The following is a 72,089-nucleotide window of genomic DNA, read 5'->3' as shown; positions in this document are numbered from 1 at the left end:
AGAAGAAATAGCCAAGGTCCCTCGGGTCCCAATGGGGCCCTTTCTAGAATCCCTTCTTGGCACCTTGGGAAGATGGTTGGGAAGATAGGTATGAAAGAGGCCCTGGAGGGTAGAAGCCAGGACTTCCCTGGGCTCCCCAAGCTAGGTGGGGCTGGCCTCAGATGAGGAAGGGGAGCCAGCAGGGTAAGAGGCTGAGAGGCTGGACCAGGGAAGAGATCCACTGGTCCTCGCGTGGTACAGATTTTTGCTCCAAGCCGTCTACTGTCTTGAGCCTTGCTCACTCACAAGCAGGGTGGCTCAGATCTTGGTGGAAGCACTGCCCTAAAATAAACCCTAGTTAACTGGCCAAGGTCTCATCTGAGTCACACTCCTTCCCTCAGCCCTTGCTGCTGACTGTCATAGACTTGAGGTGTTTGGGAGCTTATGGAAAGGGATTACAACTGAAGTACCCCAGTGCCCAGGCTCTGGGATGGGGGGTAGAGTGAAGCACCTTGAACCTCTAACTTCATTCCTTCCTTAGTCCACTGGGGCTGAGGTGGCTGGTGCTAGAACTGGAGTCTAGCCCACGCCTGTTGTCCACCTGCCTGCCTACTTCCGTAGGGTAAATAAACACTTTAACACATGTAGATAGAAGTATCACAAGCCCACCCCCTGCCTTATTTCACTGGCTATGACCCCTAACGTGGTATTCAATAGAAGTAGATATTGAATGTTTTCTCCAAAGATGGGAAGCAATGGTATTTCAGAATTGAGGATTATGAAAGTTGGTAGGTCTTTCAATAACATCCTTTCAGGTTGAGAAAGTTGCCCCTTACTCCCAGTTTGTTGCATTATTATAATAAATGGGTATTAAATTGTCTTGGTCTTCATTTCCCAAAGATGATTCCTCTATTACTGTGGGGAATTACTGACTTTAACTAACCTGACATTCCAAGGATCAGTTCCCATGGTCATGATTTTTTATATTTACCTGATTTGATAAGTTTAAGGATCTTTGCCAGTACTTAGGGGGAATTGGCCTATAGTTTTATTTCCTGGTAATATTCTTTTCAGTTAATATGAAGGTTCTTCTGGCCTCAGCAAGTCAAAAAGTAAGTTTATGTAGGATCACTTCAAGTGTCTGATATATGGTGAAGATGAATCCTGTCACTGAAGAAATGTGGTCTAGGTTCTGTAAGAAAGATGCCAAGGCCAGATGAATCATGTAAGAAACACCTGTGAGAAAATGGGGGCGAGGTCCATAGAGGCTGGAGAGCTGTCAGAGTGCAATGCAGGTCTGACCTCAAGTAAAGGAATGAAAGGCAGAATGAAGGCTGAGCTATGTCAGCCTGCAATGCAACGTTTGAGAGTTGAGCCAAAGCTGCTTGTCAGTGGCCCCAAATCTCCCAGGAATAGACCTCCTCTAGTGTGTGGTTTACAATCCATCATTGGCTGGCAGTAATCATGAGAAGTGTGGCCTTGGTAAAGGCAGTGATGAAAGCTCTCACAGCACAGCAGTGAGGGATCCTGATCAACTCCCCACCACGCCCCCACACACCCTCCCCGCCCCGCATTAGATCCGAGATGCATTCTCGGGGGTCGTGGAACTCTGCTGCCTGTGTCACACCTGCCTCTCCCACAGCCAGCCTTGGAGATGAAGGGCAGACCTGCTGCTCTGGACCATCTCTTCCATCCCCAACCCTGGAGCTGAGGCAGATGCTTGAGATGTGCGATAGAATCAGTCTGTTCTCTGGCATCAACTTGTCGTTGACCCCACAGCCCTGGTAGGCCAGATCTTTGAGGGTCTAGATAGGCAGCATGGTCACCACAATCCAGGACTGGGTGTTTGTCCTGACTGGTAGAGCCAAAGAAGGACAAGCATAGTAGTGATGGCACAAGTTATGGACAGAAGTGCAGGATTGGTCCTATGAGATGAAATGCTCCAGCTCTCTTCTTCCTTAAAAGAAAGTCTTGTTAGCAAGAGCAAAAACCTCTAAAGTAAGAACACCTTTGTTTTGCTGAAATTCCCTACTGGGCATGAACTTGAACTAATATGACAATGTCCAGGTCCCAGAGAACTTTCTAAAACAAAGCTGAGGCACTATTGAACCTGCATTTATTCAGTAATTCTTCAGTATTTTAATGTGTCAACAACTGCCGCCTCCTTCTCAAGGGTCCTCTAAAATGACACCTCCATTTCCCTCTCAGGGACCAGAAGTGGCTTAGTGAGGTTGCTAGCTTAAATAACAGTGACTTGGTTTGGGGCAACAAGGGCAGAGAGGACCTCCAGAGAAAATAGGTTGGAGCCACAGAGACAAGTAGGAACCATAGGATGAAGTAAAACTCAACTCCTACAGCTGACTAGGAAATCCATGTCCAGAGGGATTAGAAGTAGAACTCGAGAGGCACCTTTATGTCAACAGCCGCCTCCTCCATTCATGTCTAGGTGCAGTCATGTGCCAGTGGAATAAGTAGTCTTGATGAGAAAGAGGTCAATGATGTGTTTATAACTAGGGTTTCCCTAGATTCAGATGGTGGCAAAAATGGGCATCCTTGAGTTAGGTGGAACTCTCAAGATAGTTTTCTTGGCCATCATCCCTCTAAAATTTCAGGAATTGGAATGGTCACTGAGAATGTTGCCCCTTTGTTGCTCTATTCCCCCCTTTTCACTTATTGAGGCACAAGGAGTTTCCAGTAATACTCATGCAGGTCTGACTCATCTTCCAGTTTCTGCAATACTCAGTACAAACTCTTATTCAATATCTGCATCCAGCTTTGACAACTTGTAGCCTTCTACTCACCCCTTCCAAAACATCTTACAAGCTGAGATCTGGAGAAGCCCTGCCTTTCTATCTTAGCAGCAAGTAACACTGAAATACCTGAATACCTACAATGTGCCAGGCACTGTCCACTGGTACTGGGGTATACATGAGATGTTGGTTTAATCCTCTGAAATGGAAAGTACAAGAGACTTACTGGGCTAATGTTAAAGGGAGCCAGAAGTATGCAGAGGAAAGCCTTCAGGCTACAAATTTAAGTCTGATACTTAAATACACAGGAAGGCTCAGACCACAGCTCAGTCTAAGCAGCAGCAGCAGTTCAAATGTCCCATGGGAAGAGATCCTCCAGTGGGCAGAGATGGCCAAGCCCTGGACTCCTGCCATTCTGATGGAGTACTTAGAGGGTGGCTTCAGCTCAAATGCTGTGGGGGATCCCTAAGGTGTTGGAGCTGGAAACGGTCAGTTAACTTCACTCCTCACAGGTATGAAGTCCCTTCTTAAGGGGGAATTTGGATGGCATGCCTCTATGGCTGTTGCAGTCCACCCTTGTGCCATATGAATGTAGTTCTCCATGCGTGTTCAAGGAACATGCATGTTCAGGGTCCTCCAGCACTCCAGTGTGCCTCTCCTACTGGACGAAGACATAGAAATGCTAGTGGGATGACTGATAGCCCATTGCTGCAGTGGACTTCTGAGTCACAGCTGGTATTCACTCCCTCACTCTTATACTCTTTCTCTCTGCCCTCAGAGGGCACCTCTGTTGGTCTTCAGGGCTTACTTAGTGATATGTCCCAAACCTGAATTCTTCAAGGAGTCTGAGCCCTTGATCGTGTACTACTTGGGCTTGAGTGGCTGTTAGTTACTGTTGGTCAAGGCAGGACCAAAAGGTGCCCAAATGGACCACACGAGTCCCATACTTTTCTGCCTGCCCCCACTATATAATGAGGACCATGCCACCTCCTCATGAATTGAGTATCTTCTCTTTTCACTGCTGGTCTCTAGACACAGGAAGTCCAAAGTGTCCTAGAAATATCTGTGGCTTGTGCTTCACTGGAACCCTTGCAAAAATGAAATCCCTTGGGACTAGGGCCTCTAACACTTCTGAGACAGGCCTGTGTACCCATAAAGTCCTCTGGTGGGTCACGGGTAGTGAAAGTAAGGGGGACCATTTCTGCTTGGCACTCTTGGCTCCCGGGCCCATGATACCTTCTACTGGGGCACAAAGATGCATCCTTAGTGGTGCCTTGCCCTCATGGAAAATAATGCCTCTGACCTGACTTATTGGCTGTGCCTTCAGTTGGCAGCCTCCAGATGGTGTTTCGTGACACCAGTGGGTCACATTGTCATGGGCTGTCTCCCACACCTTCACTGTAGAGAAGATCCTCAGGTCAGATGTCATGTTGTATGGGATTCCATGACTGGGGATCAGACATTGTGTAGGTCCCTAGAGGAAGAATGTTGGCTGAGGCTCTGAGCAAAATGGATAAACTCATAACCAAAGTTGGTGTCAACCTCTAAGAATTCATTGCTGGCCCCTCTGGGATGGAAGGGGGAGTAAAGGAATTAACTTTCTACCAAGTGGTTGTTAGGCCTCCACGAATAGGCTAAATCAGGCTTGGTTGGCCTCCATTGATGGCAGGTAGGACATGCACAGGTGGTGGTACCTAAATCGACCTTGGTGCATGGGAAACTGTGCTTTTGAGTTCTTGCATAGCTGCCATCTCTGCTGCCCAGTCTATATATTTGACTGTAATGGCACTTAGATGACCAATGAAGCTGGCTAACGCCAACTATTCAAATTATTTTGTCAACTCAGTTAAATGCTAATCCTACGTTGAATGCATTCTGATAGGCGTTAGCATGTGCTATGTCTTTACATTTGTGCCTACTCCCAAATGGTCTTCTATTTGCACCTACCCCAGACCACCTTGCCTCTGATCCTCCAGTCTTTCTTCCAGACCCCTGGCCAGGTTACCTGCTGTTGCCTGAAAATCTGTGTATATCCTTACTTCAGGTTGCTTTTCTTTCCATGGTGTACTCCTCAAAGAGACACCAACCAGGGAGATTTTTCCTCACCACTGCATTTCTAGCCCTAACTTTTGAGGGAATCTCCTTATTGTCTTCCACAGTGGCTGTACCGGTTTAATCCCACCAACAGTGCACACAATCTCCACATCCTTGCTGGCACTTGCTATCTCATTGATAACCATTCTGACAGATGTGAGATGCTATCATCTCCCAGTGATTTTGACTTGCATTTCCCTAGTGATTAATGATATTGAGTACTTCTTTGGTACCTACTGGTGATTCACATATCTTTTTGGGACAAGTGTCTATGTCTTTGCCCATTTAAAAACTGAATTTATTAATTTGTATGAGTTTTATATTTGGGATATTAACCCCTTGCAAATGTTTTCTCCCCATTATGTAGGTTCTTTTCACTTCCATCATTTCTTTTGCTGTGCTGAAGCTTCTACTTTCTAGTCCCACTTGTTCCTTTGTTTCTCATACCTTAGGTATCTTATCACAAAAATCATTGCCAAAACCCATGGCAAGGAGGAGATTTGTTCCTGTTTTCTTAAGAGTGTTTTGGCTTCTGGTTTTACACTTAAACCTTTGAGTGTTTGTGAATGGTATGTGATAGTGTGTGTAAAAAGATTGACTAACTTTCCCAGCGCACTTATTAAAGAGACTGCCTTTTCCCCATTGAGTATTATTGAGCATAAGTGCATGCTTTTATTTCTTGGCCCTCAATTGTTTAAACTGGCCTATGCCTTTCATGTCAGCATGACTTGATGCAGCATGCCAGGAACCTGGCCACTTTTTCAGTCAACAGGTTACAGGTCTAAAAACCATTCATATCTGGGAAGTGGCTAAGACACTGTAACTTTGAGGCAACTTTCCTCGGCTGCCTTTTCATGCATCTTGTGTGTAAATTCAGCATCTGTTGGGAGCTGCCATTCTGTTTTGTCCCAGAGACTTAATCATCTCTGACCTTTCTGTGAGACAAGCTACCCTTTTGGCTACCTTCCACCTTTCTAGGTGATATAGTGACTTCTGCTGGTTAAATGCGCATTTATTTTGAGAGTCCACCATGTTTAAAACTGTTAATGAACCCAGCTTTGGGACTGCCTCTCCTATCAACAGCCTTAGTCTGCAGGAGACGTGCCAGTGAACTTAGTGATGTGGAGCCCTTATCACTCCATTGTTGACGGCCTGGATTAATGATGACCAATGTGTCCTATCATGGAACAGAATACCTGCTGGCCTTGCATAGTTCGGCCATTCCAGTATACTCACCTCCCCAAGCTGTTTAGTGCCTCCTCCTGTGTGCCAATTTAGAAGGCTAGAAACTGATCACCAGCCCAGGTTGGATGCATGAGACAAGTGCTCAGGGCTGGTGCACTGGGAAGACCCAGAGGGATTGGGTTGGGGAGGGAGGTGGGAGGTGGTTTCAGGATGGGGAACACATGTAAATCCATGGCTGATTCATGTCAATGTATGGCAAAAACCACTACAATATTGTAAAGTAATTAGCCTCCAACTAATAAAAATAAATGGAAAAAAGAAATAGCAGCCTAGAAAAAGGCATCTCAGATTGGCTTAGACGACTCTTTGAGATGGCCAATTCTAAGAACGGGTTTGCCCCATTCTCTGGGGTCCTTGCCAGGGTTTAAATATAGTATCCTGACATTGCTCCGAAGTTTTACATTCTGGTCCTTTGAAAAAGCATTCTCAAAATCCATCCAGAGAAAAGCTCCTCAAAAGTTCCTCAAAGCACTCCTGATGGTGCTTGTTTTCTAGTTCTGGGGGTATAATTGCTTTCCTCCAGGCCCAGTACAACCTGAGATTGATGAAGCTTGGGTATGCTGAGATTTAATCCTAGTTTTAAGCCTGGCATCCAAGAAAGGATGTCTAATTCTGGGGGAATTACTGTGGAGTGGAAGCCTTTGCAGTGCCTTCCTACCCATGGGAAGGCTACCTCCTAATAGAGCTGAGTCACCTCCATAGGCTCTGAGGGTGTTTGTTCAGGGCTACTGGAGAATCACAGTCCTTGGGAGCATATACCCAGATGTTCCCTGGCCCGTGTTTCATAATCCCTAAGTTTTTCCATGCAGGGCTCTGCTACTGTAGCAGACCCTGCCTTGACAGCACCCAACCATCTTTTAAGCTTGATGAATTTCAGATTCTAAATTTGCTTCTCAGCTGTATCTGTTTTCCCAAAGGAGATAAGGGTTTCTTACAAGATAAGGGTCCTTTACCAAAAAGACCCTCTGGTTTTCCTTGGTCCTGATCATGGAAATTCCTGTTACCTCATCCTTCTGCAGTAGAGCATCTCTTATACACAATGTAGTAAGCAGCCAGTTTCATTTTGCCTGTACTTCAAGGCCTGAATCACTGTCTTGGCCAGAGAACTCCCCCTCCATAGGAGCCTTCTGTGAAGTCACTGTTGATGACATTTCCATCTATTGGCTTGTCACTTTGTGTCAGGAGCTAGTCATGCCCCACAAGTTGCTGGCATATGTCTTCTTGGTTATTGGATCAGTAAGGTGTTTCAGTCCTCAACTGCTGAGTATCTCGAGCTGTTCTTATCAACTATGCTGGGTCCTTTGGAAAATAGCTGTTGCCGAGCAGAGTCAGAAGTATAAAACTTACAGTTGGTCAATACCTATAAAAGACAAATGGGAAAGGGGGCAGGCAGAGACCAGGTTCAGCCTTCAGGTAATGCTGATCTGGCACCTGTGAAAGGAGAAGGGAAGGATGAAAAACTGAGTAGGAGCAACTCAGACCACAGTGCAGCCCCGAGAGAGCCTTGGCAATTCCCAAAAGTTCTGATGCAAAGAACACCCGCAGGTAGGAGTCCCTCAACTGTCCTAATCCCTGGCTGTGCTCCATACTCAAGGCTGTAGCCTTACCTCATGCTGGGGTGGATCCCAGGAGCTGCAGATGGAGGCTGTTGGCTGTATTAATACTCTCTACAACTCAACAGCAAGTTCTTTTCTTGAAGATCTTCCAGCCTACTTCTTTGCCTGACTCTTAGTAACCTGCTCAGATGAGGTCCATGGGTACAGGATCTTGTGCTTTCATGGGAGAGACCAGTAAGCTAGTTTTTGGTTAGTGATGCATATCTTACTAGTTAAAATGAACAGGAAAGCAGTTACCCAAGCATGGGTAATCTAGGACTATTCCTTCAAGGAAGAACTATCCTGAGACTGACAGGTAGAAACAGAGAAAGATATCATTTGGCAGGAACTGTGGAGGGCAGTGATAAAGTGGTCAGGAATTCTTCTGAGATGAGCCTTCCGTTTATTCCATCTTAAATTTCTGGATCTTAGGCACATAGGTGTGCTCTAGCATAAGGTCACTTGAGATGGAAAACATGGGAAATAAAAACCCTGAGGCAGAAGCACTTTGGCATGCTTGAAGGACTGAAAGGAAGGCAGTGTGGCTAAAACTTAATGACTGAAGGGGAGAGCAGGAGCTACTGTGAAGAATCCTGAAAGGAAGGTGGGCTTCATCCTAGGAAAGCCTCTAGGAAAATTCCTCGCGGTGGAACAACATGAATGATTTTCTTTTCGAATCTTAAATCACTTTGCCTGCACTATTGGCCCCTGCCATCTGCTCATAGAGAAACAGATCTTGTTGGGACTAAGATGAGACAGTAGAAAAGGAAAAGTTGAGTGATTTTCAGAATATCACTAAGAATCCATCATTAGTATCTGCTCATGCCATTTCTGTGTAGAGAATGATGGGTAAGGAAGAATTTAGAATGATCCCTGCCTTCTGGTCTTGACACACAGTTTTTGGTGCTGACAATAATATATGAAAGATTAGAATAAAGTTTTGGGCAAATCCAAGTGGTTTGCATGTTAAACCTGAGATGCCTATCATGGCACCCATATGGACATGTCATGTAGAAACTTGGATATGAGCTAGGAGCTCGGGGATGTATTCAAAGCAAGAGAGAAACTTGGGAGTTCTGTTCATTGTTCTCATGGTTATCCAGGGAACTTGTCTTGGAGATGTAGACTGACTTGATCTCCAGATTATTGGCCTTTTTGTAGTTCTTAATAGGTGGCAGTTGTGGTTCCAATCAATTCATTTTGGGAAACAAAAGTCTTACCGTTGGTTACTAGTCAAAGATCTAGTATTGCTTTATGAATCTGAGGCAGTGAAGGTCTCCTAGAGAAGCAAGAGGGAATGCCCTGGGTTGAAGGGGCACACAGACCCCCAGAGAGCATCAGGTGTTCAGACAGTATTCTCTTTGATTTCATGGATTGTAGCACGCCAGGCTTCCTTGTCCTTCACTATCTTTTGGAGCTTGCTCAGATTCGTGTCCATTGAGTTGGTGATGCTATCTAACCATCTCAAGTGCTGTCACCCCCTTCTCCTCCTGCCTTCAATCTTTCCCAGCATCAGGGTCTTTTCCAATGAGTTGACTCTTTGCATCAGGTGGCCAAAGTATTGGAGCTTCAGCATCAGTCCTTCCAATGAACACCCAGGACTGATCTCCTTTAGGACGGACTGATTTGATGATCTTGCAGTCCAAGGTACTCTCAAGAGTTTTCTCCAGCACCACAATTCAAAAGCATCAACTCTTCAGTGCTCAGCCTTCATTATGGTCCAGCTCTCACATTCATACATGACTACTGGAAAAAACAATAGCTTTGACTACACAGACATTTGGTGGCAAAATAATATCTCTGCTTTTTAATACACTGTTTAGGTTTGTCATAGCTTTCCTTCCAAAGAGTCAAGTGTCTTTTAATTTCATGGCTATAGTCACTGTCTGCAGTGACTTTTGAGCCCAAGGAAATAAAATCTGTCATTGTTTCACTTTTTCCCTTCTATTTGCCCAAATGCCCAAATTTATGGCCCAAATGCCATGATCTGTTTTTTGAATGTTGAGTTTTAAGCCAGCCTTCTCACTTTCCTCTTTCACCCTCAAGAGGCTTTTTAGTTCATCACTTTCTGCCATTAGAGTGGTATCATCTGCATGTCTGAGGTTGTTGATATTTCTCCCAGCAATCTTGATTTCAGCTTGTGATTCATCCAATTCAGCATTTTGCATGTTGTACTCTGCATATTAGTTAAATAAGCAGGGTGACAATATACAGCCTTGACATACTCCTTTCCCAATTTTGAACAAGTTTCATGTCTGGTTCTAACTGTTGCTTCGTGACCTGCATACAGTTTTCTCAGGAGACAGGTAAGGTGCCGGAACCTGCCGGCAAACGAACTGGTCGAGAACGCAATTACCAGAGTACCTAGGAAATAAGACTCAGAAAGATGGGGTTGAGAGGGATGGAGTCCGCTTGCGTTTGACTCTGACAACTTTATTGAAGAATACCACGCCTATATATATGCTAACAGGAGTTACTAAGAATAGATCGAGGGTTTGCATACATGCAGAGCTACAGATGTTTTAAATTCCTACACTTAAGATCAGTAAAGCATTACCCTAGCGCCCAACATGACTAAGATCAATAGAACATTAGATAGAGAACAGGCTTCATCAATAGAACATTAACTAGATAGAAAACAGGCTTCAAGCATGACGAGTTTATCAGCACCAGGAAAACAGGCGAAAGGTCACCAGGGTGTTTTTTCCCTGAAGGAGACAAATGCCAGTCTATACTTTAATAAGAAGGGGTGGCAGGACAAAGAGAGACCTTTTGTTCTCTCTTAGGGCGGTAAGGGGCCTGTACGTTCAGGCCGGCTCCCTGCAGCTCCCCCTTTTCTTTAAACTATTAGCAATTATATCTCCGTCAGGGGAACACGTTGTGCCTGTAAATGAGAGAACATCAACAATCTTTTGTTTATCATCTCAGATATACATTGACAAATGCAGGGGCCAAAGATTATATCCACAAACCCATCCGGTATTGTTAGGAGCTACCCATCTCATACCAGGATTATTGTTCCAGTCTGACCCAGGCCACACAAAGGACTTATTAGTATCAAATGCACATCTATCACAATTTTACATTTGTAGGTAGGTAACAGTCCCATATGTTTCATCAGGTTTCCTGGGAGTGTTCGGCCTTCAAATGTTGGTATGAGTCTTTTGCTCCCAGCAAATGTCGGCAGGGGTCAGTAGCTGTCCTTTTTCAGGGGTCATCCAGAAATATCCATCCCAAACTTGATAATAATCACCTTCAAATCAATCAGGAGCACTGGGGGAAAGCTTGATTAATTACTGCACATGCTAATGTAAGAACAATATAGGCCAGAGCAGATCGGGGTTGAGCAGTGTCAGCGGCCATCCTTCTTGCTTGTAAGATGAACTTGTGCATCTGCTGAGCTGTCGGGAATGCATTTCTCTGCTGTAGAGACAGCCGACTCATTTGCTGGTTCAGTGATCTTCTCCGTCTGGCGTACCAGCCTTTCCGGGAGCCAGCGCAGTGTTTCGGCATCCTGTGGAAAAACACATACATGACCCCTCCCCCAAATTAATACCGGATCCAGACCATGCCATGAATTGTCTAATGGGTCTTTCCATAATACCATTGGTTTCTTACTAGAGATTTGAGGGTCCCAAAATCTCTGGGCAGCTGAGTGTCCTTCATTTATCTAAAATTAAAAAATTTAAAATATATAAAGCATGATTAAGATAATTTCGAGGTAAAAGGGGGTAGAGCTCCCCCTTTTGCATTTTTTGTAGTTGCAATTTCAGGGTCTGATTGGCGTGCTCGAGGATGCCTTGGCCCTGGGGATTATATGGAATTCCTGTTTTTAAGGTAATGGAAAAGGAGGAACAAAAAGTCTTAAAGGCAGAGGAAATGTAACCGGGGCCATTGTCAGTTTTTATAATTTTTGGCGTGCCTAAAATAGAGAAGGCATACAGGCAATGTGAAATGGAATGTTTTGCAGCTTCACCAGTTTGTAGGGAAGCCACGATATAACCTGAAAATGTGTCAATAGATACATGAACATATTTTAAGCGACCAAAGGAAGGAACATGAGTGACATCCATCTGCCAAAGGTGATTAGGTAAGAGTCCATGAGGGTTGACACCTAGATGAGGGACTGGAAGAAATTGAGGACAAACAGAACAAGATGTAACAATTTGTCGGGCAGTTTCTCGAGGGATTTGAAATTGCAGACGAAGGGTATTGCTATTTTGATGATGTAAGGCATGTGATTGTTGTGCTGCACCTACCTGTGAAAGAAGGACTCGAGTGTGAGAATCGGCTATTTGATTTCCCATAGATAAAGGTCCAGGAAGCCCGGTATGGGCGTGTAAATGCCCAAAAAAGCAAGGTGAGGCACGCTGTTGAAGAAGAGATTGAATTGAGCACAGTAAATACTGAATATTAGAATTAGTAGTGGAAATGAAGGGAACAGTTTCTATATATTGTAAGGCATGAACAATATATTTACTATCCGTAAACAAATTAAAAGGCTGTAAGAGATATTGAGAACAGACTTTGTGAACCGCTGAAAGTTCGACTTCTTGAGTGGAGATATATCCAGTCTGCCAGGAAAAAAAAAGTATCGTGTAAAAACAATCTTTTAAATCTATATTTTATAGGTTGCACGTGGTATCCCAGCAGGTGAGGGCAAGCCGGGCTGGAGTGGTCCCATAACCACCAGTTTCATTAACTTTGCGAAGGTTTTGTAACAACCTCCACCTGCTGGACTTCTTTTTAATAACAAATATGGGGGAATTCCAAGGGGAGTTGGATGGCTCAATATGTCCTAATTGCAACTGCTCCTGTATCAATTGCTCAGCTGCAGAAATTTTCTCTTTAGTCAGGGGCCACTGATCAACCCAGACAGGTTCATCAGTTTTCCAACTGATTGGGTCTGCATGGATTACAGGAGAATCAGTAACCCCCGCTAAAAACAACCTAATCCGAAAAGCAACTGCCGGGAGGCCCTCCCTTTTTCATACTACCCTTGTTCTTAGTCTGTTGATATAGAACTTCCTTGATAGTTTTTCCCTGGATAGCAGCAGCCATAGACAATCCCTGAAGATAGGAAGGGCCAATGTCAGCACAAATTCTTATATAATCTGTTAAACCCCCCTTTTTTTCTATAAGGTCTCAAAGCGGTCTGGTAAGCAGTATTAGCATTTTCATATGCTATCTGTTTAGTTACAATAATGCCAGCTTCTTCATCTCCAATAATTTTAGACACAGCATCAAGTAACTGAGCGATGAAATCCTGATAAGGTTCGTCAGGTCCTTGCCTAATTTTTGATAAATCTTCAGTCTTTCTATTTGAGGCAGGGAGTTTTTTCCACGCTTTTAGCGCTGCTTCACTAATCTGTGGGTAGGCTTGTTCAGGATAGTTTAACTGATTAAGATCTCTAAATGCTCCTTTAGCTGTTTAAAAGGCAGAGGTTCATGATACCTGCGGCGACTGGCATCTTCGAAAACAGGGAAGATCATAGAATATCCCTCAAGATTTTCGCCCTGATCTCGGGCTGTTTTCATAGCCATTTGAAGTGGTGAAAGGACTGGCTTTTTGAGGCTAGATGGAACATATACAGGCGCTGTTGGAATCAAAGGCACTTCTGCAAAAGGAGGGGGAAGGATCGGGACGGGTGGCAGCAGTGGGTCAGGATCTAAACCTGCTACAACAGATGGCGTTTTAGAATGCAATGGTTTTTCTGTATCCAAAGATAACAAGTCTAGTTGTTCTATTCTCTGAGATATGGATGTTAACATATCTTTAAGTTCAGAAAAAGGGGAGCCTTTATCTTTATTTTTGTGTTTAGTTACTATAAAGGCATCCCAACTTTATTATACTCAAAAGCCTGCTCTTCTAAATCATCTCGGTCTTCATGGGAGAGTTCTGAATCAGAATCTTGCTCAGGAACAATAGTCTCATCATCATTTTTTCTAGGACCTGGGATTATTGGAGAGTCATATATGTGCTCTGCTACCCTCTGGGGAGTATTCCAACATTTGGGTGTTAGACACTGAAACTCCTCTAGCTTTTAACATAGAAACAAAGAACTGTCTACTATTATTTTGCCCCATGATTTTTACTCTCAACTATACCCTCTCCACCTACAATCATCCACAATACCTGAACTCGTAAATACCTTTCTACCTCCCGCGGGATAACTTACTTTCTTCGGGTGACTGTACGCTGGAATCCGTTCACGTCCCTAGTTCAGGCGCCACTTGCCGGAGCCTGCCGGCAAACGAAATGGTCGAGAATGCAATTACCAGAGTACCTAGGAAAATAAGACTCAGAAAGATGGGGTTGAGAGGGATGGAGTCCGCTTGTGTCTGACTCTGACAACTTTATTGAAGAATACCATGCCTATATATATGCTAACAGGGGTTACTAAGAATAGATCGAGGGTTTGCATATGTGCAGAGCTACAGATGTTTTAAATTCCCACACTCAAGATCAGTAGAACATTAATTACCCTAGCACCCAACATGATTAAGATCAATAGAACATTAGATAGAAAACAGGCTTCATCAATAGAACATTAACTAGATAGAAACAGATTCAAGCATGACGAGTTTATCAGCACCAGGAAAACAGGCGAAAGGTCACCAGGGTGTTTTTTCCCTGAAGGAGACAAATGCCAGTCTATACTTTAATAAGAAGGGGTGGCAGGACAAAGACCTTTTGTTCTCTCTTAGGGCCGTAAGGGGCCTATACATTCAGGCCAGCTCCCTGCAGGTGTTGACCGTCTGGTGATGTCCATGTGTAGTCTTCTCTTGTGTTGTTGGAAGAGGGTGTTTGCTATGACCAGTGCATTCTCTTGGCAAAACTCTCAGCCTTTGCCCTGCTTCATTCCATACTCCAAGGCCAAACTTGCCTGTTACTCCAGGTGTTTCTTGACTTCCTACTTTTTACATTCCAGTCCCCTATAATGAAAAGGACATCTTTTTTGGGGGGTGTTAGTTCTAAAAGGTTTTGTTAGGTCTTCATAGAACCATTCAACTTCAGCTTCTTCAACGTTACTGTTTGGGGCGTAGGCTTGGATTACCGTGATATTGAATGGTTTCCCTTGGAAATGAACAGAGATCACTCTATCATCTTTGTGATTGCATCCTAGTACTGCTTTTCGGACTCTTTTTGTTGACCATGATGGCTACTCTATTTCTTCTAAGGGATTCCTGCCCACAGTAGTAGATACAATGGTCATCTGAGTTAAATTCACCCATTCCAGTCCGTTTTAGTTCGCTGATTCCTAGAATGTCGACATTCACTCTTGCCATCTCCTGTGTGACCACTTCCAACTTGCCTTCATTCATGGACCTAACATTCCAGGTTCCTATGCAATATTGCTCTTTACAGCATTGGACCTTGCTTCTATCACCAGTCACATCCACAACTGGGTATTGTTTTTGCTTTGGCTCCATCCCTTCATTCTTTTTGGAGTTATTTCTCCACTGATCTCCAGTAGCATATTGGGCACCTACCGACTTGGGGAGTTCTCTTTCCGTATCCTATCATTTTGCCTTTTCATACTGTTCATGGGGTTCTCAAGGCAAGATTACTGAAGTGGTTTGCCATTCCCTTCTCCAGTGGACCACATTCTGTCAGACCTCTCCACCATGACCCATCTGTCTTGGGTGGCCCCAAACGGCATGGCTTAGTTTCATTGAGTTAGACTGAGTTTCATTGAGTTGATCAGATTGGCTAGTTCTCTGTGATTATGGTTTCAGTGTGTCTGCCCTCTGATGCCCTCTTGCAACACCTACCGTCTTACTTGGATTTCTCTTACCTTGAACGTGGGGTATCTCTTTATGGCTGCTCCATCAAAGCACAGCTGTTGCTCCTTACCTTGGATGAGGGGTATCTCCTCAGGGCTGCCCCTCCTGACCTTGAATGTGGGGTAGCTCCTCTTGGCAGCCACCCCAACCTTGACGAGTGGTAACTCCCCACGGCCACGCTTCTGTGTGGTCCGTCAGAGCCGGCGCGCTTCATCAAACATCTGCAGTCTCTCAGAAACATTAGAAGATGGATTAAGGAGATCAAAGAGCTCTTCATTATAGATTTCCAATAGCGACACTTTTCACTGAAAACTCAGTACCATTATCAGTAAGTTTCTCAAAAATCTAATGAAGAGTACGTGGAATTATACCAGTCAAAGGATCCTCCTCCCAAGTATACTCTCCATTAGGGGACCGTTCACCTTCCATTGTAAAGGTTTTTCCAGTCCCAGTTTGGCCATATGCCAAAATAGTGCAATTATAGCCCATAATAACTTCATCCAGAATTGGACCAACAACATTTCGGTAAACGTCATTTTGTTTAGTTTTTGGTCCAAAAACCATATTAAAAGTGTATGTTTTCCTTGAGCTTTTGTCCGCTGGTCCTCCAGTCCGAACACTAACTTCCTTCCACACATGATGACATTCTACTACCGAATGGACATTAGCTTTCTGCTCTGCCAAATTAAATGGTCTGCATCTCTCCACCACCTGGATGTTCTTTCCCTTTTCATTTTTCTTCTCAGGCTGAAATGCCATGACTGTCCCCTAACCCTAAATACTGTAAACAGAATATTGTGGATACTATAATCATGGTTGGCTGGTTTGTTGGCAAAACTGTGGACTGTATTCAGTTCAATTCAGTCGCTCAGTCGTGTGTGACTTTTTGCGACCCCATGAATCGCAGTATGCCATGCCTCCCTGTCTATCACAAACTCCCAGCGTTGACTCAAACTCATGTCCATCGAGTCGGTGATGCCATTCAGCCATCTCATCCTCTGTCGTCCTCTTCTCCTCCTGCCCCCAATCCCTCCCAGCATCAGGGTCTTTTCCAATGAGTCAACTTCTTGCACGAGGTGGCCAAAGTATTGGAGTTTCAGCGTCAGTAGTTCCAATGAACACCCAGGACTGATCTCCTTTAGGATGGACTGGTTGGATCTTTGGTGTCTTCTCCAACACCACAGTCCAAAAGCGTCAATTTTTCGGCTCTCAGCTTTCTTCACAGTCCAACTCTCACATCCATACATGACCACTGGAAAAACCTTAGCCTTGACTAGACAGACTTTGTTGGCAAAGTAATGTCTCTACTTTTTAATATGCTGCCTAGGTTGGTCATAACTTTCCTTCCAAGGAGTAAGCGTCTTTCAATTTCATGGCTGCAATCACCATCTGCAGTGATTTTGAAGCCCCAAAAAATAAAATCTGACACTGTTTCCACTGTTTCCCCATCTATTTGCCATGAAGTGATGGGGCCAGATGCCATGATCTTAGTTTTCTGAATGTTGAGCTTTAAGCCAACTTTTTCACTCTCCTCTTTCACTTTCATCAAGAGGCTCTTTAGTTCCTCTTCACTTTCTGCCATAAGGGTGGTGTCATCTGCATATCTGAGGTTATTGGTATTTCTCCCGGCAATCTTGATTCCAGCTTGTGCATCTTCCAGCCCAGCATTTCTCATGATGAACTCTACATATACGTTAAATAAGCAGGGTGACAATATACAGCCTTGACGTACTCCTTTTCCTATCTGGAACCAGTCTGTTGTTCCATGTCCAGTTCTAACTGTTGCTTCCTGACCTGCATATAGGTTTCTCAAGAGGCAGGTCAGGTGGTCTGGTATTCCCATCTCTTGAAGGATTTTCCAGTTTATTGTGATCCACACAGTCAAAGGCTTTGGCATAGTCAATAAAGCAGAAATAGATGTTTTTCTGAAACTCTCTTGCTTTTTTGTTGATCCAGTGGATGTTGGCAATTTGGTCTCTGGTTCCTCTGCCTTTTCTAAAATCAGCTTCATCTGGAAGTGGACTGTATTAGATAGACTCAATAGTCCAGTTTGGTAGAAATATGTCTGGGATTGTAGGATAGAATAGAGGAATAGTGGGTATCCCATTCAAATTGGGTTCACTTCATTTAAGATGAACATCAGGGGCTCTTAAGATTTCTTTAAACTGACTTCAAATCTTAATACGGTCCTATCAGTTGACTGTCTACAAAGCCTTATGCCCAAAGGCAATGAGGAATACTTAGCAGAATTTCATGTGGCCTTCATCTTGAATTCCTACCATGAGAATAGGTCTGTCATAAGACCTGAGAGTTGATTCTTTGATCCATGGGCTTACATGGATCAATAGATGTTAGTAGGAAGGAGAATGGCATGACTCTCATTGTACATGTCCATCCAATCTTGGGTGATCAGGTACATTGTCAGTAAGCAGTATTTTTTTTTTTTGGAAAGGAATCTTTTTCTTGAGCAGTAGGTTTTGACAGTGGGCTTAAAATATTCAGCCAACCATGTTATAAATGCTATAAACAGGTGTGTTATCACCTGGGCTTTGTAGAGCACAGGGCCCTAGGATTTGGGGAACGGTAAAGCAGTATTGGCTTTAACTCTATCACCAGCTACATTAGCTAACTCCTAAGAAGAGCCTGTCCTTTGAAGCCAGGACTTGATTTATCTAGCTATTAAAGTCCAAGATGGCATCATCTTCCCATATGAATCTTTTTCTATATTGAAACTGTTTAGTGGGGCCACTTTGATTAATAGATCTTCTGGATAATGTGCTACAGCTTCTACGTCAGCACTTTCAGTTTCCCTTGCACTTTTGTTACGGAGATGGCTTCTTCACTTAAACCTCATGAACCATCCTCTGCCAGCTTCAATCTTTTCTTCTTAAGCATCCTTCCCTCTCTCAGCCTTGATCGACTTGAGTGTTAAGCCAAAGCCTAATCCAGAGCAAGGTCCTAAGTGTATAGTGCAGCTGGTTTGATCTTACTCAGACTACTTACTGTGTCCAGATCTGCAATATAGCTGCTCTGTTTATGTGTTCACTGGAACAGAACCTTTCATTTACTTCAAGAACTTTTTAACTTGTATTCACAACGTGGCTGTCTGCAAGAGATCTAGTTTTCATCTTATTTCGACTTTTGAGATGCCTTCTTCACTAAGCTTAATCATTTCCAGCTCTTGATCTAAAGTGAGACACATAAGACTTTTCCTTAAACACTTGGGCCTCCTTAATGCCTGAAATACAATATTGAACTTAGAGGCCATATAGGGTTATTGACTGGCCTAAGAGGGAGAGAGATACAGTATGGCTGGTCAGTGGAGCAGTGAGAACACACACAATGCTTGAGTTTGCTGTATCTTGGGCAGTTCATGGTGTCCCCCAAACAAGGGTTACAGATCACAGATGACTGTAAGAAGTACAATGGAAGTTTGAAGCATGGAGAATTACCAAAATGACACACGAAATAAGCAAATGCTGTTGGAAAATGTGTCCATGGAGTTGCTTGACCATGTGGTAGGGTTGCCTCAAACTAATCTGAGAAAATGCAACATCTGTTAAGTGCACTGGAGTGTCTCTTTATAGGGAAGGCCACCATCAAGATAAGCCTATGCTGCTTATAGGTTAGGTGTTCAGCGGTAGCAGTAGCTAGGTAAGCTTTGTTGAGAGGACACTTGTGCTATTGGGTCAATGCAATAGCCTCCATTCCTGCTACCATGATTCTTCATTCATGAATCTCTTGAGGAAGCCCTATAGGGCCCGAGGACACAGGCTGGCTGACTTCAAGTGAACCAGTCCATCCATTCATCTTGGTCAGTTTCTTAGGATGTCTTGTGAGCTTTAGAAGGAGGCACCCAGATCCTTTTCCATTATCACTGTTAGAGATCCAGTGACACACTCCTTCCCTAGACCTTCATATCCATCCTCCCATTCTCATTCCTTCCAGGCACCTGACCCAACAGTAAAGCCATTTGCTTACAAGTCCTGCATAGCCTTCCTTCAAGTAAATGTCTCCAAGTGCATGACTATTCTCTGAAGCTCTGGCCACTAATAGAATTTCCCTCTATCACTGGTCTCTGGGACTCTGCCCTAGTAGAGTGTAATACCACAGCAGGGGACATTCTGCTAGCAGCTTCACTATATTTTGTAGGATAAATGCACCCATTGCCTCATGGGGTGTAGATTTAGGGGAAAGAGGTAGGTGGTTTTAGGTCTGGATCACCTACTTATATAACACATACCCTAAGACCTCATATTCTATCTAAATGTACTGTTTATTTTTAAATTGCTTTCTGTTGTGCCTACCCAACTTTATAATTGGGTTTCTGTACCAGCTCCTGTCGCGTCATCACCCAGTGTCCCAAAGATAGACTCCCAGTCTCCAAGGGCCTAGCACTGTCAGGAGCTGTCTTATAATTGTAGTTCTGTGCTACAGTTAACATGACTTTGTTCCAGAAACTTAAGGGCTCTTGAATTGTGGTTTGCTCTACATCCCTTATTTCCACCTTTTGTACCAAAGACGTCTCTGGTAGCCTTGGAATGGGCTGGATGATACAGACCAATTAGCAGAACAGATGACACTGTTCAGAATAGCCTGAATCTTATCTTTGGGCCCCATTTGAAACTGAAACCTTCAACATAACTTGAAAAATATGCTGGAACAATGTTCCAATGTGTATTTACATGCTGGCCCTATCCAAAAAGCCTACCATATTTCGTGTTGCTCTTTTGGTAGGAGTACTACCATTTGCTCTTTTGGTATCGGTACAAAGCACGATAATATGCCCTTTCCTTCCATGCCCTGGCATACATAACATGACTAGTCGCTTAAACCCTAGGGAGGTAATACTCCCGTATTTGAGTAATTTTCTCTCCCCACCTGCCCTGTGTGACTTGGGTAGCCAGAGAACTTGTTCCACTCTGTCAGATCTAAGTAGCATGATATCGACATAAAGAACTAATGTGGTATTTTTGTGGCATGTCAAGGTGACCAAGACCTTGTGGTCTATATAGCAAAGAGTGGGAGAGGTAACAGCCTTGCAAGCCTGTGCACTAGTATTGTTGACTTTCCTGCATAAGTGAGAACTGCCTCAAATTCTCTCAGTGGGTCTTAAGGAGAATTTCTTGGCCATGCTTGCAGAGCATATTAAGCACATGAAGCATATCAAGTGCACATTACACTGGTATTAAAGATACCACATCTAAAGCATTTCAGGTGGGATTCACATGGAGGATACTCTCTTGACAGCTGCCATGACCCTTTATACTTACAGAGACCATAAATGTAGTGAAGGATGCAGTGCTAGTGGTCCTCATACCAAGTATCTGCCACTACTGCTCTGTAGCTTCAATATTACTTAGAACAAGTATGCTGGAAGAGACTAAGTCCCACCCTTTACAGGAAACTGTTCCTCCTATGCCCTACATCCCAGGCCAAGGAATGAATTGAGAGCTCTTCCAGATTTAAGTTCATCCATCTTAAGTATGCACTCAGACTTAGTAATACTTTCTAGAGTTGAAGATATGTCCCTGGATCCATTAGACTTAGACTGCCTTGAGCTACAACTGTTATTGGCCCCTGCTCCGATGGACCAGGTTGGCATTTTTAGTCTCTTGAGTTTCATCTCAGACCTGAAGCAGCCTCTTATGACTCCCCTATGTACAACTCTGGTAAGTGGCCTTGACAGAGGACCTGAATAGTTATATAGTAAATGCTTGTAGTAGCATTCCAGAGTCATCCTTCAAAAGAATTGTTTCCAAGCAATGGAAGCTGGGTCTGAGAACTGCTTGAACCTGGAAACTAGATGTAAAGAAATGATTTCACATTGCTGTGGTTGACACCATTCTTACCAGCACAAGTATTTTTAAAATTGGTCTACAAGTCAGACACTGATTAGCTGCCCACTTACCTCCCCAACCAAGAATGATTGTATGCTAGCCTGGTCAAAGACCCCTGCAGCCTGATCAGATTCCTTTCTCAAATCCTGAACAAGTCAGTTGTTCCATACAGGGTTCTAACTGTTGCTTCATGACCTGAATACAGGTTTATCAGGAAACAAAGATGGTTTGGTATTTCCATCTCTTTAAGAGGTTTCCAGAGTTTATGATGCACACAGTCAAAGGCTTTAGCATAGTCAATGAAACAGAGGTAGATGTTGTTCTTGATTTCTCTTGCTTTCTCTATGATCCAGCAAATGTTGACAATTTGATTTCTGGTTCTTCCTGCCTTTTTCTAAACCCAGGGTTTGAACATCTGGAAGTCCCTGGTTCGTGTAATAGCTGAAGCCTAGCTTGAAGGATTTTGAGCATAACCTCACTCACATGGTAAATGAGTGCAATTGTCCGGTGGTTTGAACATTCTTTAGTACTGCCCTTCTTGGGAACTGGGATGAGGGTTGACCTTTTCCTGTGGCCATTGCTGGGTTTTCCAGGTTTGCTGACATATACTGAGTGCAGCACTTTATTAGCATCATCTTTTAGGACTTTAAATAGCTCTGCTGGAATTCATCACCTCCACTAGCTTTATTGGCAGCAGCACTTCCTAAGGCCCACTTGACTTCACACTCCAGAACATCTGGCCCTGAAAGGTGAGTCTCAGTAATTGTGATGCTGTCCTGAGCTGGGCTTTATCACCACCCTGCTTAGCAGCAGCATCACAACACTCGCTGCTCCCAGGCTGTTCCAGTTCCAGACTTTTATCTCCAGTCTGCTTTCGAAGGCTCTCTACTGTCTTAGCTTCCTTCAAAACAGAGCCCAAGACAAGTGGGCTTCCAGGCAAATTGGAATACTTGGGGATGAATCCTATAGAGCCAGAGTTGAGGGAAATGGAGTGAAAAGGAAAGGAGTGAGGTTGTTAACAGCATTAGGAACTTGACTCTTTCTGAAACCTTAAGGGATGCCTTGCAGAGTTGTCAGCCAGAAGCTTGGGATGCAGGGATATCTGTTGAATGAATTTTTGCATTCTATTGGTAGGTGCTGGGTTGCTCTCGCTGAAAGCAGATCTGGGGCAAGAAGTGTAGAGCTTGATTTCAGTCTTATTCCTTGTGTATCAACCTCAGCTTCCAGGGAACTATAGCTAAATCAGCAGTGGGCAGAGGATATGTGGTAACAGACATTGGAAACACCAATGACACCTTAAAGTATTTTAATACACAATTGAATAAATGGTAACACTTGCAAGTTGTATGTTACCCTTGTTTCATCTGTTATGGTTGCTTGGAATAAGAAAATGTCCTCTTGGTCATTTATAATGTAAGCCAGTCACAGAAGAAATCAATGAGTTTGTTATGCAGTAAACATCACAACAGGAAGTACTTAAAGCCAACGCCTTCTGTTTGTGTTAAATGGAGTCACAAAATAGACTTCACCAAAACTGATCTAGAGGCTGGGAAGTCTTACTAAAAGGAATGATGAATGAAGTCAGTACCTGTGGTACATGTCCAACTTCTATTTTTATATTTAACCAAAGTGTATATGCAAAGATGTTGTAGATACATAGCTTACCCTGTCAATACCAGGAGTTGAAGGAACCTACTGATCACTGAGATACTGGCCTGCAGAGTCCTTCCATTCCTTACAGTGGAGGATCCCCTTCTTTAGGGGTGGGTATATTACCTATAGGGGGGTTGGTGATTTGACCTCACAGATTGAGCAGAGGAGGAGAGGCTACGAGCCTCAGGATTTCCCCATATGCCCTTCTGGCCATGTCTAAATGGCTTGTCTGATAGAGGGTTGCAGTAGAAAGGTGTCTTACAACTTAGGGGTGAAGAAGAAATAGCCAAGGTCCCTCGGGTCCCAATGGGGCCCTTTCTAGAATCCCTTCTTGGCACCTTGGGAAGATGGTTGGGAAGATAGGTATGAAAGAGGCCCTGGAGGTAGAAGCCAGGACTTCCCTGGGCTCCCCAAGCTAGGTGGGACTGGCCTCAGATAAGGAAGGGGAGCCAGCAGGGTAAGAGGCTGAGAGGCTGGACCTGGGAAGAGATCCACTGGTCCTCGCCTGGTACAGATTTTTGCTCCAAGCTGTCTACTGTCTTGAGCTTTGCTCACTCACAAGCAGGGTGGCTCAGATCTTGGTGGAAGCACTGCCCTAGAATAAACCCTAGTTAACTGGCCAAGGTCTCATCTGAGTCACACTCCTTCCCTCAGCCCTTGCTGCTGACTGTCATAGACTTGAGGTATTTGGGAGCTTATGGAAAGGGATTACAACTGAAGTACCCCAGTGCCCAGGCTCTGAGATGGGAGGTAGAGTGAAGCACCTTGAACCTCTAACATCATTCCTTCCTTAGTCCACTGGGGCTGAGGTGGCTGGTGCTAGAACTGGAGTCTAGCCCACGCCTGTTGTCCACCTGCCTGCCTACTTCAGTAGGGTAAATAAACACTTTAACACATGTAGATAGAAGTATCACAAGCCCACCCCCTGCCTTATTTCACTGGCTATGACCCCTAACGTTGTATTGAATAGTAGATATTGAATGTTTTCCCCAAAGATGGGAAGCAATGGTATTTCAGAATTGAGGATTATGAAAGTTGGTGGGTCTTTCAATAACATCCTTTCAGGTTGAGAAAGTTGCCCCTTACTCCCACTTTCTTGCATTATTATAATAAATGGTATTAAATTGACTTGGTCTTCATTTCCCAAAGATGATTTCTCTATTAGTGTGGGGGAATTAGTGACTTTAACTAACCTGGCATTCCAAGGATCAGTTCCCATGGCCATGATTTTTTATATTTACCTGATTTGATTAGTTTAAGGGTCTTTGCCAGTACTTAGGGGGAATTGGCCTATAGTTTCATTTCCTGGTAATATTCTTTTCAGTTAATATGAAGGTTCTTCTGGCCTCAGCAAGTCAAAAAGTAAGTTTATGTAGGATCACTTCAAGTGTCTGATATATGGTGAAGATGAATCCTGTCAGTGAAGAAATGTGGTCTAGGTTCTGTAAGAAAGATGCCAAGGCCAGATGAATCGTATAAGAAACACCTGTGAGAAAATGGGGGCAAGGTGCATAGAGGCTGGAGAGCCGTCCGAGTGCAATGCTGGTCTGACCTCAAGTAAAGGAATGAAAGGCAGAATGAAGGGTGAGCTATGTCAGCCTGCAATGCAGCTTTTAAGAGTTGAGCCAAAGCTGCTTGTCAGTGGCCCCACATCTCCCAGGAATAGACCTCCTCTAGTGTGTGGTTTACAATCCATCATTGGCTGGCAGTAATCATGAGAAGTGTGGCCTTGGTAAAGGCAGTGATGAAAGCTCTCACAGCACAGCAGTGAGGGATCCTGATCAGCTCCCCAACCACGCCCCCACACACCCTCCCCGCCCCGCATTAGATCCGAGATGCATTCTCGGGGGTCGTGGAACTCTGCTGCCTGTGTCACACCTGCCTCTCCCACAGCCAGCCTTGGAGATGAAGGGCAGACCTGCTGCTCTGGACCATCTCTTCCATCCCCAACCCTGGAGCTGAGGCAGATGCTTGAGATGTGCGATAGAATCAGTCTGTTCTCTGGCATCAACTTGTTGACCCCACAGCCCTGGTAGGCCAGATCTTTGAGGGTCTAGATAGGCAGCATGGTCCCCACAATCCAGGACTGGGTGTTTGTCCTGACTGGTAGAGCCAAAGAAGGACAAGCATAGTAGTGATGGCACAAGTTATGGACAGAAGTGCAGGATTAGTCCTATGAGATGAAATGCTCCAGCTCTCTTCTTCCTTAAAAGAAAGTCTTGTTAGCAAGAGCAAAAACCTCTAAAGTAAGAACATCTTGGTTTTGCTGAAATTCCCTACTGGGCATGAACTTGAACTAATATGACAATGTCCAGGTCCCAGAGAACTTTCTAAAACAAAGCTGAGGCACTATTGAACCTGCATTTATTCAGTAATTCTTCAGTATTTTAATGTGTCAACAACTGCCGCCTCCTTCTCAAGGGTCCTCTAAAATGACACCTCCATTTCCCTCTCAGGGACCAGAAGTGGCTTAGTGAGGTTGCTAGCTTAAATAACAGTGACTTGGTTTGGGGCAACAAGGGCAGAGAGGACCTCCAGAGAAAATAGGTTGGAGCCACAGAGACAAGTAGGAACCATAGGATGAAGTAAAACTCAACTCCTACAGCTGACTAGGAAATCCATGTCCAGAGGGATTAGAAGTAGAACTCGAGAGGCACCTTTATGTCAACAGCCGCCTCCTCCATTCATGTCTAGGTGCAGTCATGTGCCAGTGGAATAAGTAGTCTTGATGAGAAAGAGGTCAATGATGTGTTTATAACTAGGGTTTCCCTAGATTCAGATGGTGGCAAAAATGGGCATCCTTGAGTTAGGCGGAACTCTCAAGATAGAGGGATGATGGCCAAGAAAACTAAAACTTCAGGAATTGGAATGGTCACTGAGAATGTTGCCCCATTTTCGCTCTATTCCCCCCTTTTCACTTATTGAGGCACAAGGAGTTTCCAGTAATACTCATGCAGGTTTGACTCATCTTCCAGTTTCTGCAATACTCAGTACAAACTCTTATTCAATATCTGCATCCAGCTTTGACAACTTGTAGGCTTCTACTCATCCTTTCCAAAACATCTTACAAGCTGAGATCTGGAGAAGCCCTGCCTTTCTATCTTAGCAGCAAGTAACACTGAAATACCTGAATACCTACAATGTGCCAGGCATTGTCCACTGGTACTGGGGTATACATGAGATGTTGGTTTAATCCTCTGAAATGGAAAGTACAAGAGACTTACTGGGCTAATGTTAAAGGGAGCCAGAAGTATGCAGAGAAAAGCCTTCAGGCTACAAATTTAAGTCTGATACTTAAATACACAGGAAGGCTCAGACCACAGCTCAGTCTAAGCAGCAGCAGCAGTTCAAATGTCCCATGGGAAGAGATCCTCCAGTGGGCAGAGATGGCCAAGCCCTGGACTCCTGCCATTCTGATGGAGTACTTAGAGGGTGGCTTCAGCTCAAATGCTGTGGTGGATCCCTAAGGTGTTGGAGCTGGAAACGGTCAGTTAGCTTCACTCCTCACAGGTATGAAGTCCCTTCTTAAGGGGGAATTTGGATGGCATGCCTCTATGGCTGTTGCAGTCCACCCTTGTGCCATATGAATGTAGTTCTCCATGTGTGTTCAAGGAACATGCATGTTCAGGGTCCTCCAGCACTCCAGTGCGCCTCTCCTACTGGACGAAGACATAGAAATACTAGTGGGATGACTGATAGCCCATTGCTGCAGTGGACTTCTGAGTCACAGCTGGTATTCACTCCCTCACTCTTATACTCTTTCTCTCTGCCCTCAGAGGGCACCTCTGTTGGTCTTCAGGGCTTACTTAGTGATATGACCCAAACCTGAATTCTTCAAGGAGTCTGAGCCCTTGATCGTGTACTACTTGGGCTTGAGTGGCTGTTAGTTACTGTTGGTCAATGCAGGACCAAAAGGTGCCCAAATGGACCACACGAGTCCCATACTTTTCTGCCTGCCCCCACTACATGACGAGGACCATTCCACCTCCTCATGAATTGAGTGTCTTCTCTTTTCACTGCTGGTCTCTAGACACAGGAAATCCAAAGTGTTCTAGAAATATCTGTGGCTTGTGCTTCACTGGAACCCTTGCAAAAATGATATCCCTTGGGACTAGGGCCTCTAACACTTCTGAGACAGGCCTGTGTACCCATAAAGTCCTCTGGTGGGTCACGGGTAGTGAAAGTAAGGGGGACCATTTCTGCTTGGCACTCTTGGCTCCCGGACCCATGATACCTTCTACTGGGGCACAAAGATGCACACTTAGTGGTGCCTTGCCCTCATAGCAAAATAATGCCTCTGACCTGACTTATTGGCTGTGCCTTCAGTTGGCAGCCTCCAGATGGTGTTTCGTGACACCAGTGGGTCACCTTGTCATGGGCTGTCTCCCACACCATCACTGTATAGAAGAGCCTCGGGTCAGATGTCATGTTGTATGGGATTCCATGACTGGGGATCAGACATTGTGTAGGTCCCTGGAGGAAGAATGTTGGCTGAGGCTCTGAGAAAAGTGGGTAAACTCATATCCAAAGCTGGTGTCAACCTCTAAGAATTCATTGCTGGCCCCTCTGGGATGGAAGGTGGAGTAAAGGAATTAACTTTCTACCAAGTGGTGGTTAGGCCTCCATGAATAGGCTAAATCAGGCTTGGTTGGCCTCCATTGATGGCAGGTAGGACATGCACAGGTGGTGGTACCTAAATCAACCTTGGTGCATGGGAAACTGTGCTTTTGGGTTCTTGCATAGCTGCCATGTCTGCTGCCCAGTCTATATATTTGACTGTGATGACATTTAGATGACCAATGAAGCTGGCCAACGCCAACTATTCAAATTATTTTGTCAGTTAAATGCTAATCCCACGTTGAATGCATTCTGATAGGCATTAGCACGTGCCATGTCTTTACATTTGTGCCTACTCCCAAATGGTCTTCTATTTGCATCTACCCCAGACCACCTTGCCTCTGATCCTCCAGTCTTTCTTCCAGACACCTGGCCAGGTTACCTGCTGTTGCCTGAAAGTCTGTGTATATCCTTACTTCAGGTTGCTTTTCTTTCCATGGTGTACTCCTCAAAGAGACACCAACCAGGGAGATTTTTCCTCACCACTGCATTTCTAGCCCTCATTTTTTGAGGGAATCTCCTTATTGTCTTCCACAGTAGCTGTACCAGTTTATAATCCCACCAACAGTGCACACAATCTCCACATCCTGCTGGCACTTCTTATGTCAGAAAGGTTATCAATGAGATATGTGAGATGCTATCATCTCCCAGTGATTTTGATTTGCATTTCCCTAGTGATTAATGATATTGAGTACTTCTTTGGTACCTACTGGTGATTCACATATCTTTTTGGGAAAAGTGTCTATGTTTTTGCCCATTTAAAAACTGAATTTATTTGTGTTAGTTTTATATTTGGGATATTAACCCCTTGCAAATGTTTTCTCCCCATTATGTAGGTTCTTTTCACTTTCATCATTTCTTTTGCTCTGCTGAGGCTTCTAGTTTCTAGTCCCACTCGTTCCTTTCTTATACCTTCAGTATCTTATTGCAAAAATCATTGCCAAAACCCATGGCAAGGAGATTTGTTTCTGTTTTAAGAGTTTTTTGGCTTCTGGTTTTACACTTAAACCTTTGAGTGTTTGTGAATGGTGTGAGATAGTGTGTATAAAAAAACTAACTTTCCAAGCACACTTATTAAAGAGACTGCCTTTTCTCCATTGAGTATTCTTGAGCATAAGTGCATGCTTTTATTTCTTGGCCCTCAATTGTTTAAACTGGCCTATGCCTTTCATGTCAGTACCATATTATTTTGACTACTACAGCTTTATAATATGGCCTGAAATCAGGTGCCTCCTGCTTTGTTCTTTCTCAGGATCACTTTTTTTTTTTTTTCCTGGGCCTTCTGTGAACCCCTGTATTTCAAAGCCACGACTGAGTGTGTCCATCCGCTTCAGCTTGAAGACACACTGGACTAACCCATCCACTATCAGACTTAAATTCTTTCTTCCTTCAACTGATCATAATAGACCTCAGTACATCATAGGTGTGAGCTTGAGGGGTCCTCAGACAATTGGTATTGTTGACAAGGAGAATCTGGGCCACCTGCCTTCACACCTCGTGCCCTCTGATGTTTGGATTCAATTCTGGGCATACTATTTTCATCTTTTAATGGATAGTTCCTGAGCCTGGATGAATTTGGTCTAGTTGTGCTAATTGACCCCAGATATATGCCTATTTGGTATCATGTGGGTATGGTTTCCTCTACACCAGAGGCTGGTAGTACACCAACCACTTCTTATAGAATATGGTTGTCTGTATCAGATGACATGACTAGGCTTGTTAGCCCTAGGAGACCCCATTTTGTTTTTCCCTCTGGGGCTTGACTTTATACTGTCAAGTTCTCATGGACAGTTATGTTCATAATCCCCATTACAAACTTTGACAGCAAATTACTTATGTCTATATGACTTGATTCTAGACACATGCAAACACTTGTGAAAATGTTACCCCAATTTAAGTAACAGACTTACCCATCACCTCACTGGATTGTATGGCCCAGGAGGCAGGGGTACTTGTATCAGAGCCTAGACATACTACAGCATCTTTTCCTGTCCTGGGTTCACGTCAGAGTTAACATTCTATTGTATGGGCTAAAGCAATATTCCTATGTTTAGTATATATTTCTGGAACTTAAAAAATCCTGGTGCTGTAGCAGTGAAGGAAAGACATCTTATGTCTAACACAACTTGTGTCTTCTTCTAGAGGTGGTCACATTATTCCCAGCCCTGAACCTCAACTTTTCCTGAAGGGGCAGGTCACTGAATCTTCATAGGGATATGACTTCCATGCTCTAAGGGGCACATATCTTCCCAAGGCTTCCAGTATACTATCCATTTCTTACACTGTACAATCAGTGTGACTCTATAATAGATGCATGTTCTAAGATATCCAGATGGCCTAAGCATTCTGCATAGATTATGACAGAGCCTGAAAGCTACCACAGCCCTGGGGCAAATCTCTAATTGTATATTAACAATTCCACATGAGTTCAAGCTGGCTCTGACCCTCTCTTGTGATGGAGATGGAAAAGAACTTTCACCTTAAAATTGACCACATACCATATGTCAGAGGTCTAATTAATCTGCTCTACCAAAGACATCTCCTCTGGAATGATAGCAAGTATAGGACTACAAGGCTGAGTTTATAGTCATTGAACCCATCTGAGTTCTACACAGTCCAGACTGAGTTAAATGATGCTGCAACAGAGAGCACCAGCCCTGAAGCCTTCATCTTTAAGGCTGGTACTAACACGTGCCAGTCTGCTACTCCAAAATATGATTTTATTCACTCTTGGCCAGGGGTTGGCTAGCTTCAGAAACTTCCACTTGGCATTTCCTGCTCTGATAGCAAGTTACTCTTTGGTCCAAGAAGCCCATGTATGCGTTACTTCAACTGTTTTGTCCCTGCCAACTATACACTCAAGAGACAAAGGATGAGCTCTGAGTGTATGGACCCAGCAGACCCACTGAAACTCATACTCTGACCATAACTCCATTTATTATCTGGACCCCTTAGGCTCATACTCAAAGTTTTTATGAGACTTTTGGTTTTGAGGTCTTGATGTCAGCTTGGACCTTGTGTCCAAGTAAAATTTAATGTCTGGACATTAGTAACCAACTGCCCAGTTGGTGTCTTTGGAGAAGAACCAGAAATATACTTGATGCAGCATGCCAGGAACCTGGCCACTTTTTTAGTCAACAGGTTACAGGTTTAAAACCCATTCATATGTGGAAAGTGGCTAAGACACTGTAACTTTGAGGCACTTTCCTCGGCCTCCTTTTCATGCATGCTTGTGTGTAAATTCAGCATCTGTTGGGAGCTGCCATTCTGTTTTGTCCCAGAGACTTAATCATCTCTGACCTTTCTGTGAGACAAGCTACCCTTTTGACTACCCTTCCACCTGTCTAGCTGATATAGTGACTTCTGCTGGTTAAATGTGCATTTATTGTTTTTCAGAGTCCACCATGTTTAAAACTGTTAATGAACCCAGCTTTGGGACTGCCTCTCCTATCAACAGACTTAGTCTGCAGGAGACACGCCAGTGAACTTAGTGATGTGTGGAGCCCTTATCACTCCATTGTTGATGGCCTGGATTAATGATGACCAATGTGTCCTTTCATGGAACAGAATACCTGCTGGCCTTGCATAGTTCGGCCATTCCAGTATACTCACCTCCCCAAGCTGTTTAGTGCCTCCTCCTGTGTGCCAATTTAGAAGGCTAGAAAAAGGCATCTCAGATTGGCTTAGACGACTCTGAGATGGCCAATTCTAAGAACGAGTGTGCCCCATTCTGTGGGGTCCTTGCAAGGGTTTAAATATAGTATCCTGACATTGCTCTTAAGTTTTACATTCTGGTCCTTTGAAAAAAGCATTCTCAAAATCCAGCCAGAAAAAAGTTCCTCAAATCTCCTGATGGTGCTTGTTTTCTAGTTCTGGGGGTATAATTGCTTTCCTCCAGGCCCAGTATATCCTGAGATTGATGAAGCTTGGGTATGCTGAGATTTAATCCTAGTTTTAAGCCTGGCATCCAAGAAAGGATGTCTAATTCTGGGGGAATTACTGTGGAGTGGAAGCCTTTGCAGTGCCTTCCTACCCATGGGAAGGCTACCTCCTAATAGAGCTGAGTCACCTCCATAGGCTCTGAGGGTGTTTGTTCAGGGCTACTGGAGAATCACAGTCCTTGGGAGCATATACCCAGATGTTCCCTGGCCCGTGTTTCATAATCCCTAAGTTTTTCCATGCAGGGCTCTGCTACTGTAGCAGACCCTGCCTTGACAGCACTCAACCATCTTTTAAGCTTGATGAATTTCAGATTCTAAATTTGCTTCTCAGCTGTATCTGTTTTCCCAAAGGAGATAAGGGTTTCTTACAAGATAAGGGTCCTTTACCAAAAAGACCCTCTGGTTTTCCTTGGTCCTGATCATGGAAATGCCTGTTTACCTCATCCTTCTGCAGTAGAGTATCTCTTACACACAATGTGGTAAGCAGCCAGTTTCATTTTGCCTGTACTTCAAGGCCTGAATCACTGTCTTGGCCAGAGAACTCCCCCTCCATAGGAGCCTTCTGTGAAGTCACTGTTGATGACATTTCCATCTATTGGCTTGTCACTTTGTGTCAGGAGCTAGTCATGCCCCACAAGTAGCTGGCATATGTCTTCTTGGTTATTGGATCAGTAAGGTGTTTCAGTCCTCAACTGCTGAGTATCTCGAGCTGTTCTTATCAACTATGCTGGGTCCTTTGGAAAATAGCTGTTGCCGAGCAGAGTCAGAAGTATAAAACTTACAGTTGGTCAATACCTATAAAAGACAAAGGGGAAAGGGGGCAGGCAGAGACCAGGTTCAGCCTTCAGGTAATGCTGATCTGGCACCTGTGAAAGGAGAAGGGAAGGATGAAAAACTGAGTAGGAGCAACTCAGACCACAGTGCAGCCCCGAGAGAGCCTTGGCAATTCCCAAAAGTTCTGATGCAAAGAACACCCGCAGGTAGGAGTCCCTCAACTGTCCTAATCCCTGGCTGTGCTCCATACTCAAGGCTGTAGCCTTACCTCATGCTGGGGTGGATCCCAGGAGCTGCAGATGGAGGCTGTTGGCTGTATTAATACTCTCTACAACTCAACAGCAAGTTCTTTTCTTGAAGATCTTCCAGCCTACTTCTTTGCCTGACTCTTACTAACCTGATCAGATGAGGTCCATGGGTACAGGATCTTGTGCTTTCATGGGAGAGACGAGTAAGAGGCAAACAAGCTGCCTTTGGTTAGTGATGCATATCTTACTAGTTAAGATGAACAGGAAAGCAAAGTTACCCAAGCATGGGTAATCTAGGACTATTCCTTCAAGGAAGAACTATCCTGAGACTGACAGGTAGAAACAGAGAAAGATATCATTTGGCAGGAACTGTGGAGGGCAGTGATAAAGTGGTCAGGAATTCTTCTGAGATGAGCCTTCCGTTCATTCCATCTTAAATTTCTGGATCTTAGGCACATGGGTGCTCTAGGTAAAATCACTTGAGATGGAGAACATGGGAAATAAAAACCCTGAGGCAGAAGCACTTTGGCATGCTTGAAGGACTGAAAGGAAGCAGTGTGGCTAAAACTTAATGACTGAAGGGGAGAAACAGGAGCAGGAGCTACTGTGAAGAATCCTGAAAGGAAGGTGGGCTTCATCCTAGGAAAGCCTCTAGGAAAATTCCTCGCGGTGGAACAACATGAATGATTTTCTTTTCAAATCTTAAATTACTTTGCCTGCACTATTGGCCCCTGCCATCTGCTCATAGAGAGGCAGATGAAGTGTTGCTGGGACTAAGATGGGGCAGTAGAAATGGAAAAGTTGAGTAATTTTCAGAATATCACTAAGAATCCATCATCAATATCTGCTCATGTCATTTCTGTGTAGAGAATGATGGGTAAGGAAGAATTTAGAATGATCCCTGCCTTCTGGTCTTGACACACAGTTTTTGGTGCTGACAATAATATACAAAAGATTAGAATAAAGTTTTGGGCAAATCCAAGTGGTTTGCATGTTAAACCTGAGATGCCTATCATGGCACCCATATGGACATGTCATGTAGAAACTTGGATATGAGCTAGGAGCTCGGGGATGTATTCAAAGCAAGAGATAAACTTGGGAGTTCTGTTCATTGTTCTCATGGTTATCCAGGGAACTTGTCTTGGAGATGTAGACTGACTTGATCTCCAGATTATTGGCCTTTTTGTAGTTCTTAATAGATGGCAGTTGTGATTCCAATCAATTCATTTTGGGAAACAAAAGTCTTACCGTTGGTTACTAGTCAAAGATCTAGTATTGCTTTATGAATCTGAGGCAGTGAAGGTCTCCTAGAGAAGCAAGAGGGAATGCCCTGGGTTGAAGGGGCACACAGACCCCCAGAGAGCATCAGGTATTCAGACACTACTCTTTGACTTCATGGATTGTAGCACGCCAGGCTTCCTTGTCCTTCACTATCTTTTGGAGCTTGCTCAGATTCGTGTCCATTGAGTTGGTGATGCTATCTAACCATCTCAAGTGCTGTCACCCCCTTCTCCTCCTGCCTTCAATCTTTCCCAGCATCAGGGTCTTTTCCAATGAGTTGACTCTTTGCATCAGGTGGCCAAAGTATTGGAGCTTCAGTATCAGTCCTTCCAATGAATATTCAGGGTTGAATTCCTTTAGGGTTGACTGGTTTGGTGATCTTGCAGTCCAAGGTACTCTCAAGAGTTTTCTCCAGCACCACAATTCAAAAGCGTCAACTCTTCAGTGCTCAGCCTTCATTATGGTCCAGCTCTCACATTCATACATGACTACTGGAAAAAACAATAGCTTTGACTACACAGACATTTGGTGGCAAAATGATGTCTCTGCTTTTTAATACACTGTTTAGGTTTGTCATAGCTTTCCTTCCAAGGAGTCAAGTGTCTTTTAATTTCATGGCTATAGTCACTATCTGCAGTGACTTTTGAGCCCAAGGAAATAAAATCTGTCATTGTTTCCACTTTTTCCCTTCTATTTGCCATGAAGTGATGGGCCCAAATGCCATGATCTGTTTTTTGAATGTTGAGTTTTAAGCCAGCCTTTTCACTTTCCTCTTTCACCCTCATCAAGAGGCTCTTTAGTTCCTCATCACTTTCTACCATTAGAGTGGTATCATCTGCATATCTGAGGTTGTTGATATTTCTCCCAGCAATCTCGATTCCAGTTTGTGATTCATGCAGCCCAGCATTTTGCATGTTGTACTCTGCATATTAGTTAAATAAGCAGGGTGACAATATACAGCCTTGACAAACTCCTTTCCCAATTTTGAACCAGTAAGTTTCATGTCTGGTTCTAACTGTTGCTTCGTGACCTGCATACAGTTTTCTCAGGAGACGGGTGAGGTGGTCTGGTACTCCCATCTCTTTGAAAAATTTCCACAGTTTGTTGTGACCCACACAAGTCAAAGTCAAAGGCTTTATTGTAGTCAACGAAGCAGAAGTAGATGTTCTAGAATTCTTATTTTCTCTATTATCAAATGAATGTTGGCAATTTGATCTCCGGTTCCTCTGCCTTTCCTAAATCCAGCTTGTACATCTGGAAGTTCAGTTCATGTACTGCTTGAAGCCTAGCTTAAAGAATTTTGAGCATTACCTTGCTAGCATGTGAAATGAGTATGATTGTGTGGTAGTTCGAACATTCTTTGGCACTGCTTGTCTTTAGGATTGGAATAAAAACCAGTTTCCATGGGACCCTCTAAACTTGTCATTTGGCTTGAGCTGACAGAACCAGGGAACTTATTCCAGTAAACTAAAAGGAGGGGAAAAAAAACTGAGTCAGCTGTTTCCTCGATAATTCCAGAGAGACTTCAGGGCTTGACCAAGCCCAGTGTAAACTCTCTTACTGGTAAAAATAGAGTAGGCAAAGGTAGCCGAACCATGTGTATTCCTAGGAATATTCTGTCAAAGAAAAACTGCCCTGAGCTTGAGTGGTAGAAAAACAGATTCAAGAAATGGCCTGCAAGGTCATATTAGAAGTTGCCATGATTTGTTAGGAAAAACTAATAAGATTTGCCTCTTGTACTTCTCTTATGAAAATGATCATGTTAAAGACCCCCTCCCCAATGATACCCTTCCATTTAAGCAGATAGCATGACTTGGAACTAGGGGTCAAGACAGAAGCTCTGCCCTTCAAGGTAAGCATCAGTGTCTCAAACACTTTCAGATCTAGTCTACAGCAAAGACAACCACCAGAGCATTCTAGAAATGCCCATGCCAGAATTTTTGACTTCCTGTCCACTATTGTGTACCTAGGGGTGGTGTGGGGGGTACAAGAGAATTAACAGGTAGAGAGGTTGAAGGAATGGATCAACTTGAGTTAAGATTGAAAGTTAAGGGCATTTATAATAAATGGCAGATATTTGAGCATCCTTGAGAGGGTGGTTAGAATAGACAGTGTCTAGAGTTAATGTCACAGCCTTCTGAAGCACAACTTCCCAGGCTGGAGGATGGCTAGCCGATTGTATTAGAGCCTGAACTCCTGGGGGTTAGTCTGAGGATCAATCAATATTTACAACTTGGCAATTAAAGTTTTATCACCAAAGTAGATATGAAACTAGATAAAAAACTTGTATTTTTGAAGACTTGAGAAAGTTACCATTATCTGCTTGATATGTAAGGATCCCGTGCTTATGCAAGTTGACTTTGGTCTGTTTGAAACCTGTGCTGAGGAGTACCTTGTAAGAGAGAAACCCTTGTTTGATGGCACACCTAATTTATGAGCAAATTGATTTGTAGCTATTGTCTTCTAGATCTATTACTTGCTACTTATGATTAATGGCTCATGTATTAAGATACCTCTAAATAATCCCTTGCCCTCAACATTAACCTGTGCCAGCTGAAAGAGATGGTAATGTAATGGCTTATTCTTGAAATAAATCAGCTTTTAATCATCTGGGTCCACTCAGGAAACTGGAGTCAAGTAGTTCAATAGTAGGAATTCAATGTGGGCAGCAAGCTACAAAAGTATTAAAAGCTGGAAGCCAAATGAGAAATAGTGACAAAATCAGACTAACAGCAAGTAGCCACTTCTAGCCTTAGGGCTAAAGGGTTGAGGTAGGGGAAGAAGCAGGGTCATGACTACAGTGGCAGAGACTGCACAGAGGCCTGAGTCATGCCAGGGATGCCAGGAGGAAACTGGGAGAAGAGAGGGTCGGACTCTAAATGCTGGAGACTCAGAAGTGGGAAAAATACCCCAGTGTCTCCTGTCTACCTGCCTTTCAATCTCTCAGTTCCCGTTGGCCCAATCCAGATGAGAGCCTAGAAAACCTGAGTTTTCTCTGAGGGCACTAAAATGTCCCTCCCTCACTATGGTCGGTTATGCTAAGCTTTGTCTCTGCTGTATGATCACCTAGTCACTTAGATCTGGGATAAGCTCCCCAGTGTTTACCAGAGGAGCATTCTCTACCTTCTGGTTCCTCTGATTGCCTCATTCGTGAATAATGTACTTGACATATGTTCAAAATCAAGTTATCTAAGATTTTATCATGAGAAACAGATGGATGGGACTTCCCAGATGGTTCAGTGGTAAAGAATCTGCCTGCAGTGTAGGAGATGTGGGTTTGATCCCTTGGTTGGGAAGATTCCCAGGAGGGGGAAAAAAAATGGCAATCCACTCCAGTATTCTTGCCTGGAGAACCCCATGGATAGAGGAGCCTGGCGGGCTACAGTCTACAAGGTTGCAAAGAATCGGACACCACCGAGCAAATGAGCCCCCCACACACATTATGATGGATAAAGCTGATATTAAGAAACAGCTATTTTTAAAATAGGATAAATCAGCCCATAGCCTTATGGGGCTTCCCTTATGTTACTTGTTACTTTTCCCTTGCTGCTTTTAATATTCTCTGACTCTGTAGTTACAATGTCTTGGTGTGTTCCTCTTTGGTTTAATCATGTATGGGACTCCATGCTCCTGGACTTCTCTGAGGCTTTCTTAGAGTTACACTGACTTCTTTCCTTTCCCAGGTTAGGGAAGTTTTCAGCTATTAATGTCTTCATATGTTCTCAGCCCCTTCCTTCTTCTGGGATTCCTATAATGCAAATACTAGTGCACTTGATGTCTGAGTTTTCTTAAACTGCCCTAATTTCTTTTCAGTGTCAATGACTTTTACTACTCTGCCCCCAGCTCACTGATGTGTGCCTCTATCATTTGATCTGTTTCTTCTAGTGTAAATGATCAGAGTAATGTAACTGGGAATTTTGGATTCCTCTACTCAACTTAGGTCACAGTATGATGTTATTGGATCTAACATAACTGGTTTCAGCTGTCTGTGGGGAGGCTGAGGAACTCAGCTGACTTGAAACCACAGCTCTAGGAGTGAGCACTCTTACATGACCTAGTAACCTATGACAACATTGGGTTAATACCCTCCAAAGAGTAGTTCTAGCAACCACTGGAGGAATAAGATGAAATACAAATCTAATTTTAGTAAGAGTTTGCACAGCTCCTACTTGAATGAGGCTGAGACCGTGAGCACTGAAAATACCTCTGCCCCCTCTCCACCCCCAGCCTGAGATTTCTTGCTAAGACAATAAACCAGAAGTGGCTTCTGCCTCCCTCCTCAGCCTTCAACCTTGGAGGGAACTATATAGAAGCAAACATATAGAATAACTGTGAGAGGCTCTGGGCAGACTGAAAGGTGGTGGGGCTTGACCTTCTGTAGAGGCCATAGATGAGATGACTGGGTCAATTCAGGTCTGGCAGGAAGACACCCAGAATTCAGTGCAGCTCTAAGAAAGCCTCAGCCAGCATCACAGGGACCTCTGGAACAAAGGCTGCCCATAAGAGTCCTGCATCTGTCAGAACTATACAGGCACTAGTGCCCTGCCCAGCTCACTCACTGGTTGGGAACTCCCTGGGTGAAGAGTGTCCTTGATTCTGATGCTGTGGCAGATTCCAAAGAAGTTCTAACTGGAGGCTATGAGCTAACTGCACTCCTCAAAGCTGACTATGTCTCCAAAGGAGATCTGAGTGGTGATATCTCCATGGTTGCCACAATATCCATGTAATTGTCCAAATAGGATGCCTGAGATTCAAAAGGACACTAATAATTGTAGTAAGGCAACATAGGGAACAAGCATAAATGAGAACTGCCTGAATGAGTTCATCCATATGACCCCCATGGATATAGAAGCTGTGATCTGAGACAAAGGGCAGTTTTAGAGCTGTGAGTATTAGAGAAAAGTGACTTCAGTTCTGCACTTGCCTCTTCCATATGACTGGTTTGAGATCATCACTGATTGTTGCCTGGCAGAAAAATCAGTGGCAAAAGAACCAAGGTTAATGCAGACATTCACTTGGTAAAATCAGACAAGCAGGAGAGCCCTATTAGGTGAGGGGTCAATGAATGCAGGTGGCAGCTGATCAATTTTAGGCACTCAGTGTTTCATCTTGTCCCATTGTGGAGCTGGTGGATTCCAGTCCAGAGAGTCTGCTTCTGCCCAGGTCTGCTTCTTCTGGGGAGGGAAACCCTGACCTATTTTTTTTCCTGGAAACTACAGGATGTCCTTACAGGTTTCCCAGGTGACTCAGTGGTAAAGAATCCACCTGCCAATGCAAGAGAACCCAGGTTTGATCCCTGGGTTGGGAAGATCCCCTGAGGAGGAAATGGCAACCCCCTCTGGTATTCTTGCCTGGGAAATCCCATGGACAGAGGAGCCTAGGCGGGTTACAGTCCGTGGGGTTGCAAGGAGTCAGACATGACTGAGCATGCGCTCACAGAGAGTCCTTGACCCTTTTCTCCCATGTCAGTGAACTTACCAATGCTGAAACAAAGAGAAATTTTGCCTTTGATCTCTACCTAATATGACATTACTAGATAAATCACTTTCCTCAGAGGGAGCTGGATACCTTCACAGGTCAAAACAAGATACTAGAGGAGTACAATGACCTAAAAAATGTAAACAGAACGTTATGTACCATTAGAAGCAGAAATAGTAGAACACTTAGAATGAGAATGTAAAGTATAACAAATATACTTAAGATATTTTCGTTTTAAAAAATAGCAAAAAATTTTTTTATTTTTGGAGGCTAATTACTTTACAATATTGTATTGGTTTTGTCATATATTGACATGAATCCGCCACAGGTGTACATGTGTTCCCCATCCTGAATTTTTTATATGTAAGAATGAAAAGTATGAGTTAACAGAATGTAATAGAAGTGGGAGACTAGATACAGCTGAAGAACAGACTCATGAGTTGAAAGATCAAACTGAGGAACTCTTCCAGAAGGAGAGCAGGAAAGATACATTGAAAATATAAGAAGATAATGGAGGGTAGAAAAACTGTGAACATACTGTAAAAAGCTCCAAAAAAACTGAAATAGTAGATTTCCCTGGATGATCAACAAGCTCATTTTGAAAGTGCTCATAGAATAAAGCAAAACCCCACAACTAGATAGTGTAACAAACGTTAAGTCAGTCAACTGACAGCTTTCAGTGAATCTACAGAACAAGAACTAGAATTCCATAGGGCTCAAATATTGGACAAAGTAGAAAATAGGAGATAAGGTTGATTTTTATAGAAGACTTTTAAAATGCACGCATGGAGATGGTATAATGAACCATGTTCCCATTGTTCAACTTCGGCAACTCAACATTTTTTCAGTCTTTTTATTATCCCCCTAGGTGATTTGCTTTATTATACTTCACTGGAATTCTTTCAAAGCAAATACTAGGCATATCCTTTACCCACAAATACTGATAAGGTCTCTCCTTGTGATCACTGTAAGACATCTAACAAAGTCAACAGTCCATTTGATATCTAACAGTCAAGCTTCACTGCTTGCCTCAAACATCCTACAGCTGGTTTATTCAAATTGAGCTCCAGACAAGTTCACTAATGCATTTGGGTCATATGCCTTAACACAAATCCAAGTTCCCCAGAAAATAGAACCGAGGCAAACATTTCATCGCTAAAGCTTAAGAGGCGCAACTGAAGTAGCAACAATGAAAGGAAAAGGAATGTAAGAAAGGGAAGAATGAGAAATACATATAAACTCATGGATGAAGGGTTGGCTACTGCTTCACAAAGATCACAGCTGATTGCTGGGTCTCATGAGTCATAGACAGTATGGCAAGGGGGAGAAAGAATTAATTTATTTCTATCTCTTACCAGTCATTGGTCAAAATTTCTCCTAAGGAATAAACTCTCCCACTCTTCCAAATGGTTAGCCATTTGACAATCGGAGAGAAATAGAAATTTCATCCATGCAGTGAGGCACTTCCTGTGAGCTCACCATCACTGGAAGGAGCCAGAAGTTCCAGGTATGAAGCAGTCTAAGGGTACAGGTCAACAGGGCATCAACCAGTGTCTGGCTGAGGGTCTAGGAGATGGTGATTATAACAGAATCTGAGGTGCTTGCCTATGGTATATGTCGCCTAGCATTTAGACTACTTAAATTTATTCCTCATCTCCCATGTCCTTGATATATTGGAGAAATTAGGTCACTTGTCCTAGACAATGTCCTATGTTCTCAACTTGGCAAACTTTTTCAGTGTTCAACTTGTTCTTTCCTCCATAGTTACTGCAAATCCATAGTTGATGCTGTGGGTTTTATTAGACACTTTTTGGAAAGAAGACTCCATAGGTGACTGTATTTCCTATATTCTCACATTCAGAAGTGCAATGCCTCTCTGTTACATCTATGGTAGTGTTCAATTCAGTGAATGGATGAGCTGACATCATCTGAATTCACTGTTAGTTTCTCATCAATGTTTCACCTAAGGATTTTAGCCCATGTGGCTGACCAAATATACAGAACCCAAATCATGTCCTCCATCCTTTATCTATACCCTTCACAAGGTGATTTCACTACTCTTCCAACTGAGCTTATTTTCTTGCCCTTGAAATCTGAGTTGACCTCGTGTCTTGATTTGGAAGGTAGAACATGGCAAAAATTTCCCATCCAAACCTAGGCTTCAACAGTCCTTGCATGTTCACTCCTCATTCACTGCCACTGTCATGAGGATGAGCCTGAGCTAGGAGTAGCCTGCTGGAGACCAGACCCTGTGGATTGAAGTTCTTCTGTCCCATCCCAGACCATTCTAGACTCGTCTTAGGTGAGCTGACCTCCCAAAATAAGCCCAGCCAGGATCAGCAGAACTGCCTCCTAACCCATGGCTGGCTGCATAGAAAATAAGCAAAAGGGAAAATGACTTACTTCCAAAGGGCTTTTCAGGGAGCCAGAGAGCCCCTTCAAGATACTGTCATCCAGTTTAAGTAAATTCAACCATTGTGCCCAAGATACCTGGTAACTTCCTGCTGTTTGAAGATTGTTGTTGTTTAGTCACCAGGTTATGTTCAACGGTTTGCAACTGCATAGACTGCAGCAAGCCAGGCCTCCCTGTCCCCCACCATCTCTCAGAGTTTGCCCAAGTTCACATCCACTGAATAAGTGGTGCCATCCAATCATCTCATCCTCTGTCACCCTCTTCTTCTGCCTTCAATTTTTCCCAGCTTCAGGGTCTTTTCCACTGGGTCAGCTGTTCACATCAGATGGTCAAATATTGGAGCTTCAGCTTTAGCATCAGTCCTTCTAATGAGTATTCAGGATTGATTTCCTTTAGGATTGACTGGTTTTATCTCCTTGCTGTCCAGGGGACTCTCAAGAGTCTTCTCTAGCACCATAGTTCAAAAGCATCAATTCTTTAGCACTCTGCCTTCTTTATGGTCCAACTCTCACATCTGTACATGAATACTGGAAAGACTATAGCCTTGACTACATGGACTTTTGTCAGCAAAGTAGTGTCTTCGCTTTTTAATGCAGTGCCTTGGTTTGTCATAGCTTTCCTTCCAATAAGATAGGAATAAGTGTATGGAGGTGACATCTACCTTAATAAAAATATGTCTGAGGCCAAAAGTAATAAAAATACAAGGAAGGGGAACAGGGCCCTTCAGAATAATACCCAGTGTTCAAAACAATCTCTCTGGTTGTGTTTGCTAGGCAGGGACACCAGTCCTAACAGTCAATGGAGAATAAAGTTAAAATCTGTGCCAAGATGCTGGAGAAGCCATGCTAGTGGCTTGAAGACATGTTTCCTTAGCCTCCAGCAAATGATGCCTCTTGGAGTTTTACAGAGACTATCTATAAAAGAATTCTTAATGGAAAACTGGCTTGAGCTACAGACACAATTACGAAAGAATGTAGTAGACAGCATCTTCCCACTTTGCTTGCCTTCTGGATGATCCTGGAATTCTAGCAAGCAAAAAAAGAATCTGATTTCAAACCATGGTATTCAACAATACTCCCACTGGAGTTGACACTGGAACTCACAGCTCACAAGTAGATGCTGCAGTTGGTCTCCTGCCAGCCCTGTCAACACCTGTGATGTCATGATGCTGTTGCATGATAATTACAAAATGGTCTGAAGGTTCCAAAGCATAATGGTTTCAACTAATCTGGTGTCTTTAACCTGATCCACATCATGTGCTTATTTGCACATGTAGAGCCTTGATAAGTCAGTCCCACTGCAGGACTGTCCTCTGGTCAGCAGGGCCCCTAACTGCCAGCCACACTTCTTCCAAAGGAGTTTCCTTTTGGTAGTGAGAGATGGATGGTATTCAGTGCCCTTGAATTGGCTTAGTGTTCTCATAAGAACACCCCATCCACACTGAAATGATAGGCTTACTTTTAATGGTATTAAATAGATGAGGAATCCCCAACATCTAGACTATGTAATCTCGTACAATTTCTTAAAAGTTACTGAAATAGTGAGCTTTAGGTTTGGAATAAGAGGCAGCTCAAATACAGGCCTTGGTTGCTAAAACCCTATTTGCTAGTTGGGAGGAAGCCTGCTCTCTCTGTAGGATAATAAGAGGAATTCCTTGTTAAAGTGTTTTTGAGAGATGAGCATCAGTCTGGAATCCTGTTACATCTTGGGATGCTACAAGCCCGGTAGGATCTGTAACAGAAGCTCATTGAGTCAGTTCAGCTGAAGCCTTTTTATTTTTTCTCAAAAGGAAGTTTTTAGACTGGCAAGTAACATGCTTTGTTAGAATAAGTGAAGGTTCTGAAATTGGATCCACATTTAACTCCCATTTTAGTGTCTTACTATGCTAAATCCCTGAGCTTCTTTATCTCTACCAGCTCTGTAGTAATTCGTTCATTCTGAATAGAAACTTTATCCTCCAAAAGTATTGAAAATCTAAAATCCCAGGAAGGACTGGTGGTGAATATAAAAATTCTATTGAAACTTTATGAACTACCTTAAAAAGTAACCAACTATGTTGAAAATGAATTCAAAAGGACAAGCCCTATCCTAGTAACCTCTACTGTAATGGTTTCAGCCTCACAATGAAAAGAAACTAATAAGACAGTGAGCCAAAAACCACCCTTGTGGTCTAAATTCCTGTTGCCAGAGGCATCACAAATCAATAGGCAATGCCAGGATTATTCAATAAATTGATACAGTTAAAATTGAGTATCAACTAACTGGAACTTGGAAAATGGGTTGAGCAGCTCTTGTTCCACATTCTGAAACTAGAGTAGAATGTATAAAAATAGACTAGAGAAACTAAACAGGGATGCTTACCATACTTGAGAGGTAAAGTAGTTTATTTCCTGAACTTTTAACAAAGACAACTAAGATATAGGAAACTGACAATATGCTGAAGATACTAGGAAACTTATACAGTATATACACTGTGGTATTATAGGGTAGTACATGATTCAGTTCAGTCAATTCAGTTGTGTTCAATTGTTTGGACCCATGGACTGCAGCGTACCAAGCTTCTCTGCCCATCACCAACTCTTGGAGCTTGCTCAAACTCATGCCCATCGAGTCAGTGATGCCACCCAACCATCTCATCCTCTGTCATGCCCTTCTCCTTATTCCCTCAATCCTTCCTAGCATCAGGGTCTTTTTCAGTGAGTCAGTTCTTTGCATCAGGTGGCCAAAGTACTGGAGCTTCAGTCTCAGCATCAGTCCTTCCAATGAGTATTCAGTACTGATTTCCTTGAGAATTGACTGGTTTTATCTCCCTGAAGTCCAAGGGACTCTCAGGAGCCTTCTCCAACACCATAGTTCAAAAGCATCAATTCTTTGGAGCTCAGCTTTCTTTATGGTCCAACTCACACATCTATATACAACTACTAGGAAAAACCATAGCTTTGTCTATATGGACCTTTGTTGGCAAAGTAATGTTTCTGCTTTTTAATATGCTGTCTATGATTCAGTTAAAATATCACTAATACAAATTAATATTTTTAACTATTAATACAAATATTCTACTCACTCATTGAGGCAGGGAAGGGTTGAATGGTTCATCTCCAAGCAGTGACTTAAGAATTCCTGCTCCTTCCATCTCAGTTACTCTTATCTGAACTGAGTCCTCCAAAGTGTCCAAGGGTATGGAAGAATGAATGATATCTAGAGGGCTTATGAGCAGACCTAGAGGGTAGTCCATATCAGTGGTACTGAAGATGTTGGACCATAGTCTATTTCACTTGTCAGTGAAATAGTTTGTACCAGAATGTAGATCAACTGCATCAATAAGCACACTTCAGTTCAACTGGGGGTATTCTGACAGCAAGTCTTCTCAGTGGCAGGAAATTCATGTTATAGTCCAATGCAAGTGCATTAACTCATGGACTAATAAGTTTGTAAATTGTCACCGGCTTAGGAGCACAGGTGTATATCACTTTTCCCACAGTGGGACAAGAACCCAGTCATGCTCCTACTTTACTCCAAGAAGGTAGGAAACAGTGCTATGTGTTCCCAAATCACATTTGGTCTTCCCATGTGGATACAAGGAAGGGCAAAAAAGGGCTGATATTTTAGCTAGGTATATAAAACCTACAGATGAATGACATCAGTGACAATGGAAGAATAAAAGTGTTATTTGCTCAGTCATGTCTAACTCTTTGCAACCCCATGGACTGTAGCCGACCAGGCACCTCTGTCCACGGGATTTCCCAGGCAAGAATACTGGAGTGGGCAGTCATTCCCTTATCCAGTGGATCTTTCCAACACAGGATTGAACCCAAGTCTCCTGAACTGCAGGTAGATCTGAGCCACCAGGGAAGCCCAAAGATCCTCCATAGAGAACAGTGGGAAAATTGTCAAAATCAACTATTTCAGAATTTGAACTAAAACCTTGCATTAACTCAGGGAAATCTCTATCAGCAAACTCTGTGGTATTTTTAAAATGTCCTATTTCTATTTCTACCATCCTCACCCCCAGCTCTGTGGTAACTTTGTAAACCAGCAAATTTGGGAATCACCAGAGCAGAATGAAATCAAAACTCTTTAAAAATCCTTATCTGGAGAATATATTATCACTTTTTGACCTGTTTGGTCCACTGGAAGACCCTACCCAAAACACTGTCTTTATTTGACCTGACTTGGTGGTCATCTAGTTCAAAACTTCCCTGGGAGAACTTGTCAAAAATAGAGGCAATAGTTTAACACAGCAGTTGCCTAAGATGTTGGATATCAGCTGGGGGAAACTTTGGGATAACCAAAAAACTTAACAGGAAAAACTGGAAATTATATGCCCAGATGATCTTTGAAAAGCTCCAATATCTTCCTAGGAATCTAGAAAGTCACATACTTAGGGCTCCACACATTCCAGAAAAGACACTTGAGAAGGTTCTAGGCCTTACCTCTCACTGATCTTGAAACTCTGAACAAGCAGAAAATGAAGGCTAAAGCAGTTTTCAACTGCCAGGCTGAGTTCTAAAGGCATGTGCTAACACATGCACAAACCCCCTCAACAAATACTGGGAGTCTTTATGGTCCCAGGTAATTAGCTACTGATTGGCAGATTTCCTTACATCACTTAGCTAACAGATTTAGACCTCAATAGTCATGTGATGAATCCTGATTTCATAGAATTTAGTTACTAAATGAGCAAATGACAGATGGCAAATCCTAGGGAAAACCTAATCTCCAGAGCTACCATATTAATGTCCAGTTTTCAACAAAAAGTTGAAACAATGCGGCCCAACCATAAGAAAAATAGCTCTCAAAAACTATCCTGGGAACCGTAGATATTGGACTTATTCAACACTTTAAATTGGCTATTTTAAATACTTAAGAAAAGTAACTATGCTCAAAAGACTAATTGCCAAAACTTGGCAGAAACCAAGATGTCCTTCAGTAGGTGAATGGATAAATAGGATAAATAGCTGGTGGAAAAATGGGATAAATAACTGGTGGTCTATCCAGAAAATGGAATATTAGTCAATGCTAAAAAGAAATGAGCTATCAAGCCATGAAAAGACAGAACACTTCAATGCACATTACTAAGTGAAGGTCAAGTCAGAAAAGGTTACACACGGTGTACTTCCAACTACATGACGTTATAGAAAAGGCAAAACTGTGGAGACAGCGGGAAAAGATCAGTGGTTGCCAGGGTTTGGGGGAAGGGAGGAATGAACAGGCAGAGCATGGAAGATCTTCACTGCTGTGATGCTGTCCTGTATGATACTATGATGATGGATACAAGTCATTATATATTTATCCAAACCCAAAGAATATACAACACCAAGAATGAACCCTAAGGTTAACTATGGACTTTGGATAATAATGTGTCAGTGTAGGCTCATTGATTGTGACATATATACCACTTTGGTGGGAGATGTTGAGATGGGGAATACTGCAAGTAGGTGGGGAGGTATTCAAGGACTCTGTACTTTCTGCTCAGCTCTGCTGTGAACCTAACAGTGCTGAAAAAGGTCTCCTCTAATTTTTTTTGAAAAAACACTAAAGGACAATATGAAGTCTTGCCATTTAGAGAATATCCAATATTTTTTAAATAACCAAAATAGAAATTCTTAAAGTACAACTGAGATAATTTCAAATATGCTGTTAACTGGCTCTAAACAGGCAGAAGAATGTGAACTTGTAGAGCAACTAAATTAAATATCAAAATGTCCTAGAATTAGATGAGAGTTGTAGTTGCACAATTCTTACAAATATACTAAAAACTGCTGAATTAGGGTGAATGTTATGTATACTTTTAAACTGTCTCAAAACAAAATAATGGACTGGGCACAACTTACCTCAAAACAAAACCAGTAAATATGCAGAAATTAACTGCATAAGAGTAGATGTGAAAACTAATGTGAGGGGTGGTTATCTACTTGAATACTTGATGTTGGTGGGGTACTGTGATTGACGTCATCAATTGGCCCAAGTCAATAGGATGCTTCTGAAAGGCAGTCAGGCAGTATCGACCACTAGGTCTGTTCTCACTTCAATAATTTTACCTAAAGCAGTTAAGTCATAAAAGACCAAATACAAGAAAAAGCTAAGATACTAAATATTTAACCATGCCTTTGTTGAATAAACCATAGTACAGACACTAGATAGAGTGTTGTTCATTTTCAGTATCAGAAAAATTCTTTATTGATAACCATAATATAGAGCTATATATACATCAATTATAATTGAATTTATAATCAGAATTTGTATTCCATTCTAACTGTATAACAAAGTCATAGTGTATAACTTCTTTATATTTTTCATGAAAGTACTGAGACTTGATAGAAGCAGGGATTTAGCATAATATATTCATGGTATATTACTATAACAGCAACCTATTTTGCTACCATCAAGCTGACAATCCTCTCTAAATGGTTGCATATGAAATATTAAAAGGTCCTAGCTTTTGCATGTGTTCTCTGATTACACTGACCTGAGATGTCCTCAGGGAAGCCATTCTTGTTCTAGAATGATCAAGCAGTGAACTTAAAATGCTGTGATGTTTTGGACAGTTTGGGTGGCCTTGCAAAAGTAGTTTCAGTAAACCAAAGTAGTTTTGGTACCACCAAAATCAGTTGAATGAGATTAAGAGGAGGCATTTGAATTCAGCATCTTCAGCTTGTCCTGCAAATAAGGAGAGGACTGACATGCAGCAAGAGGTCCCATCACAGATAGCATTAACAAGATGGCCAAAGTCCTTAGAATCCCTGAAGCAGATGTACTGGGGAGGTATATGCTTGAACTCCTATGCATTTGTTCACATCTGAGTCCAAGTAGGGGGCAAATTGTCCATCACATTTGCCTTTGAATCAGGCTGTCCCATGTTAAAGGGTTTCCTATGGGAAGCTAGACTCTGGTATCCCCATCTTTAAAGATGTCTATGAATACCAAATTTCTTGACTTCAGTGGCTAAAATAGTCCTTGGAGGACACAACTATTTATAAAATTGGCTCACTGGCATACAATAGACACCTGTGAGACTTCTTTTCAACCTTTCTTCCCCAAGGACCCTAAACAGTTACAATTCTACAAGTTTAGTAACTATTGAACTCATATCCCAGACATCACTTCAGAGGAAGTTGCATCTCAGGCCAAATTCCAAAGCCCTTTTCCCTAGACTTGAAATGGTGGGGGTATATCCTGCCCCACAGGAGCCTGAGGTCTTCAGGATGGGAGGTTGGCTATAGGAAGGACTTTCCATTGGAGGGTGAGCTTAAGCATTCAAGGCTAATACTGCCTTAAAAAAAAAAAAAAAAGGCTAATACTGCCTAGATCTGCTGTAGGAAGAGATCCCTAGAAACTTGGTCTTTGACATGTAGACCCAAGGATGAGACAATGAACTGATGCTCTTTTCATAGGTTTTTAATTATTCAGGAGCTCCTGGGTGAATATTGTCATCTTCTCCCTTTGGGTCCAACAAGTGGGTGAAAAAGGCTCACAGGCTGATGTTATTAAATGTTGTTTGATTTTAAAGTCTATTTCTGTTACTGCCCGCCCAACCCCCCACCCCCAACCACCACCATTCAAGAATCCAACAATTTCCTGCCTGGGGGCCTTGGTGAGTGGTCTTAAGTCCCTAGATTAGTGAAATGGGAAGAGCATTCTCCCCAGGATACATAGTCAGAGGCTGGGATGGATCAGGAATTATAACATTGTTTCAGGGAATTCTGCTTGGTTTTTCTTATGTTGATATCTTATTTCACCAGTTGACAAGCCACTTGTGAGTCTTAACAAGATGTTAAGTTTATCAATTTCTTCACTGAGGACTGGGAAACATGGGATGGATCCAGTGAACCATTGACCACACTGTGGCATGAACTTGAACCAGGACTCAATTTATCATCTGGTCTCCATATACTTCAGAGTCTAGTAGACCTCAAGTCTGGATGTTCTTTACCTAGTATAATTATTCTAAAATGATTTTCTAAGGAAAGCCTAGGGAAATACCTCTGGTGATATTGTAGGTCTTTCCTCGAGGAAACCCATTCTCCAACGAGACAACTGGCTCAGACGAGAAACTTCATAGAGATTGTAACTATTTTCTTTAACTGTTGTAGCTGACAAACTTGCTTTCTGGCCCTTGAATGTCGTCTTCTCATAATAGAAGTGAAAAAATATTATTACCCGTCTATTTCACCCTAAAACACCAACTGTGTTGGCCTCCAGAGAACTGACACTGGTTAAGACACTCTGCACGCTAGACCTTGCTTATTATTTAGTACATATTACCATCAAACACAAAATGCTAATCAGGAGACAAAATGATACTGCCTGACCTCTGTATAGAATCTTATTTTCCGTATTGATGCAAGGAGCCTAATTCCATAGCAGCATACTCTGCTGTTACACCTTCACTATAAAGACAGTTTCTCAATGATGATGTTGCCACCCTAATGCATTCTTTATTGCCTTTGTCTTTGAGAAGGGCCCAGAAGACACAGCTTTCCTAGTGGATTTTCTGATCTTAGGGGAAAATCACTTGTAACACCTTCCCTGCGCCTTCTGACCCCTTTCTCAACACTCTGCCAAAACAGTTCAAGCATCTCCAGGTCACTTATTACAGGTCGTCATCATCTCCAAGCTTCAAAACTGCCATCTCCGCAGTCTCTGGTTGGGTCATCTCCAGATGTCCCTGCCAGGATATCAGGTCCTGGGAAAGTGCTCTCATGTCACACTTACCCTTGTGCAGCCCCACATTCTTAACCCTACTGGGCAACATTCAAGGCAGACCTTCCATGCCTGTTCTCACAGGTGCTACAGTATGTACCTGTCAGGCCTTGTGACATTCTCAGTAAAGAAGCTTCTTCCTCTCAGGACAAAGACTATTCCTGGCTTGGGGATGGAGGGGGCTGTGAGCCAAGTTATTTTTTGAGATAATAAGAAGAGGTGGATTTTTAGGAGGGCGTGTAACATTTTTCACAGTCTATTTGTCAAGTGTGATCTTTTCATGATCTCTAAGCAACAGGAAGCTGTTTCTTTCTAGCCTAGATTAGGGGGAGCGCTTCTCCAAGCCTGCAGGTTTGAGGGGATATCTGAAAGTTCAGGATTCTCAGGGACATCCACCCAAACATACCCATCCTGAGTCTCGGGGTCCCATTCTTTGCCCATCAAGGCTCTGAATCTAGCAAAGGAGACCTGTCAAATTTTCATTCAGTGTCCTTTGTATCTCTACCACCTTTAGAGTCAAATGCTCAGTGTGAATTTTCAACACAATCTGTCTTCTAGCTGCAGGAGATGAAGATCTCTTTAAAGAAAGTCACAGAAGTGTCCTGGTTCTCACAGCATGTCCTGAGTTGCTAGGAGGCTGATCTGAGCCTCTCATTCATCAAGGTTTCCAAATCAGTCTTTTAAAGTCATGCTGTCCTACAAACATGGGTTTCCATTATCCAATACCATTGAGGTACTGGAACCACTCCATCACCCAGTGCTCTCCTTTTCACCTGTAACTCAACCCAGGAGATATGAGCCTTAAACAGTGCTGCTGCAGAGTCTTGCTTCTGCTGAGAAAGAGAAAGGAATGTCTTCCAAACTCCATCTCTATGAAGAATGGGCATCCAGGGCATTTAGCTGTAACTCTTGCTTCCCAATGGAGATATACCCTGAAGGTATCAACACCTCTTCCTTTTGAGTTTACTTCAAGCCTGTGCTTGCACAAAAGTGGGGCTGTCTTCAGTGGCTTTGTGAAGACCCTGAGGCAGAAAGCAGGAAGACATGTAGGTCACTTGAGGCTGGTCACCATCAGCATGAGTTCAAGCTTGTCTAGATCTATCCAAATTATCTGCAGCTGAAATTAGAGGGAAACCAGGGGGGAGGTAACTCAGAACAGAACTTCCTGTTAGTCAGGAAAAAGTTTAACCATGCAACTGACTTCTCAAGACCCTCCTGTAAAACTTTAGTCTGTGTCTGTCAGTTCATTCAGGGAGAGAAGGAAGAACTGACCTGTTGAGTCCCCTCTGCTGTGTGTCAGGGGCTGACTTGTGCAACATTACCTTTCTATACATCTTCATTTACACACACACAGTAACTGGGCATGGGCATTTTGTGCCTCCATCTGAATAGGGAAACCCAGGAGCAGGAGTTGATGTCTGTGTGAACACCATGGCATTTATGTCAACGTGAAATCAGCTGCCAGAACAAGGGGCAGGTCAGACTGAAGGGATTGTGATGTATGTAACATGTCTGATATGTGCTGTATAGGTGATATACCAAGTAGGCAAAGATAAGAATGTGGAAGATGAAACAAAAAATAAATACTTAGCAGACATGACCTCAGGCAGTGGTCCCCAAACTCCAGGATATAATGCCTAATGATCTGAGGTGGAGCTAGTGTAATAATAATAGAAAAAAGGGCACAATAGACATAATGCAATTGAATAATCTCAAAACCATCCACCCAGTCTATGGAAAAATTATCTTCCATGAAACCGGTTGCCAAAAAGGTTGGGGACCGCTGCCCTGAGGGAAACACAGGTCAGAAAGCGTTCACTCTAAGTGAGTAACTTAGACTATATTCAAGTATGCATGAAATGCTGATAAACTGACCAGATACTAGGCCACAAAGCAAACTTCATCACTCCTCAAGACACTTAACATTCTGTCTTGGTCTAGTGTTCCCAGAAACTAGAGCCTGAGAGAACACGAGTGTGGGTCACTTAGTTGGGAGGTGATCCCAGGCAACAGGGAGGGGGAGAGTGACAATGAAATCAGTAAAGGGAGCATTATATAGCTGGTTCTTGCTGTAGGCAACTGGGGCTTCACCCTGTAGGGACCTGAGGAGCTCTGAAGGATGTGCTGCAGGGGTGTGTCTACAGGTTGGGAGGCCAAAGCATGTGCTGCCCTCACCACTCATCCCCTACTGGAGTGTTGCCCCCAAGGAATATCAACTCTCCACTTCTGAACTGCTCTGCCTGTAGTCTGGATAAGCTCCCAGGTTTCAGGGAAAGTGCAAGGAAGAAGAGGTTGGTGAGCTCTTGAGACAGGACACTGTCCTTCACAGCCACACTGAAATCAGATGTGCTTGGGTGTGCCAAGGGGGCAGAGCTGGGCCACCAGAACTCTGCTACCTGTAGATCACCTTCTCTGACCAAAATACAATTTTGTTATCTTTGACTTCAGCCTAATTACCCACCTATTTAGAATTTAGAAACTACTGAAATTCTTTGTCTCAGAACAAGTGATGTAAGTTACTACAAATGAATGATAAATACCAGAAATCATAACTTGTGGGTTAAGCTGCAGCGCCAATATTTGGCCACCTGATGCAAAGAGCTGACCCATTAGAAAAGACCCTGATGTTGGGAAAGATTGAGGGCAGGAGGAGAAGTGGGCAACAGGATGAGATGGTTGGGTGGTATCATTGACTCAATGGACAAGAGTTTGAGCAAACTCTGGGAGATAGTAAAGGACCAGGAAGCCTGGTGTGCTGTAATTCATGGGGTTGCAAATAGTTGGACATGACTTAGCAACTGAACAACAATGGAAAGTAAAATTTAAAGAGAAGCTTGAACCATTCTTAACATTTTATATTGACAGCTAAACCTCAAACTTACTGTTTTTTTTCCACCTTTGGATTCTGTAGGTATGTTGCATAAGATATATATACATATATATATATATATATATAATATATATATAAAATAGCAGAACCTAATGAAATACATGATGCAATAGGGGCAAGACTCTCTGGAAAGGCCAAGGAGGAGGTGGACAGATCTGGTAAGACTGGTGCATGTCCACCCACACCCCTCAGGTCTTAACATACCAGCAGGTACTGGCTGCTGTCTAACTGCCAGTCTTGCATCTGAGGGCTCTTCCAAAGCCACAAAAGACCCTTTTTTTTTTGCATAGGACAGGGCCCAAGTGCTAGGAAATTAACCTATCTTTGGAGCAAGGCTTAACCAATTATTTATTGGAATTAGTTTGTAAATGCCCTATTCTTTTGCCCGTCAGGTGGGATACCTTTAGTTTCCCAGTGAGACTAGGCTCTGATCACTTCTAGTGTTAAGTCTTAATAATGCAAGACATTGGCTGCCTTCTTTCATCTCATCACTCTACTCTCTAAATACTGGTGTTTCCCAAATCTGCTTGCACTTATCTTCGGGTCTGCTTTTGGGAAAACTCAGACTAAAATAACTGGTCAAAAGATGCTCCAAGTAAATAATATTTGGATTTAGGAAATCGAATGTAATTACACATAATGCTATGAGCCACTTTATGCTAATCTGAAACTTGGATTATATGAACACACTCCTAGAAAAACAGAATTTTACCATAATGAAATGAAGAAATGACTCATCTCTATTCCAGTGAAAAATAAAATCAGGCCCAGAGTACTTCATAGCTAAGCTCTTTCAGTTAACTCTAATCTTTGGAGTTACCAGTGACTACCAGAGAAAGGAAAAAGGGACATTTTTCTTAGCTTGTTTCAAAGCTCAAATAATCTTGGTTATGAAAGTAAATCAGGAGAGCACAAGAAGTTTCTGAAGCTGGATATTCCAAACAGTCTTAAGAGCAGCTAAACTGACCTAGCAAAATGTACAGACATAAAAATACCATAAGTTTCTTTTATGGGAATGTAAGCTTGTTAAGTTGGCAGTCAAGGTCCAATCAGGAAAAAAGTTCCTTTGCTTGAAATATTCAGAATGGTTGCTAATACAACTGATTTTCGCATGGGTGATAAGGGCAGTAAAGCTTAACAGAGAAGATGAAGCAACACAGGTTGTCAAGGGTATATAACTTAGGACCCTGTTTATATGGAGTTCTAGAACAGTCAACTTAATCTATGAGAGAAATTGGATCCGTTGCTTCCTGGAGTAAGAGGAAACTTTCTCAGGTAATAAATATTCTACATCTTGCCTGGGGAAGTGGGTGTGCATGTACATGCATGCTCGGTTGTGTCCAGCTCTTTGCAACCCCATGGACTGTAGCCTGCCAGGTTCCTCTGTCCATGGGATTTTCCAGGCAAGAATACTGGAGTAGATTGTCATTTCTTCCTCCAGGGGAAGTAGTTAGGTAGATATAAAACTCATATACTTATAAGGTATATACAACATGTATATATTTTATCTCGATGAGTACTTAAAAATAACATCTTTATTTGAAGAGTAAAATCAAAAAGCAATCATAACGTACTCATCAATTCATTTCATTGTAACCCCAATACCCTACTCCCTGACAACCTCTTGAACTGCGTATCAGTTCATTTTATCTTTGAAAAACATAAATCCATGCATTTGTGGTAGTTTTGTAAGCTTTTATCTACATGAACTACTATAATCCTTCTGTAATTCACTTGCTGTGAAATATGTTACTGTACTTTACTCAGTTTTTCATCAAACTATTCCAATGGGTAAATTGTGACCCATAGTGGTATACAATATTTCCTAGGGTATATACCTGGGAGTGGTTTTGCATATGCACATTTTTAATTTTGGTAGGTATTTTTGAGGTTCAGTTCAGTCACTCATTCGTGTCTGACTCTTTGCAACACATGGATTGCAGCACACCAGGCTTCCCTGTCCATCACCAACTCCCGTAGCTTACTCAAACTCATGTCCATCAAGTCGGTGATGCCATCCAACCATCTCATCCTCTGTTGTCCCCTTCTCCTCCTGCCTTCAATCTTTCCCAGCACCAGGGTCTTTTCAAATGAGTCAGTTCTTCGCATTAGGTAGCCAAAGTATCGGAGCTTCAACTTCAGCATCAGTCCTTCCAGTGAATATTCAGGACCAATTTCCCTTAGGATGGACTGGTTGGATCTCCTTGCAGTCCGAGGGACTCTTGAGAGTCTTCTCCAAGACCACAATTCAAAAGCATCAATTTTTTGGTATTCAGCTTTCTTTATAGTTCAACTCTCACATCCATACATGACTACTGGAAAAACCATAGCTTTGACTAGACAGACCTTTGTTAGCACAGTAATATCTCTGCTTTTTAATATGTTGTGTAGGTTGGTCATAACTTTTCCAAGGAGCAAGTGTCTTTTAATCTCATGGCTGTAGTCACCATCTGCAGTGATTTTAGAGCCCAAGAAAATAAAGTCTCACTGTTTCCATTGTTTCCCCATCTATTTCCCATGAAGCGATGGGACTGGATGCCATGATCTTAGTTTTCTGAATGTTGAGTTTTAAGCCAACTTTTTCACTCTCCTCTTCCAATTTCATCAAGAGGCTCTTTAGTTCTTCTTCACTTTCTGCCATAAGGGTGGTGTCATCTGTGTATCTGAGATACATGGCATGTAGACATTAGTATGGTAAATATCTATTCTGAGAATCAGAAGTGGCTCACATCTACAAGGAACAGACATCATAAATTTGATTTTGCTCTAGAGTTGTGTGAACTCTATTGTAGTTTGAGATCAGGACCATCTGAATGTACTGAAGGACATATTTATCCACTCTGTTGATGGCATGCTGATTGGACTGGATGAGCAGTAAGGGGCTAACACATCAAAAGTGTTGGTAAGGAGTGTACTTCTTGGGGTAGAAGACAAACCAAAGATTCAAGGATCTGCCACATCAAACTTTTAAAAGATCAGTGGTCAAGGGTATTTTAGGATATTCTGTGCAGAGTAAAAGATGAATTATTGCACCTTTTACTGTAAATAAAGCACAGCCCCCAGTGTGTGGCTGTGGATAAGTTTGGGATCACTGCCCTGCAAATATTGAGTGGAAAGAAATCCTGCAAACACCCAGTTGGGCCCAGAGAAGGACCAGAATCTTCTGTTGAGGAAGTTTCAGCCAATGCAGCTGGTACCAGATAACCTAGCAAACTCAATAGAATGGCTGAGCAAACCTTTTCTGAAAAAGCTGAGGTTCTAAATAGTTTAGGCTTTGAGAGCCAAAACTATTTGTGTCTGTTGCAAATTCAACTCTGCCATTGTATTAGATTGGCCCAAAGTTTCATTCCGTAATATCTAACGGAAAAACCCATGTGAACTTTTTGGCCAACCCAAATATGAGTACAGCTAAAGCTTCCCTGCTGGCTCAGATAGTAATGTGTCTGCCTGCAATGTGGAAAACCCGGGTTCAGTCCCTGAGTTGGGAAGATATCCTGGAGAAGGAAATGGCAACCCACTCCAGTATTCTTGCCTGGAGATTCCTATAGATGGAGAAGCCTGGTAGGCTATAGTCCATGGGGTCGCAAAGAGTTGGACACGACTGAGCGACTTCACTTCACTATAGACACTCCGGAAGGGAGGATAAACAGGTCAGTAGCAGTCCTATGTAAAGTTCAGTAACTTCTATGGCTTTGGCGTTTAATTTGAAATTGATCACAGACATAACTTAACCTATGTGTGGGTTGAAATGAGGTAGGATTTGTGGTTAACTCTCTTCCATATCGTATATCTAGGTTTAGTTACATTATAAAACATATTCTCCATTGAATTGTATGAGTGCCTTTGTTAAAGATCTTTTGAAACCTAGGAACCTATTTCTGGATTCCCTATACTGTTGACACATTCAGGAAAAGGGTTCATTGCCCAGGTAGAAGAAGCACAGTTAACTGACATCTTCCAGTTGTTAGCTGTTCAAGGTCTGCCTTAGCTTTTGACATGAGGTCTCCTGCTTTTCAGGGTTTCCCCCAACCAATTTCTGTACCACTACCTTGGTCAGTCATGGGCTTGAGGTTGCCCAGAGAAGAGTTTGACCTCATCCCACCACTACCTTGATCAAAGGCCTAGTTAAGTCTACCCGTTATGAACCTCCCCTCAGGACCAAATTTCCCCCATTTCAGAGAGTTTTGTCAGGCTATACTGCAACCTGATGGATTCTTCTGATCCACCTTTCCTCCTCCTTCCCTTTCAAAGGCATTTTTCTTTCAAAATGTTTGCATTCCTAACTCTCAGTATCTGCTTCCCAGAAAGCCTGCTGTGACAAGTGATGTATGTCTCAGTTCAGTTCAGTCGCTCAGTCGTGTCTGACTCTTTGCGACCCCATGAATCGCAGCAAGCCAGGCCTCCTGTCCATCACCAGCTCCCAGAGTTTACTCAAACTCATGCCCATCGAGTCGGTGATGCCATCCAGCCATCTCAGCCATCTCATCCTCTGTCACCCCCTTCTCCTCCTGCCCCCAATCCTTCCCAGCATCAGGGTCTTTCCAGTGAGTCAACTCTTCGCATGAGGTGGCCAAAGTATTGGAGTTTCAGCTTCAGCGTCAGTCCTTCCTATGTCTACCTTATGCCAATACCACACTGCCTTGGTTATTACAGCTCTCTTAAAGTCTTGAAATCAGGTAATAAAATTGCTTTGTTCTGTATTAAAATGACTTGGGCTACTCTGCTTCTACTCAGATGAATTTTTGAATAGTGTCAATTACTGTAGAAAATTATCTTCATTTGGTATTGTTTGATTATATAGATCATTGGGAAGAATGGGCTTTGTAACAATAGGAATTATCCAATCCATAGATGACGAATCACTCAGATCTTTTGTTTCTCAATATTTTACATGTATTTATACTTCATTAAGAAATCAAAAACAAATTCTTTGGGCCTTTTGTCAACATTGGCTCAGTTTTCCTTACTGGAAAGACTTTAAGAGAATTCATTACATAGCTACCATAAAAATAAAGCGAAATGGAATGAGTGCAGTAACCCAGAGATGAGCAACAGCAGGCTTGTGAAAGTGAAGATCTGATGTTCCCAGAGCCAGGGTCATGTGAGGCTATCTGTCAGGAGAGGACAACCTGGAGTCACTGAGATGTTGCTCGAGCTGAAAGAGAAGGTAAATACACGAGCTTGTCTGTCCTCTAACCAATATCCTGTAAGTAAGCCATTTTCTGAACCTAGCCAGAAGTTGCTGATGGACTCATTTCTGAACTGTTGCTACATAAGAATAGGACTGAACTTGGCAGCTGAAATCAATACAGCTATCACATTTCCTAAGTATCAAGAGTCCAGGCACAGCTTCACTGGTCCTGTGCTTCAGAGTCTCTCAAAATTGCAATCCTGGTGTTGGCTAGGCTGCACATTCTCACACTGAGACTTGTCTGGGGAAGAATCTGCCTCCAAACTCAGATGGGCAGTAAAATTCAGCTCCTTGGGTAGCATTGGGACTGCAGTTTCTGGCTGGCTTCTGACTAGAGGCAATCCTCAGTTTCTGGAGGTTTCCTGCATTTCCTTGCCGTATGTGTTTCCCTAACACCAATGGCTGCTTCATTAAAGCCAAGAGGGAAATTGTGACCTTCATCTTGTGTGGATGCTGTCTCATAAAACACAAGCATGGAAGTGACACCCTTGCTGTATCCTAGTATTTAGAGCCAAGTGATGGGTCCTGCCCACACTGAAGGGGAGGGTGTTAGGGAATGATGTGAATTCCAAGAAGCAGGGATCATGAGTGCTGTCTTAGAAGTTGCCCATCACAGCAGAGGAATCTGCAAATAGCAGTTTGCAGGGGTGGAAGGCAAAGGGTCTGAGGACAAATCAACTAACTTGCATGAGCCTGATGTCTTAGGTGTGTGTGTGCTCAGAGGTACCAAATATCAAATAATCTAAACCAGAATGATTGTAACCTCTTTCCCTTTCTCTCCTTATCCTTGATTTTTCACTCCAATTTCAACCTCTCCTATAGCTAATCACTCTAGAGTATGTTAAATGTCTGAAAATATGCATTTATCCTTGGATAATACAAAATGTTACATGTATTTTTCATTTACATAAATGATGTTGTGCTATAGATCTTTCAGTTTCATTTAACACCAAAATTGGTTGTTATACTACATGCAGTTCATGGCTTCTAACTTCTGTAATTCTATTTTTCATTTCCTGTAATGAGCATCTAGGTTCTTTGCCAACTTTACACCAAATGAATATTCTAGAATATTTATAAATCTGAGAATACTCTGGAATGTATCCAAGAATGTGACTGTTGGGTTACATTTCTTCATCTCCTATCTGATTTTTTTAGGAAAAAAATGGCACTCTGTGCTAAGCTGATAATTAGACATTGAACTTTGTACCCTATTAAGAGTTTGAATTTTCTAAGCATCCATGAAAGACTGATAAAAATCAACTCTATACTGGGCCAGAGAATCTTACATTTCAAAAGACAGAAATTGCATTGTCACAAGAGAATATAACTTATGCAACAGAAAAAATTCCCATGCTCTTCCAATTTAAAATGCTCTGCTTCATAAGTACTGGTTCAAAGAGTAAATCAAGTGCCCAGAGGTAAACTCATAACTTAAATAATTTTTAAAAACATGTGTTTTGTAAAGACATTACAGAAGCTTTGAGTGTAACTATAATTTTAGCCAAATCCCATAAACAAGTTTTCTGTTTAAATGAGATCACTAAAGAAAGTAACAGAAGCAGAAATTAATATATTAAAACAGTACCAATAAATGCAAGAGCTGGCCTGTCTAGGTACTGGAATGGATGGGGAATAGCTTTCTTTATTTGGTTATGGAGTAGACATGTCAGGTAACCAACGATGGGGATTAGGGATATCTGGCCATTAACTAGTCACTTAGCTTTGGACAAACTGTTTCTCTCCCCAGTTTACGCTTATCTCTAAGCTAAAATGAGATTGGAAAAGGAGGGGAAGGGTTGACTACATAAAGCTTCAGGAAACGCTGGGAATAATGATGTGGTTTTTTAACATACATCCTTTTCTTTTAATTTTGCGAGTGTGCTGGGTCTTTGTTGCTGCATGAGGGCTCTTTCTAGTTGGGGCCACTCTGGTTGTCATCAGGTCTGTCACTGCCGTGGCTTCTCTTGCTGTGGAGCCCAGACCCCAGGGCGCAGGCTCAGCGATTGTGGGGCACGGGCTTAGCTGCCCCGAGGCAGGTGAGACCTCCCTGGACCAGAGACTGACCTGTGTCCCCTGCATTGATACGTGGACTATTAACCACCGGACCAGCAGGGAGGCCCCACTAACAGTAATCCTGACTTTTGAAGGGAATGAGCTGGTGTATCTGAGCCCGTGGATGTCAAGAGGCCTGAGTAACTGGGTTTATTTTGGTTGGTGTGGGTTCCTCCCCACTCCCCACTTTTGAGCATGGGGCACAGGAAGTTATCTTTGTACCTTCCACAAGGGGACGGGGGTAAGTGTCCTTGGGAAATGTTGCCTTAAGCAGAAGAAAGTTGCTCATCGCAACTAGAGTTGACATCCTGCGTTCCTGCGCGGAGCCTGCCATGGGTCTAACACATCATCTGACCTCCCTCCCCACCACTGTGTGTGTGTGTACATGTGTGCTCAATTGTGTCTGACTCTCTGTGACACCATGGAGCCTGTCAGGCTCCTCTGTCCATGGGATTTTCTGGGCAAGAATACTGGGGTGGGTTGCCATTTCCTCCTCCAGGGGATCTTCCTGACCCAGGATAGAACCCATGTCTCCTGCATTGGCAGGTGGATTCTTTACCCCCGAGTCATCTGGGAAGCCCCGGGTCATTTTAAGGATGGCTATGTTGTCTTTCATGAGCTTTCTGAAACATTGACATATGAGGGGAGGAATAATAAGTATAATTCTAGCATGTACTCAGTTTGAACTTCAATTTTCTTCTTGAGCTTGAAATATGATCATAGCTACAAATATTTCTCCCTGTTTAATGTTAGCAGTATTTAATTTCCCAGGACAGCGTTAATAACAATAGTAGTAATACCATCCAGTAAATTGAATGCTTCTAATGGTTCATTAAATGTGATGTTTGCTCTAAGCCTTTGGAAGATTCTCTGTCAGGCTAGAGATGTTTCTTTTCATTCCTAGCTTGACAAAATTCACTCATTTATAAAGGTTGCAAATGATTTTTTTAAACTTGAGATAATGTGGTTTTTTCCTCTAACATAGTAATGAAATTATTAATATCCTCCAATAGTGATCTATCCTTGCATTTCTGAGACAAACTCTACTTGGTCCCTATTTATACACTTCTGTATTTGATTTTCCAATATTTTTAGACTTCTTGCATGTGTTAATGACGTTGACATATAACTTGCTTTTTCTCTGTGGTGTTAGAACTATCCTAGTTTTATACAATGAATTAGGCAATCTTCATCTTTGGCGTTTTTTTTTTTTTTTCCAGTGCAGTGTATCTTCTAACTCTTAATCGTGGTCTAAATCTAGAAAAGACTTCCCTGGTGGTCCAGTGGCTAAGACTGCATGCTCACAATGCAGGGAACCCAGGTTTGATCCCTGGACAAAGCACTAGACCCCACATGCAGCAACTAAAGATCCTGCATACCACAACAAAGTCAATCCTAAAGGAAATCAAGTCTGAGTATTCACTGGAAGGACTGATGCCGAAGCTCAATACTCCGGCCACCTGATATGAAGAGCCAACTCATCGCAAAAGACCCTGATGCTGGGAAAGATTGAAGGTGAAATAAATGGAGCAGCAGAGGATGAGATGGTTGGATGGCATCACTGACTCAGTGGGCATGAGCAAACTCCGAGAAGTCTGGCATACTGCAGTCCATGGGGTTGCAAAGAGTTGGGTCTGACTTGGTGACTGGACAACAACAAGCTTGGAAATGAAGCATTCCAAATATTTATTACAAAGGGGATTCAAGCCAAGTAATGAGTTATTTCTGAAGATTGAGATGCTAGGAAATGGACTGAGATGGTGGGGGAACCAAGAAATGAACGGTTTCAGGGGTATATTACTGCCACTAGGCTGGGGAGAGAGAGAGAAGGGAACAGAGTCTTAGGAAGCCCAGGGTGGGGCCCCTGGAGAGGCAGAAACAAGGCCGGCCGACCTGAGTCACAGGAGCTTCCTGAGACAGAGTCAAAAGAAAGAACGCCCTGGATTCTCCCACCCTTCAGCCACTCACCAGGCCTTTCACTGGCCAAAAAGCAGCTAAGAGCTAGCTCAATGAGGAGCCAGGGAAACGCAGCCTGCGAGTTCAAGGGTGAGCTCCCTATAGTACCCTGAGTGGAACAAAAGGGCAAAGACCAAAACTGGGAGCCAACATCAGGCAAGGGTTTCATTCCAGGGTTTCGCGTTCTAAGCAGTGCTGCTCTGAGCATTCCTCACTGTCTCCCAGAACATGTTTAAGGTTCTCTGTGGTGTATGTCCAGGAGCCATTGGGCGTGCAGACCTTATATTTTACTGGAAATGACTAAAGCTTTTGTATGTGCCCATTCAGCTACAATGAAAGTCATTGTTTGGAGTCCCTAACAATGTAGGGTTTTGAGGATCTTTTATTGGCTCCTCTGACCACCGTTGTCCACCTCCTGTGTTCCTGGAGGCTGACCTGAGTGGATTTCATCTCGCAGGCCCTCTGGTCTCTGGTTAGGGCTCACCAGTAGGGAGCAGGCAAGATAGCTGAGAGAAGGTGACTACTCCTCCCTTGGCCCCCCGGGGGAGAGTAACAGCCTCTCCCCTTGGTCCTGCACTAACCACTGTGCTTCCCCTACATGCCACCAGCACCCTGTGAGGAATCCCTTGGCAAGGAAACCCTCCTCTTGGTCTAAACCGAGGGGGTCATTTGTCTTCTGTTGGGACTCACTGACAGGTAGTTTTTACCGTAACAGCTGCCCACCTGGTGCTTCTGTAATCTTGTTTAACTTCTGTCCATGATTTTCAGTGGTACTGACCACCTTTACTGGTTAACTTTATGTGAACTCTGTTTATGACTTGCTATTGAGGACTTTCTTTCTTACTGACTTATGGGAGTTCATTATATAATCAAAACACTAGTCTTTTTTCGTTTATATGATGTGAATATTTTCTTCTAGTTTAGTGTTTTTCTTGGACACTTACCCGCTCTTAATTTTTTTTTTTAAACTGGAATATAATTGTTTTACAATGTTGTGTTAGTTTCTGCCATACAACAAAGTAGATCAACTACATGTATACATATATCCCCTCCCCCTTGTATCTCCCTATATCCCCATCCCATCTAGGTCTTAATTCTTTATAGTAAATTATTCATCATCCTTGTGTGCTTTTTACATGCCATGGAATTCCTTCTATCTTATCCCCAAGTCAAAACAACTTAAGAAGGACAACGTAGAATAAGCTGGCTCTTACATCTACATCTTTATATCAGCAGTTGGTAGATATTTTGCCCATGATACAGTCCATACTCAAACTTTTTTCCATGTAAATAACCTTGTCCTAGACTTGTATACTGAAGCATTCATTCCTGTCCCATCCACACCTGCTATAAGGCAGCTGTCATTTTAAACTTCTGCATACTCAAGTCTATTCTGGGTCCTTGCGTGTTGTCTAACCCTTCCACCACGTCCTCTCATAGAATCCTAGTTAAAGTGCCTGTCTGATGCTCTAGTGTCTGAAGCATCCTTGAACTGGCTTTGCTGACTGTATAATCCCTTTGCAATTAGTTACCTTCTTTCCATTCTCAACACGTCTGAGTGCCAGTTTTATGAACAGTACAGATAAATCTTGCGCCTAGAAATGGGCTGCTGGGCTGTTGGCTGTATGTGTGGAGAGGTAGGATAGCGAGTCTAGTCAGATGTGGGGTTTTCTTGGGGCTGTTGTAGCTTTCACTGCTTCCAGTATCTCCAGCAGAGTCTGTTTCCGCCTTATGTTTACAGTTCTAGTCCAAAGTAGCTTCAGTTATGTCTGACTCTGTGACCCTATGGGCTATAGCCCACCAGGCTCCTCTGTCCATGGGGATCCTCCAGGCAGGAATACTGGAGTGGGCTATTGTGCCCTCCTCCAAGGGGATCTTCCCAGCCCAGGAATCGAACTCATATCTCTGGAGTTCTCCTGCATTGCAGGCAGGTTCTTTACCCACTGAGCAACCTGGGAAGCCAGAGGCTTATGGTGTCAGAGGCTTTTCCTGTGTTCTCACTCATCCTCAGCTTTCAACTGTTCTGGGCCACAGAAAGGGTCTCTCTCCATGACCTTGTCCTGCCCTGGCCATGACCTTTGTGCTTATTACCCTTGCTAGGCTTGCAGTGCGGGCAGAGGTGTCCTCTGTTCTTGTCCAGTGTTCATCTCAGTCTCACTGGGCTCCTGAGCCTCTGGAATGGGGGTTTCTGAGTAGCTCTGCCCATCCCCATGGCAGCCACACGTCCTCTGGTCTTAGCAGGGAAGTACCTTCTGCCTTGTTCCAGCAGCAGCATGCCTCCATGGGTGTTGTGGCGGGCTCCAGGAAGCTGTGACCCTTACCTTTCATCCTGGCAATGGGAGAGGAAATTCCTTCTCTCCTACAGGCAGATGGGTTTGGCTTTTCTTCCTTCAGAAGCTTTTGTCTTAGCCAGGCTTGGGGAGTTGGGGAAGCATTTCCCACTCCTCTTCCCTTGGTGGTAAGGCTCTAGTGCCCTCTGAGAAGAGGTCCAGGAATGAAGAGGTGTTTGTACTTGCATCCAAAGAATGTAGTCTTAACTCGCAAGCCTGTCCCACCAAGCAGGGCTCTGGTCTCTGCCCCAGTCTTTCTCGTAAATATCCGGTGGGAATCCTAGGTAAAGAGCCTAAGCAAGTGAACTTCTGTGTCTTGGGGCCCCAGCTATTCCAAACTTGAGCCCAGGCTTGGCTTTGAAGTCCCCAATGTTTTCCCTGATTTTCTTTACCCACCTCTATTTTAATAATTCCTGGTGTGCTGTGGTGGTTTAATTGCTAAGTCACTTGTGACCCCATGGACTGACCCCACCAGGCTCCTCTGTTCATGGGATTTCCCAAGCAAGAATATTGGAGTGGGTTGCCATTTCCTTCTCCAGGGGATCTTCCTGACACAGGAATTGAACTCTGGTCTCCTGCATTGCAGGCAGGTTCTTTACTGACTGAGCTGCGAGTTATATAGCCTGGCTTGCTATATGCCAATGATTCTCACATTTGGGGGATCAGAATCACCTGGGGAATTTGAAAATACAAAATCCAGACTCCTTCCTTCTTCAATGAGCCTGGGCCTCTGTGCTTGACTAGCATTCCCGGGGATTCCAATACTGAGTTTGGGAACCTCTGTACTATAGCATCGTGATTACTAAGACATATCTGATATAAATGGGGATGACAGAGATCAGAGGGGATGTACTTGCTCAGACAATTTCTCCAACATTTGAGAGGGAGGGAGGCAGTACTGATTACCAGGATTGAGAAGCTGGCTAATGGCCAGAGTAGCACTGAAGAAAATCGGGAGCTCAGTTCAGCAAAATAGAGACTTTGGTTGTAGAGGATGAGAACTCCTTTAAATGAGGCCAAAGTGCACGTGGAGCTGAGAACTGAGGCCAGTATGATATCAGGACAACGAGTTATAGGGACGTTATGTTCTCACCGTGGCAAGCCTCGTACACCAACAGTGGACCCTGATAGAGTAGGATCCTGGTCCAGGGGCCTCTGGACAGAGGCACTTCAGGTCCTTGAACCACCCAGTCCTGAAGAATCCTCTCGGCCCCTCCCTTTTCTCACCTGAGACGTATCTCAAGTTAATGTTTACTCCTTGTAAGAGGTATAAAGTATCCCTCACAGCTTAGGACAATTATGGCTGTCAAGTCCAGCATGGCCCAAGAGGGGTCATCTGTCCTTGTGACAGGAACAGGATTATTCCCTCAGGGATACATAGGACCCGGTGACTCTGTCAGTAGGAGCTTTAAGACTTAGAAATGACTTGAAGGTGCTGCAGCAGGGATGCAGAACACGAGGCTGGATGATGGAGAGTTTCTGGGGTGCTCTCAGTGGACTAATATCTTGACAAAGACATAAGGAACCAGTCTTAATATGCTGTTGGTATGGTTATCAGAAGCTTTGGCAAGGGAGGGGTTATGAAAAGGTGGCGTATAGTGTCAGTCCTCAACCTGGCTGTGTATTCACATCATTGTAAGATATTTAAAAAAAAAATCTTGACCTTTAAACTTCCCATAATCTTCTATAAACTTCAGGAGACAAGGCCCAAACCTCAGGATATTTAGAGCTCCTCAAGTGACTTTAACTTCAGCCAAGTTTGAGAGCCATTGACATGTGCAAATGAAGAAGAGATGGCAATGACCTCTGGAAAGTCTTAAGGATCAGAAGTGGGCTTTTTAAAAGACCTTTATTACACATCATCAGAGAAACCAGGATGGTCCCCAGGATGCTCCTAAAACAAGGAGGGTACTAATGATGGAAGGTACCAGCGTCGCTGAAAAATGGGGTTGGCTGCCATCTATAGGTCAGGGTTGACCAGAGTAAAGGTTTATGTTGAACTGGACCTGCTGCTGTCCTTGGGAATGGTAGGATTTGGAAATAGCAGAGGCCTGGCAATAACACTTGATCATATCCACATTGCCATAAAGCCAGAACAGCAAATGAAAGGCCTCGATCTAAGAGGCAACTAGACCTTATGTAGCTAGTGGTACAAACGATCAGCGGCCATGCAGGTTTTGCTTGACCTGTATAACCAAAGACCAGGAGTGGCTGAGAAGACTGACACAACTCTCCAGGGAGAAGCCACTATTGCTTACTCAGTTCTCACCTTAACCAATCCTAGTTAACTCCCCTTGAAGAAAACTCCTAATGCTACAGCAACTACATACAGAAGCGATTCCCCAAAGCTTACCTCAGAAGGAACCTATAGTCACTTAAGTAGCAATATACTGGGGAAAAAGAAAATACTAAGCTCTTTCAGGAGCTGTTGGATAAAGGGTTGGACATGTTAATATGAAGGATGGAAAAATGCTTTATGAATTTCCAATTAGACTAAGGATGTATGGAACCAGTTAAAATCCTCAGTCAACTAGTCCAGTGAGTCTCTGGTACTTGTTCAGTGGTTATTTCCGTAGTCCTTGGTGCTTCAATATAAACATGTGCTTGGGGGGAGGCCCTAGTGTTGTTTTTCTATCCTTGGAAGAAGTTGAAAGATGTAGTAAGCAAGTGGTCTGGATGGTTTGGATATTGGGCCAGAGAAGCCATGTGCTGTTTGTTCTCCAGGATGCCACAGAGATCATCTTTTTCTCTAGACACAAAGGGAGAGTGTAATGAGGACACCAGACACTGTGAGTCCTTTGTGAGGGATCCTCCGCAGGTCAAAGTGGATGGCTGTGGATATATAGAGCTGGGCTCCCTGGTATCCATGGGGATGGTACAATTCAGAAAAGCAAAGGCTGGCTACAGTCCTTAACCACATCCCCATTGCCTCTGAGGGTCCCCATAAACAGCCACAAAGCCAGAGTGGCAAGCAGAAACCCCAAACCACAGGGCTGCTAGACCATGATCCATGGAGTGGTAAAAAGGATGACCACCAAAAGTGTCACCTGACTTGTCCAACCAAAGGGGATCAAGAGTGGATGAGCAGGATGTTGACACTTGCTGCCCAATGAAAGCCCAGTGTCCTTTGCTCACTTATTAAACCTGAGCCAGTGCTGGCCAAGACCCCCTGAGGAAGGACCCACAATATCAGGACCAGTACACGGAGTGATTTCCCCAAGTCCCTCCCCAAAAGTGTCTGTGGACAGTTATGTAAAGTGGGTAACTCCACTCTGTGGAAAGGAAACTACTCATATCAATCAGGAGTCATTGGACACAGGGTCAGGTACGTCACTGATGAAGAACCCAAAACACTCATTACTACTTTGCTATTAGAGTAAAGTTATGTGGAAGGTAAAGTCCACCCAAAGTTGTCCTTACTACTGGTCCAGTGGGTCTCTGGATCCATTCTGTGGTCATTTTCCATCACATTGAAGGCTTGAGAGGATTGACCTACTCGGCAATTGGTAGAGCCCTCATGTCACTTCTTGATTAGTGGACTAAGTGATAAGGGTAGGGAAGTCTTTCAAGGAGAATGACTGTGAAATTAGTGGAAAAGTAGAATTAATACTATATGCAGAATAGAAGATATTACTGTTGCCCCAAAGTCTTAAAGGATGTGGGAATCATGGTCTCTGTCAATCATCTCCCCTTCCAGGGTGTGTGTGTAAGACCTGCAGTAATCAGATGGGCTCAGTGATCATCCACCACGAGTCTGACAACAGGCCCCACAGGAACATAGTCTACAGTGGTAGACCACACAGTCCTGGCCTGACAAGCCCAAATTATGGCCTCTTGTTCAGAGCTGGTTATCAGTTTTTGATGCCTGACACCTTACTGTCTTAAAATGCATGCATAACCACTACTTGATGCCACTAATAGGTAGCATCTGAGGATATTTAGTGTGAGACTTGAAGGTAAGAGTGGCCACTTCTACCTCTCCAACTCAGGATCTGTTTTGGAACTTGTGCTCCCTCTTGCTTCAATAAGATGGTCTGGTTTTCAACAGAGGAAGGTAAAGTGGGTAATGTTCCCATAAAAGAACACAAGAGTTTCACCAAACATAGGATACTACCTGACTCTATAGGACCGACTAATAAGTGAAAAAATTTAATGATGATATGATTGACTCTAGCCATTATGAAGAACGAGGGCTACTGCTACATTGTAATGGGAGCATGTGTGGGCCTCACTAGGCCCTGTTTGCTACTTCCTGCCTGGTGATAGCAGGAATTTCAGAATCAACAATCCTGATAAGAGATTGGTAAGCCAGGTGAAGACTAAGGACTGCTCAGAGATGAATGTCTGAGTTACCCACTCTGGGCAAATCTAGATCACACAAGTGAAGTCTAGAAGAGGAACACAACAGCAGCAGTGACCCATGGCAGGTTGGATCCTCCCAAAGAAGGGCTGATATATACCTGGGGGTATAAGATGATTATCAGGGATGAACATCTAGGAGGAAACACTGGTCAGATGAAGTCAGACTGGGAAGCAGACCAGAGAAAGCTTCAGCCAACTCAATGGACATGCTCACACCAGAGTTCCTCATCAGTGCCCCAACTTGGGTCAGAAACAGCCACGACCCAGCACTTCACTCTATCACAGTTCTTCCCCAGAGAGAACTTCACCTTGAGCAGGAAGGCTCTGACTAACTGATGAAGAAGCTGGTGAACTGGCATATTCTAATTGCTGGCTTAGTGGAAACAAAACTGTCCACTGGGCTGGCTGTATCAGATGGCTGAGCAGAGAGGTGGCAAGGTGTGGGGAAGAATGAGGACAACGCAGACCACGCAGCAGCCTCGGCACTGTCTGCATGCTCCCACGGCCCCCTTCCTGCTTGACTGGTGAGGTCCCCTCTCTCCTAAACTGCCTAGATAGCCCAGCTACGGCCACCTCTATTTCCCTTGCTGTGGTCTCAAACCAGACCCTTGCTGGAACTGTTTCCTGCTGAACATAAACTATTTCACCTACTATCTCTACTTGAAGTCTGGGTGGTCTCACTCACCTCTCCAGGTTATCCCATTCTTTGGTATGAACTGTGATCTCCAGTGACTGATCATCTCATAGGAGCATCCCTCTTCCCTTCCAGCATGGGTCCACTGCAGTGCCCAGTGCTGGCAGAATACCTGGGCTTCACTACAACAGGCAATCCTGATCAGTGCTGGCAGGGAGTTCTTACAAGTGGTCTGGATGGCTTGAATTTTGATCCAGAGAAGCCAGGTGCTGTCTGTTTCCCTGGACACCCCAGAAGTTACTCCTTTCCCTGGATCCAAAGGACAACAGTAGTGAAGCCTCTAACCCCTGAGAAACTTGTAGGGAAGAGCCTCTGTAGGCCAAGGTAGATGGCAGCTGGGCTCCCTGGTGTCCATGGGGATGGTAGGATTCCAAAAAGCAGAGGCTGGCACCAGCCCTTAACTACATCCACATTGCTGCCAATAGAATATCCTCATCTTCTACCTAGCATCAGGGAATGGAGATAGGAATGGCCACTCCTACATTCCGTACTCGGGACCCACCCAGGGAGGGTGCTTCCCTCTGCCACAAGTTTATGCTTTGTTGCAAGTTTTTGATTTATGAGTTAGAAGGAAAGAGGGGAGTTTCCTGCCAAGGAGACACAAGAAAGCAATTACTATATAACTTTGGCTGTGGTATGGAGCTAAGTCTGCTCTTAGATAATGGTGGGGTGGGGGCGTGCAGAAACATGTCTGGGAATCACTGGGTGGCATCTTTTGGCCCCTCTGTGACTGTCAATAGCCGTGAATTTCAGTAACCAAGAGCTTGGTGGCTGGGGTTAAACCTTTCAGGAATGAAAACTGTTAACCTTTCTGCAAGTAACCTAGACCATACAGGCAAAGTCTGAAGGTGAGAAATCTAGAATGAGTGGTAGGGGAGAAACACATAGACAGTGAGCTGTTGCAGGTTGCGTCTGCCTAAGACAGGTGCTGAAAGTTTGGGGTATAAGATATTGGTCAGCAATGAGCCACTGTGAAAGGAACAGGAGGAAGCTGATTGGATAAATAGAGTAGTCAAGCTATGAGGCATGCTAGGGAAGGCCTCAGCCAACCCAATGAGGGACTCTGAGTCATCCATCCGTTTCCAGATTTGTGCCTTTAATGGCTGTGGCCTTGTTTCCAATCGCTCAGTGCTGCCTCAGGTAGAGGTCACTTTGAGCAGGGAGGCTCTGTGACTGCAGACCCTGAAGGAGCTGGTGAACGTGCAGATTCCAGTTCCAGGCTGGGTGATACAAGGAAATGGTTCTGTTAGCCAGGCTGGGTCACCATCATTCAGGCAGAGGGGAGCTGACGTCATGTGAAAGGCCTGAGATGGATGCTGATCACATCAGCAGCCTTGGGCGTGTGCTTGTTCTCACCTCATTGTCTACCTTTCTGCTGATGAGATGGCCTGCTCTCCCTGAGGAATCAAGGCAGTCCCCTTATTGTTGTCTTTTTGTGGCCTGGGAAGTATGAGGCTGCCATCTGTCTCTCCACAAAGTCCGTGTATCTGTTCTTCTCTAACTCATCCTGTTCTTTGGCATGACCTTGGATTGTGTCAAGATTACTGATTTCTCCTCCCCTGGTAATCCTATTCCTGTTCCATTACAGGTATACTTCCAAGCCCGGTGTTAGCAGAATTTTAAAGGCTGACTACGTTAGCCCATTCTGCTCATTGGGGGAATTTGAGCTGGTAGGTGGCCTGGATGGCTTTTAATAGTAGGAATAAGGGTACCCATCCTCATTCAAGGAACACAAAAAGTTGAGCAGCTATCAACTCAGGCACCCTGATGTCAGGGGGGCTGAAGTAAGCCCTGAAAATGAATTACAAGCACAGTCAACAGCTGAATAAATCTTACAATGAAGGATTTGCCTGAGTCTTGTAGCACAGAAAATAATGATTTTAGAAAATGATCAGTGTATTCTCTTGTCAAAAAGATGAGGCATTTTGTGCCTTCTGATAGAAGTTTATGGCACGGCAGTTCTGGATTCAGATGTGCACCATTCTAACTCATTCACTTGGCGGGAGTCCAGTGCCTTTATTGCTGGGTAGTACTTTTCTGTAGTCTGGGGAGAGAAACTGCTGCTGCCTCAGCCACTGCCTGAGAATGAGGGGTCTGCGAGGGCTATATGGGGGGCATCAGGTTGCTCACAGCCTTGCCTTATGGTGACTCCCTCTGGGAACATGAGGGCACTGGAGACCCTCTGACTGCACATCAGATGATTGGGGGGCTG

This window comes from Cervus canadensis, chromosome 28 (assembly GCF_019320065.1).
Source record: "Cervus canadensis isolate Bull #8, Minnesota chromosome 28, ASM1932006v1, whole genome shotgun sequence".
In the NCBI taxonomy this organism is placed as follows: domain Eukaryota; kingdom Metazoa; phylum Chordata; class Mammalia; order Artiodactyla; family Cervidae; genus Cervus; species Cervus canadensis.
This window is presented reverse-complemented; position numbering follows the sequence as displayed.